We start from the raw sequence: 72,089 nt of genomic DNA, 5'->3' as shown, positions 1-72,089 counted from the left end.
TGTATTCAGTTTAAAAGCAAAATACCAGAAAATTTTCTATTTATGCTATTCCCATAGCCTGGTATGGATATGAGCAAGAAATTCACCTCCACGGGTTTAGACTGTGTTTTTATGTCATCCATTGGATGACCATTCTCATTAGGATGAACTGAAAATACAAAACTATCAGTCTGGTTGCAAATGTTTCAACAGTTGAGTTGAGTAACTACTGTTTTCCCACGAATGTTTCAACAGTTGAGTTCAATATTGTTTTCTATAGCGTGGCACACACGACGGCACGCTTCTTTTGTTTTTTTAGCTTATGTTATAACATGAGCCGCCAAAATGGATGGATGGGGTGTATTATGCACAAACATCATGGTGGGCCTCACCTAGCTTCCAATGGCACAAACTTCTTAGAGTAGGATCACAGGAAGTGACAAATGTATGATGGATAATAACATAGTGAGCATACTGGTGCAAATGGACCGAAACATATCAAAAGACCGAAACATCTTCAAGATATATGAAGGTATTGCAAATAGACAAGAAGTGAAGATGGGTAGTAACATTTGTACGAATATTGTTGGGAAAGGAACGGTGGAATTTCGGTTAACATCAGGAAAAAGACTGAAATTAACAAATGTATTACATGCACCTGACATGTCTAAAAATCTAGTGTGAGGCGATCTTCTCAATAAGCGAGGATTTAAAAGTGTTCGAGTCTGATAAGTTGGTTATTACTAAGAATGGTATGTTTATAACCAAATGATATTAATGTAATAGTATGATTAAATTGAATATCAATAATAATAATGATGTTTCCGTTTATATAGTAGATTTTATTTCTTTATAGCATGCTAAATTAGGTCATGTTAATTATCATTTAGTGAAAAGAATGATGATCTTAAGATTTATACCAAAATATGGAATAAAATAAGAAGGGAAATGTGATGTGTGTGCTCATTTTAAAATAACCAGAAAACCAATGGTATTAGAATATTACAACCCTTGAAGTTAATTCATTCCGATATATGTGATTTAAATAATACCTTGACTTGTGGTGGAAAAGAGTATTTCATCATATTTATCGATGATTTCACTAGATTTTTCTATGTATATTTGATAAAAATTAAAGATGAAGCCTTTGAAATGTTTAAGTTTTATAAGGCCGAAGTGAAAAATCAGTTAAATATAAAGATTAAAACCCTCAAAAGTGATAGAGGAGGTAATTACTCTTCTAATGAATTCAACGACTTTTATGAATCAAATAATATAATCCATGAATTTACTGCTCCTTACACACCTCAACAAAATGGCTTAGTAGAATGCAAAAATAGGACATTAGTTGAGATGATTAACTGTATGATATTAAATTCTGGATTACCACTGAATTTGTGGGGGGAAGCATTGTTAATAGCAAATCGTATACTAAATGTTATCCCACACAAAAAATTGGATGTCTCCGCATATGAATTGTGGAAAAAGAAGAAACTCAATCTTCATTATTACAAAATATGGGAAAGTATAGCAGAAGTCAGTATAATTGATTCTAAAATAGTAAAATTTGGTCCTCGAGAAATCAGGTGTGCCTTTATGGGTTATGTGTTTAATGGTCCTGTAAATAGATTTTTAGTTTTAGAGCAATTTACTTTTGTTGATAAAAATATAATTATAGAGTCTAGAGATGCTATATTTTTTTGAAAATACAGTATAGAAGGACTATATAAATAATCATACAAAAAGGCAGGTTAATGAAAATATAGTAGAACTAATGAATGAAAAACTTAACAGCATTCATGATAAATTTAACACCTATCCAGAAGGAAATGAACTAAGAAGATCGAAAAGGGCAAGAAAATAAACTTCTTTTGGACCAGATTTTTATAAATTCCTTATATAAGGGGATAGAAATGAAATAAGAAAGGAAATTATTCTACTACTAGTATTGAAGGTGATCATTCAACACTTAGTAAAGCTCTCTCATCTTATGATGTACAGTTTTAGAGGGAGGCCATCGATGATGAAATTGATTCCATAGTCTCCAATAATATTTGGTATCTGGTCGATCTTATATCAGGTTCAAAGCCTATATGATATAAGTAGATTTTCAAAAGAAATTTTAATCTTAATGGAACATAAATAAGTTTAAAGTTCAGTTGGTAGTCAAAGGCTTTATACAAAAGGAATGCATCGATTTCTTTGATACATATGCTCATATTGTTTGTATATCTACCATTAGGACTTTAATTTCTCTTGCAGCAATTCACTGCCTATGTAACACTCGGCCTAACCAGAACAGTGTCCTGAGGCATTCATGTGGGAACTACCGTAGGACCACTCGATTAGACCGCTCGTGTGAGGGATACCACCAACAAATTAACCCAGGTTATCCCATTAATGCGGTCAAGTTTGATTACGTTTGAACCGAGCATGGGCCATAAAGTCGGTTCACCTGATTGTACTTAGCAACTGCCTATATGGGTCGTGCAACGCCCAAGGAAGGGCAGAAAAATATAAAACTTAGGGAGGCCGTGGGCTTCACTGGGCTTGTGGTCCAACATGAATTACGAACTAAGAGGGTGCCCGAAAATGAAATATCCGCACTATCCGGTCGGCACTTACCAAGTGCGACTCGCCCCATCCCCCTTAGAAATCTCACTTTCCACTACTTTGCTCTTTTTAATTTTTCTGGTACTTTTCATGTTAAACATAACTCTTGAAGCTCAAGGGATGAAGAGCTATAATTAAACTAAAATTTACTATAAATAGTAAAAATATAAATAAAATATATTTTTGACTATTAACCTGATGGAATCTTGTGAAATAACCAAGTTATTTGGATAGAGTAGCTTCTCCCAACCCAAATTCATATATAGCATGTCGAATAAATCATTCTGGTTTGTGAGATATGCGTGTCAAAAGGTCTCGACAATCCTGCGGCATGGCCCCCGCCAGGATTTGGATAAATTTTGTATCAACTTTGAAAAATCATATCTCCTTCGATATAACTCAAATTTAGGTGATTCAAAAGCTAGATTGAAGCTTAATAAGTCTAGTTTCATATAAAAATAAAATAAAAATAAAATAAAAATTATAATATAGTTAAATTTAGAATAATTTGACAACTGTCCAAACATCATTAGTTTCAGACAGTGGTTACTTCTAGAATTTTTATAATTTATCTACAACTCTAAATGAGATGATATTTTGTAAGATAGATTTAAACTTAATAATGAATAATTATAAAAACTTTTAAAATAATTCACATACTAAAAGTATAAGAAACGTTACAAGGACTATAGATATTTCACAATAAAAAAATAAAAAATTGTTAGTTCAAGCAACTTTCACTTCTAAAAATTTAATAATTTTTCTACAACCCAAAATGAAATGAAATTTTGTAATATGAGTTTAAACTTACTAATGAATCATAATAAAAACTTAGAAAATAATTTAGTTACTTTAAGTATGAAGAACGTTACAAGCGGTAGTGGTGTTGTACAAACAAACGGAAATTCGTTAGTTTTGGACAACTAATACTTCCTAAATTTTTATAATTTTTATAGAACTTCAAATGAAACGAAATTTTATGAAATAAAGGTAAGTTTAATGATGGATTACTATAAAAATTATAAAAATAATACAATAACTAAAGGTGACGAATATGTTACAAATAATAGAAGGGTTGAAAACAAAAATTTCTACAACTTCGAGTTGCCAATAGACTAGTCATGTCTTTTCATATTAAAGTTTAGCATTGGGTGTCTATTTAGAAATTATTTATAATTGTATTAGGAATTATTCCGTGATTAAATTTGATTATATATATATATACTTGTTTAAGTTGTTTTGGTGTAATTAAGCTAGGACCCTTAAGTAGGATTGAGTTTCATAGTTTAATACTCTGTAAGCTCATGTTAGAGGTGGACTACAGTAAAATATATTGAGTTTTTCTATTCTCTTATGGACTCAAGGCTCAGACAACATCGAGAAGATGATATCCTTCATCTTTACCTTCCCGCGTCCTTATTAGCGTTATTAGCACTCCAAACCTCCAGAATATCTTAAAACTTTCGATTATTCATTCATTCTTGAAATTTATGAAACTGAATTGTAGTTTGCTTATAACCCACTAGACATAAGATCGAAATAGTAATATACATATAAAATTTTGTACCTTTAGAAACCCTTAGAATGACCTTTGATCATAGACATACGGAGAGATTTGTTAACCCCTAATTTGGACATAAATTAAAACAAGAACCTTCTTCGACCAAGACCCAAAGGACAACCTTATAAATAGGAGATTTAAACTTTTCAATGATGGTCATTTCCTAAACATTTAGATTGATCGGACTACGAAATTACGGAACTATACACCTGCGAAGCATTCGCGGCTAGACCCAATTCTCAATCCTGGGCGACTACCAATGGACTCACTACTATGACCGAGTAGAAGACTAAGATCCACAATGACTAAGAAGGGATACAATGGGCCTTCTACCCTAGTCAGGTAGATCGATGTATCGGGTTCAAGCCCACTACAACCATATTTCCGTATTGGCCGAACATTAAAAACATATATTTTACACTAAATAGAGAGGAATCATCGTCATAAATCCAAATCTTACAAAAAAATAATAGAATATATAAATAAATAAATAAATAAAATTATAGTAAACCATCAGGGTGAAAAAGTTTTAAGGAGGGTAGACTACAATAAGCTAGATTAGCATAGATAATATACATCTTACCATGCACACAAACGTGAAATCAATGACACTTAGGCCACTCCGAGCCGTTTTGCTTTTCAAGAATAAGGGACCATGATTCCATGCCCCCTCAACGTATCAATAGGCTGCCACAACGGTCCATGCAGTGACCAAATCACCCGCAACAAGCTCGGGTCCACACCTTGACGATAAAGGCCCTGGAAGCAGTCGCTCTCGCTCCCACAACTTTCAACGTGACCACCCAGATACAAGGTATCCCCATATTTCTCTTGATAGACACCGGATCCGTTACGTCTCTCATATTAAATGCAACTGTCAAGCATCTAGAGTTGCACACCACCCCCATTATAGGAGTAAAAATCATTGCGGCGGCAGGGACCATCTCAGAGGCAACAAATATTTGTCATAACTGCCCCATAAATTTGGGGGGCAAGGTGGTGAACATAGACCTAATTATGACAAAGGTCTTCCTCTACGACATTATCCTGGGCATGAATTGGTTGGCTGAAATGAAGGCAAAGATCGATTGTGATACACGTTCGGTAACGATACACGAGAGTGAAGGCGCCACCTTCACATTTTCGGTCCAGGTCAGCTACTCATATAGAGTTTTGTGTTATGCTTCATTGGAAGATGGTTATGATGGACCCTCGCTAACATCCACCCCAGTGGTCCAAGACTTTGTGGAACCTATACCTAGACTTCCTCCTCGAAGGGAGATAAATTTCACAATCAACCTAACTCTGAGGGCCACACCCATCTCCTTGCCAACTTACCGATGCCCCTATGTGAGATGGAGAAGCCTAGGACTCAGATTGATAATTTGTTAAAGTCAGACTTTATCCGACCCAGCGTCTCGCCTTGGGGAGCCCCAGTCCTATTTGTGAAGAAGAAGGATGACACTTTGCGATTGTGCATAGACTACAGGAGGCTAAACCAGGTGACGGTCTGAAACAAATACCTGTTACTTAGAATCGACGACTTGTTTGACTAGCTGAGAGGTGATCAATACTTCTCAAAGATCAATTTACAATCGGGTACCACCAGTTGCGAGTCAGGAAGGAGGATGTGCAGAAAATGGCCTTTAGAACCTACTTCAGGTACTATGAGTTCCTAGTCATGTCGTTTGGACTCACTAATGCTCCAGTGGTATTCGTGGATCTCATGAATAGAGTCTTCAGGTTTTTCTTGTACAGATTCGTCATCATATTCATTGACGACATATTAGTATACTCGAAGAGTCGCGAAGAACACTTGCGAGCAGTCCTCGAAACCCTTAAGAAGAATTAATTGTATGTGCAGTTTCGAAAATGCGACTTCTGGAAGGAAGAGGTCAAATTTCTAGGTCGTGTGGTGTCCAAAGAAGGCATGTCTGTGGACCTAGCCAAGGTAGCAGCTGTACAAGATTGGAAGCAACTAGGTTCGGTTACAGAAGTAAGGAGTTTTCTCGGCCTTGTAGACTACTATCGGTGGTTCATTAAAGACTTTTCGAAAACAACCCAGCCGTCATTCCAGCTTAGCGAAAGGACATTAAGTTCGCCTGGAATGAGAAGACAGAAGTGGCTTTCCAAGAGTTGAAGGATAAACTGACTTTGGCGCCGGTACTCATGTTACCCGAGGAAGGGGTCAAGTAGACCGTTTATACTAACGCCTCTCGAGTGGGCTTGGGTTGCGTACTCATGCAGAAAGGCAATGCGATTGCATACGCCTCTAGGCAACAAAGGAAGCATGAGGAGAACTATCCTACCCATGACCTCGAACTAGCAACAGTTGTATTTGCTTTGGAGATATGGAGACACTATCTCTATGGAGAGGAGTTTGAGCTCTTCTGTGATCATAAGAGCCTCAAGTACATCTTCACTAAAAAGGGTCCGAACATGAGTCAGTGCCGCTGGATGGAGACGTTGAAGGACTTCAAGTTTGAGGTCTCCTACCACCCAGGCAAGGCCAATTGGTGGTGGACGCCTTAAGCCGCAAGAGAGCGCTTGAATTTGTAGCCCCATTGATGGTGAAAGAATGGAATATGGTGGAATTTGTACGGGATTTCGACATGAAGCTAACAATGGAAGAACCTTACGAGACCATAGCCCACGTTCGGGTTCAGCCACTGGTTGATAGTAAAATCATCGAAGCCCAGGAAGGCGATGAGTTGCTAAAAAGGATGAAAGGGAGAGTGGAAAATGATGTGGAATCCGAGTGGAGAGTCAGTTCTGATGGAGGGTTGCGGTATCGAGGCCGTCTTTGTGTCTCAAATCTTCATGGACTACGGGAAGAAGTCCTGAATGCCGCCCACAACTCCAAACTAGAGATGCACCTGAGAAGCACCAAGATGTACCGAGACCTAAAGTGAAAGTATTGGTGGGACAACATGAAGGAGGAAATAGCGGATTATGTGTCCCGATGCCTCACTCATCAACAGGTCAAGGCCGAGCACCGCTGACCGTTAGGCCTCTTCCAGCCCATGCCTTTGGCTGAATGGAAATGGAATTTCATATCCATGGACTTTATCTCCAGATTGCCCAAGACAAGGAAGGGACATGATTCAATATGGGTGATTGTGGACCGGCTAACAAAATCAGCCCACTTCCTTCCATTACAGGCCTCTAACACCGCCGATAACTTGGCCAAGTTCTACATTAAGGAGATAATATGACTTCATGGAGTCCCGTTAAAAATTGCGTCGGACTGAAACACCCAATTCACGTCGATTTTCTGGACTCGCATCCAAGAAGCTATGAGAATAAAGCTAAAATTCAGTACCGCCTTCCACCCGCAGACAGATGGGCAAACCGAACGGGTAAACAAAATATTAGAGGATATGTTGTGAGCTTGTGTGTTGGATTTTCAGGAGAGCTGGGATGATTGCCTTCCCTACATGGAATTTACTTATAATAATAGCTTCCAGGCTAGCATTGGCATGGCGTTCTATGATGCTTTGTATGGGTACCTGTGTCGAGCTCCATATTGTTGGGTAGAAATTGGCGAGAAAAGCTTGCTAGGGCTAGACCTAGTACAAATGACGACTGAGAAGATTGAGATTGTTCGACGCCGCCTCTTAGCTGCCCAAAGCAGATAGAAAAGATATGCCTACACGAGGCAGAGAGACTTGAAATTTGAAGCAGGGAATCATGCATTTCTCAAGATTTCGCCAATGAAGGGAGTTGTGCGCTTCGGCAAGAAGGGGAAGCTCACACCACGATTCATTGGGCCCTTTCAAATCCTAGACCGTGTGGGCCTAGTTGCTTATTGCCTAGCCCTACCCACACCGCTCGAAAGAGTGCACAACGTTTTTCATGTTTCAATGATAAAGAAGTACATCCCTGACCCTACGCATGTCATCAAGTGGGAACATGTGGAGCTAAAGGAAAATACCACATATGTCCTCCGACCCACTCGAATACTAGACAGGAAGGAACAAGTGCTCTGCAACAAAGTCATCCCGTTAGTTAAGGTGTTGTGGACACACCATGATAAAGAGGAGGCCACTTGGGAGACGGAAGCAGAAGTCCGCAAGCATTACCCAAACCTGCTCCAGCAATATGAACGGGCACAAATTTCGAGGATGAAATTTATTTATAAGGAGGGTAGATTGTAACACCTGACCCAACTAGAACAGTGCCCTGAGGTGTCCACATGGGAACTACCGCAGGACCACTCGATTAGACCGCTCATGTGAGGGATACCACCAACAAATTGACCTGGGTTATCCCATTAATGCGGTCAAGTTTGATTACGTTTGAATTGAGCGCGGGCCGTAAAGTCGGTTCGCCTGATTGTACTTGGCAACTGCCTGTACAAGCCATGCAACACCCAAGGAAGGGCGAAAAAAATCTAGAACTTAGGGAGGCCATAGGCCTCACTGGGCTTGTGGTTCGACATGAATTACGGACCCAGAGGGCACCCAGAAATGAAATATCCGCGCTATCCAGTCGGGCCTTGCCAAGTTTGACTCGCCCCAGCCTTAGCCTAAAGTTTAAGATTTTAAATCAATGACCCTTTTGCTTGAAACAGAAAAATAGGACATTTTAGCCATTGGATCTCTTCTAAATTTATACTGAAGGCTGAAAACATTTCTCTGCACCCATCCACAAAATCTGAACCCTGATCGTGGAACGATGACCGTTAATCGCAAATCGGCCCCTTGCAATAAAACGTCGCATCTACTTACCTTCAAACTTTGCACGACCCTTCATCGGGCCATGGGGCACCTATTTTACAAATTTCATGGCTAGGGGGCCTTCAGAGCAGCCCCAACAACCAAAAATGGACCCCACAAGGCCGTTTGAAGGTCGGACCCGTACGATAAAATCCCGTATCCATTTGCCTTCAAACTTTGTACGGCCCTTCAACGGGCCATGGGGCACTTATCATACAAATTTCATGGCCAGGGGGCCATCAGGGCAGTCCCAATAGCCAGAACTGGGTCTCACAGGGTCAATTGAGGGGAAATAATATAACTTAGGGCCATTTGGCCCAAAATCTAAGATATAAGATCCTTAAGCTCCCTCTCTCACTCACTTCCATAGCTACTCTAGCAGCAAAAGAGAGAAGAGAGAAAGAAGAGAGAGAGGAAGAGAGTGTAGAAGGAGGTAGGGCCCAAGGGACTTGGGCCTTAAAGAATCTCCTTCCTCTCCCCCAAAGGCTCTCACATCCACATCCATAAAAGCAAATTCCAACTAATTTAGAGGTAATCGCCCATCTTTCCTAGAAAATTTATTTTATTAAGCTAGGTTCTTGCACGTATCCTAACATGCGAATGCATTTGACTCAGAACCTCAGCAAATCGACCCGCGAGTTCGGCACCCCTAAGACGATTCCGCAAGATCTCAGCGACCCATATGTGCGGACCATTATCCTTAGGTGGCCAAGTACCAATTTTAGGATAAATTTAATGATTGTGGATGCTAGATTGATGTGCATGCATAATTTAGAGAAAATCTAGTTAAGAACCTATATGATAACTCTACCTAACATGCATGCAATGATAAATTGATGTTTAATTGGTCTTCAAATCGTTTGGGCATGAAATTTGTATTGCGTGTTCATTCTTGCGTCTATTTTTTTTTTTGCACATTCTTCCCTGTTGTATGCATGATTGTATTTTCCTGCACTATGGATGATGTGTGATGTTTTGTCTCTTAGATAATCCAACACCACATGTACACACGTCTAACTTATGTTGTTAAGAGTAGTTGCATTTATTTTAATATTCTCAAATGTTATGCTTATTGTACTGTGCACTTAATCTCATCTGTACTTAAAGATGAAACTCTTAGCTGCTTAGAAGGTTATTGAATATAGCCCATTCTCTGAGTTGGTCAGGAATCTGTGATTTGTGAGGGTGGTCCCATTGGTTGGGTCGTCCTGTGACTAGACTGACTGATTTGGGCGGACATGAATGGGCGACAGTAGTAAGATTACATGGGTTGCTTGCACTTGATGTCGTGTGTTTAGTGCTCGCCTAAACTTGGGCAACCTAATCCACTGACTGACCAACCATGTTTGCACATGCCTATTTGGAACCTGAAACACCACTCGCCCATTGGCGCCTACTGATAACAGCTAGAAATTGATACAGTCTCATGAGCCAGGCATGGTGGAATTGGACACTATACCCGAGCTATCGGCCTACGCTGATGTGATGAGCCTCCCCGTAGTGATCCACGAGAGATTCCGCTTTTTAGCACTCCTCACGTGCTTGTAATTAGGGGTGAGGAACCTGATGGGATCAAGGATTGCGGGGCCCTAGCTTCCCACGTTGAGGGGTCATGGCTTTGCAAAAAGGATAAGTGCGTTGATATCGTTGAGGCGTACCAGTTTTCCCAACCTGCTGGATAAACGGACTTAATTAAAAAAAACTCGGCTAACATGTTCACGATCACATTGCATTAGTTAGTTTGACGACTTGGCAGTTGAGGTCGCAATGAGGGAGTATTGGTCATGCGCGATCGTTAGACGAAGTCACTCGAGGGAGTGTTGTTGTGAGGTCATGCATCATATCATAATTCATGCATATGCATTAACAAGATTAGTTAGAGATGTGTGAATGTATGTTTTTCATTAAATTCATCATAGAATTGATATTTGTTGTAACTTATGGCTAATGATACCCATTGAGTTAGCTACTCACTCCCACTCTAAGATGGTGTTTTAAAACATCAACCAGACACTTCATTAGATGCAGGTGAGGCGGAGCTCTACGAGCCGAGTGGGGTGAGCATAGACGAGGAAGAGGAGTTTTTCTACTTCCAGCTTATAAGCAGGTCACCGTAGACTGTGCGGGTTGATTATGGGCTATTAAGCAAGGAGATATAGTGCATAAATTCTTTTGGACATTTCACATGTATATTTTGCCGGATGACGCCTCGTGCGACCCGCTTGATATTGCCTGTAGACTCATATTCTCTAGCTGCATTTATTTCAGTAGATTAGTTGTGGTTGTGGTTTATATTATAGTCGATTTCATTTTTGCTCATTTAAATTGAATTATATGCAAGTCACTAAAATTAGGATATAAGTGACACACGGGAACTTGGAGGTCGAGTGTTTGCTCGACCCCCAAATTTCAGGGCGTTACAGCCTAGTAATCCATCAAATGGATGTTAAAACAACATTCTTAAATGATGATCTATATGAGGAAGTCTATATGAGACAACTTGAAGGGTTTATTCAACCTATGCAAGAGAAGAAAGTGTGTAAACTGGTCAAATCTCTTTATGGGCTCAAGCAAGCTCCTAAGCAATGGCATGAGAAGTTTGACCAAGTAGTTCAATCTAATGGTTTTAGAATAAACCAAGTAGAGAAATGCATATATATTAAAGGTCAAATCATTATCTGCTTATATGTAGATGATATGCTAATATTTGGACCAAATGTGGATTGTGTGAAAGAAATTAAAAAGTTTCTAAGTATCAACTTCGTAGTAAAGGATATGGGTAAAGCTGATGTAATATTAGGAATTAAGCTTTATAATCTTAATGATTGAATAGCCTTAACATAATCTTATTATCTAGAGAAAGTGTTAAAGAAGTTTAATAACTATGATGGTAAACTGATTTTAAACTCATTTGATTCAAGTATTAAATTAGTTAAAAATACTGGTAAATGTAAAGCACAACAAGAATATCTAGTATTATTGGGAGTTTATTGTATGTAATGAATTGTACTAGACTCGATATATCATTCACACAGTGAATGATAAGCAGGTATACTAGTAACTAGGACAAGTACATTAGAATGTAATATCAAGAGTTTTGAAGTATCTAAAAGGATTCATAGATTATGGACTGTATTACAAGTCGTATCCCGCTGTACTTGAAGGGTACAATGATGCAAGCTGGAATGCAGATAGCATAAAATCTAAATCTACGAGTGGCTAGATATTCACTCTTGGAGGAGGGGCAATATCATGGGTATCGAAGAAACAAACGTGCATATCTCACTTTATAATGGAAAGTGAGTTTATAGCACTTGGTGCTGCTTGTAAAGAGGAAGAATAGTTAAGATACCTATTGATGGAACTCCCATATTGGCCAAAACCTACGCCTGCCATATCTGTCTTTTATGATAGTTAGGCTACTCTTTGTCATGCTATGAGTAAGACTTATAATGACAAGTGTAGAAATGTAGGTCTAAGGCATAACTTTGTTAAAAGATTGCTCAGAGATTGAGTAATCACAGTATAATATGTTAAATCTATCCTAAACTTAACAAATCTATTAACAAAAGGTTTATCAAGAGATCAAATAAGAAGAACCACTAAAGAAATGAGACTAAGATGCATAAAGAAATAACTTTCACTCTTAATAACAATCCTACCTAAATTTTGAAATATAGGTTAAGTTAAAAGGGACAAACAAGTCAAGTATGTAATTGAAACATACACTAAAAATAAATTGAGTCTTATTCCTAAAACTCTAGTGCTTGGTTTCTGTATTTCATAGGAGGCTGAGTACTAACTCTTAATGGGTCTATAAACAGACTTTGATGAGATGAAGCAAAATAATCTTTAATAGATCTACCTATATGGGTAAAGAAGTGAGGCTGCTTTTAAAGAAATTGGGATCATCTCTAGAATACTCATGAAAATTAGGATACGCACAAGGCCAGAAATGTGTGAACTTTTAGATATTCAGTCTCTAATCTTTCTTTCTTTTCTCTATTACTCTCTTAATCTCTCCCTAATCCTCTCTGATATTTTTCTTTTTCTCTCTTAATATCTCTCTATTCTTGTTAGAAAATGGTAGAAATGAGAGGGAGTTAGAGAGTTTAATGGTTGAATTTTTTGGGTAGATAGAGAATTATGAAAAGAGAGATGGGTAAAATGGAGAGAAAAAGAAGGAAAGAATGATGGCTAAACATGTATTGCATGAGCTTATTTGACTAATGAGGAGAAAGAGTGACATGAGTGATGAATGAGTTGATTGATGGATTGATTGATTTGACAATCCACGAGTGGGGGCAACCTAAGGAGGCTTTCGCCCCTCACGTCGCTGGGCACTAACACCCAACTTTACTCTCTTTTGAGATTTTCTGACTGTAAATCTTACATTTCATCTACCGACTTTTTTAAATGCTCCCAAACTTTACTTTCCAAGACTAAACCATTGCCTTTTTCTAAACAAAAATGCCCCTGCATTACAAATGCATTTTTTACCATTTTCTAGATTCTTCTCTCCTCTTTATACAATAATACCCTTCTACCTAAAATCCATTTTCTAGAATCTTCTATCCTCTTCATACAACAATACCCATCTACCTAAAATTCATTTTCTGAAATCTTCCATCTTCTTCAGATAAGGAAACCCTTCCACCAAATCGTTACTTCTTTGTCTTCATTTTAGTTTGTCAAGAAAGTGAAAAGGCCAAGCTATATGTCCTAGAGGGGGGGGGGGGGGGGGGGGAATAGGACAATGCCAAATAAAAATAAAAAAAGCGGAAATAAAAAGAAAATGATAGCCAAAGTAAATTACAATGCAGTAAATTAAAGTAACCTCAAAATTCAGATCTTGAGAGGTTGATACAAACGTTGTTCTAAGGACAACCTTACACCAAAAACAGAGTTTATGGTAGGACAACCTTATTCCTAGAAAGATCTTTGTATCAAGTCTCAAACCGAAGAGGAAAACAATAATAAATATAAACTGAATTGAAATAACTTGTAATTAAAAATGTATTGTTCTAGGGACAGCCATACACCATATCATAATTCATGCATATGCATTAACAAGATTAGTTAGAGATGTGTGAATGTATGTTTTTCATTAAATTCATCATAGAATTGATATTTGTTGTAACTTATGGCTAATGATACCCATTGAGTTAGCTACTCACTCCCACTCTAGGATGGTGTTTTAAAACATCAACCAGACACTTCATTAGATGCAGGTGAGGCGGAGCTCTACGAGCCGAGTGGGGTGAGCATAGACGAGGAAGAGGAGTTTTTCTACTTCCAGCTTATGGGCAGGTCACCGTAGACTGTGCAGGTTGATTATGGGCTGTTGAGCGAGGAAATATAGTGCACAAATTCTTTTGGACATTTCACATGTATATTTTGCCGGACGATGCCTCGTGCGATCTGCTTGATATTGCCTGTAGACTCATATTCTCTAGCTGCATTTATTTCAGCGATTAGTTGTGGTTGTGGTTTATATTATAGTCGATTTCATTTTTGCTCATTTAAATTGAATTATATGCAAGTCACTAAAATTAGGATATAAGTGACACAGGGGAACTTGGAGGTCGAGTGTTTGCTCGACCCCCAAATTTCAGGGCGTTACAGCCTAGTAATCCATCCAAAAGTTAAAACAACATTCTTAAATGATGATCTATATGAGAAAGTCTATATGGGACAACTTGAAGGGTTTGTTCAACCTAGGCAAGAGAAGAAAGTGTGTAAACTGGTCAAATCTCTTTATGTGCTCAAGCAAGCTCCTAAGCAATGGCATGAGAAGTTTGACTAAGTAGTTCAATCTAATGGTTTTAGAATAAACCAAGTAGAGAAATGCATATATATTAAAGGCCAAATCATTATCTGCTTATATGTAGATGATATGCTAATATTTGGACCAAATGTGGATTGTGTGAAAGAAATTAAAAAGTTTCTAAGTACCAACTTCGCAATAAAGGATATAGGTAAAGTTGATGTAATATTAGGAATTAAGCTTTATAATCTTAATGATTGAATAGCCTTAACACAATCTTATTATCTAGAGAAAGTGTTAAAGAAGTTTAATAACTATGATGGTAAATTGATTTTAAACCCATTTGATCCAAGCATTAAATTAGTTAAAAATACTGGTAAATGTAAAGCACAACAAGAATATCTAGTATTATTGGGAGTTTAATGTATGTAATGAATTGTACTAGACTCGATATACCATTCACTGTAGGAATGATAAGCAGGTATACTAGTAACTAGGACAAGTACATTAGAATGTAATATTAAGAATTTTGAAGTATCTAAAAGGAACCATAGATTATGGACTGTATTATAAGTCGTATCCCGCTATACTTGAAGGGTACAACGACGCAAGTTGGCATGCAGATAACATAAAATGTAAATCTACAAGTGGCTAGATATTCCCTCTTGGAGGAGGGGCAATATTATGGGTATCGAAGAAACAAACGTGCATATCTCACTTTATAATAGAAAGTGAGTTTATAGCACTTGGTGCTGCTTGTAAAGAGGAATAATAGTTAAGATACCTACTGATGGAACTCCCATATTGGCCAAAACCTACGCCTCTCATATCTATCTTTTGTGATAATTAGGCTACTCTTTGTCATGCTATGAGTAAGACTTATAATGGCAAGTGTAGAAATGTAGGTCTAAGGCATAACTTTGTTAAAAGATTGCTCAGAGATTGAGTAATCACAGTATAATATATTAAATCCATCCTAAACTTAACAAATCCATTAACAAAAGGTTTATCAATATATCAAATAAGAAGAACCACTAAAGAAATGTGACTAAGATGCATAAAGAAATAACTTTCACTCTTAATGACAATCCTACTTAAATTTTGAAATATAGGTTAAGTTCAAAGGGACAAACAAGTCAAGTATGTAATTGAAACATACACTAAAAATAAATTGAGTCTTATTCCTAAAACTCTAGTGCTTGGTTTCTGTATTTCATAGGAGGCTGAGTACTAACTCTTAATAGGTCTATAAACAGACTTTGATGAGATGAAGCAAAATAATCTTTAATAGATCTACCTATATGAGTAAAGAAGTGAGGCCGCTTTTAAAGAAATTGGGATCTTCTCTAGAATACTCATGAAAATTAAGATACGCACAAGGCCAGAAATGTGTGAACTTTTAGATATCCAGTTCCTAATCTTTCTTTGTTTTCTCTATTACTCTCTGAATCTCTCCCTAATCCTCTCTAATATTTTTCTTTCTCTCTCTTAATATCTCTCTATTCTTGTTAGAAAATGGTAGAAATGAGAGGGAGTTAGAGAGTTTAATGGTTGAATTTTTTGGGTAGATAGAGAATTATGAAAAGAGAGATGGGTAAAATGGGGAGAAAAAGAAGGAAAGAATGATGGCTAAGCATGTATTGCATGAGCAATGCATGGGCTTATTTGACTAATGAGGAGAAAGTGTGACATGAGTGATGGATGAGTTGATTAATGGATTGATTGATTTGACAATCCACGAGTGGGGGCAGCCCAAGGAGGCTTTTGCCCCTCACGTCGCTGGGCACTAACACCCAACTTTACTTTCTTTTGAGATTTTTCTGACTGTAAATCTTACATTTCATCCACCGGCTTTTTTAAACGCTCCCAAACTTTACTTTCCAAGACTAAACCATTGCCTTTTTCTAAACGAAAATGCCCCTGCATTATAAATGCATTTTTTACCATTTTCTGGATTCTTCTCTCCTCTTTATACAATAATACCCCTCTACCTAAAACCCATTTTCTAGAATCTTCTATCCTCTTCATACAGCAATACCCATCTACCTAAAATCCATTTTATGAAATCTTCCATCTTTTTCAGATAAGGAAACCCTTCCACCAAATCGTTATTTCTTTGTCTTCATTTTAGTTTGTCAAGAAAGTGAAAAGGCCAAGCTATATGTCCTAGAGGGGGGGGGGGGGGGGGGTGAAAAGGACAATGCCAAAAAAAAAAAATAACAGCGGAAATAAAAAGAAAATGATAGCCAAAGTAAATTACAATGCAGTAAATTAAAGTAACCTCAAAATTCAGATCTTGAGAGGTTGATACAAACGTTGTTCTAAGGACAACCTTACACCAAAAACAGAGTTTATGGTAGGACAACCTTATTCCTAGAAAGATCTTTGTATCAAGTCTCAAACCGAAGAGGAATACAATAATAAATATAAACTCGAATTGAAATAACTTGTAATTAAAAATGTATTGTTCTAGGTACTTATACACCATAAAAATGGCATGGCAACCTCTTGAACAACTTTCAAATGAAATTGAAAATCAAGCGATAAAGGAATAGCAGAAAATAAATTCTAAGCTATTACAACATTCTCACAAAGCTTGAATTAAATAATTACAACATTCACCACCATACATACATCCCACAAAAGAATAATTAAAAATTAGAAGAATAAATCAATCAAACACAAGGGTTTATAGTGGTTCGCCTGTGTGTTCACCAACTGTTAAACAACAGCCACACAAAAAGCTACTCCACTCCTAATATCCTCACACAGGGGATATTAGCGTTCACTAAAAATAGGTTTTCCCAGGTTCACCCAAAACCCTTACAATTGTGTCTTTGTATGTGGGCTTACACAATTAAAAAACCCCACTTCTGAGTTTTCCTGGCTTTCCTCAGATAACCAATATAACAAGATTTTTCTGGCAAATCTTAAAAGAAACCAAAATAATAGAAAGGAATTTACAATATGTAAAATACCTGAATATCTCCTTCGTTGTAGCAGCCCGGTAGAACCAAATCAAAGTAGATGATTGAATGTCCAAGTTCAATGTCCAGTACTCGATTACAATGGTTCTAATTCTAATAGATTTTAAATTAAACCAAATAGGGCTTGCCTTAATTGATTTTGATTCTAAAGAAAGGGAATAACAATTCTTCTTATCAAATCAGATTGGAATAGTAGAAACAAAATCAATTAAATAAAGCTAAGGAAAGAGAATATTAAATAAGCACACTTAGCTTAGATGGAGCACAGAATTAATTCTCAGAAGTTCGACGAAGATTGGCTTGAAAGGATTAAGTAATTCGATGATTTCTTCTGAGATTCGTGCACTATTTATAGGTGAGAAGATCGGGTCTTCGACTGGTCTAGAGTGCTCTTCGACTAGTCGAAGCCATAACAGATATTTAAAAAATCCGGCAGGATATGCTCTGACTGTTCTACGACTGGTCGAATCTCTCCTACGACTGGTCGTAGGTCACCTACGACTGGTCGTAGGTTTCCTTCGACTGGTCGTAGGTCCTGTAAATCTTCGCTGGACTTCGAGTCGAAGATTGTACAACTGGTCGAAGATCAGTCGACACTGTTCCTACGACTGGTCGAACAGATTCCTGGACTAGTCGAAGGCTAATAGATTTTATCCGGAATTTGTAACAAACTCACGACTGGTCGAGGAATTTCTTAGACTGGTCGAAGCAAGTCCAGGACTAGTCGAAGAAGGCCTAGGACTAGTCGAAGAACAGACCAATTACATGAAAAATAAACATTCGGTTTATGTATCCGAAATGACCTACTTCTAAGGTCAACCTGTGGTCAATCAAACCTCAACCATGAAGTATAGACATTGAAACATTAGGAATAAGAGACCTTGAAGTATGAGCCTTGAAGTCTTGATGTAGATCAAACCTTGATGTAGCTCAATCGTGAAAGTGTACAAACTGCCTTGAACTCTTCTTGAAACTGTACAAACTGCCTTGAACTCTTCTTGAAGTCATGCAGCTTGCGTCTTGTCTTATGAGCAGTTCTTTCATTCAAGATTGATCCTTGTACTTGTGAGCTTTGCTTGTTGTGAGCTTAGCTTGTTCATGAATGTTGATCCTTGAAAGAGCTTCACTTAAGCAAGTTATATATAACATAACAGTGATTTTGTCATCACAAATTTGACAACAGACAGGGATATAAACTATAGCACTTACAGAAAGGACGAAAATTGTGTCTCCATCGAAGAAAGCACGCACTATAGGTATATTTGATCAAATTGCCCTAAACTTAAACCGAAAAAATTTCTTGTAGGGCATAGAAGTTTTGGATCAAGCTTGTATATATGTTTTCCATTCATCCATGTCTACATCATCCTATGAACAGGTTGGATGAAAAATAAAACACCACTATAGGGCCTAGCAAAGTTTCAACGGTGGAAACGATTATCCCCACTGTTTCCTGTGGTATGATTCACTTGATCTTTGGATATGCTTCAATTTTGGGCTTAACCCCTTGAATTAGATGGAAAAACGGATGGACGACGTGGATAGACCACATACATTCAAGGTGGGCCCAACTCAGTTTACTTAGTACGATAAGAGCGTACTGAGCAATTTGATTTCCAATTTGCCAGAGTTCTCGGTCCATTTGACCTACTTCTTGGCCAATTTGCCCAACTTGTCGGCCAATTTCATGTTAGGCTCGCTCGATTTCATGTGAAGCTCGTTCAATTTCATGTGAAGCTCTCTCAATTTCATGTGAAGCTCGCTCGATTTCATGTTAGGCTCGCCCAGTTTCAATTGAAGCTCGCTCAATTTCATGTTAGGCTCGGTCAATTATCCGTAGTTGTATGTACTTTTCGCAATAGAAGCAATAGCTACGGGTTAGATCCATAACCATAGAACTAGTAGCTATGAATATAATGAAGCAATGGCTATGCTACCAATGGCTACGACCTTGCTACAGTTATAATCTGTGGTGATATGTCTTTGGCTATAGCCTTTGACCTTTTTCTGGTAGTGGATGGTGCCACCATGGACAAGACAGAGTCCCACGGTGGCATTGTGAATATCACAGTGCCACCATGAAAGTAAGGGTATTTCATCTACAAAGAATTAATCCGTACAGTAGTGGTTTAGTTACGGAAAGTAAAGTTTGGGTGATTCAAAAAATCGGTGGGTTAAAGGTGAGATTTATAGTGGGAAAAATCTCATTTCTTTCTCTTTTTTTTTTTTTTTTTCTTTTTTTCCCTTTTTTGTGTGTTTAATGCTGAGTGGGGTCCACGAGTGGATGATCCACTCCATCCATCTTGTCGTTCAACTCTCCTTGGACCAAAGGAGTCTAAGATTGGGCAAGTTTTCATCACACTCCCACATAATAACGAGACTTAAAAAGTTTCAATAGTGGGATTTGTTTCCTTGAATATGGTCCACTCAGGCCTAGGATCTGTCTCATTTTCAGCCCATAGCCTAAAATGATCTATAGAAAAATGTGGACAGTGTGGATCCAATATATACACATCAAGGTGGGTTCTACGACTAGGACGCTCCCATCCCATGCCCGCATGGCTGACATGAGGGGGTGCTCCCAGCCCTACCGTCGCCTCTGGTGTGGTCCACTTGATTGGTGGACCATTTAAATTTTTGGGCTCAATGCCTAAAATGAGAATGGAAAACGAATGGGTGATATGGATGAAACATATACATCATGGTGGGTCCCACGAGTGGACCTCGTCCCAACACCCGCCAAGGGGATGCGTTAATAGTGACGCTGGATAACAACGTCTGGCATCTGCCCATTTCTCTCTTTCTTTCTTTTATTTATAAGGTGGTGGGGTCCACCTAAACAAATCCACTCCGTCCATCAGATTGGACAAGTCATTGTGGGTCAACGAGCTTTAAATCATATCAATTTTAGTGTATTTCTACCATTCAGATGTAATTAAATAAATCAATAGGTTTAAATGGCAAATAAATATCACAGTGGGCCACACAAGGTGGTTCACACTATGATAGCGTATGGGGCACGCTCTCTAATAGCGTGACCCACTTGTGGGCCTCACAACACCATGAATTTAAAGGAAAAGAAGGAGAAAAGAAAGGAAAAGAATGAGAAGCAAGGGAAGAAATTCGGCCATCGGGGTGGCCCCCCGCCACTATGGGGTCCACCATACAAATTATACATGATCAAGGTGGGTCCCACCCTTGTGTGCACACCAAAATAGAAAAATCACAATGAAAAGGAGGGTTTTGACCTTCTTATGCACTCGCAGTGACGATGGACGGTCGGATCGGGCCAGATTGTCGATCGGACGGCTTGGATGGTCCACCAAGCTCCTCTCCACACCTAACCTCCTCTAATCACTCTTTTTTCTTTTCTTCATAATCGTCTCACAAGCTCTCTTTCTTTTCTCTTAATATCTCCCTAATTTTTCTTTCTTTTCTCTCTTAATCTTTCTCTACTCTTACTAGAAATTTGTAGAAATGTGAGGAAGTTAGAGAGTTTTTGTGGTAGAGATTTTTGCGTAGATAGAATTATAAAGAGAGAGAGAGATAAAATGGGAAGAAAAAGAGAGAAATAATGATGGCTAGCATGAGTTGTATGATAAAGACATGAGTTTGTTTGACTGATGGGGAGAGAGTGATATGAGTGATGGATGGGTTGCTTGATGGCTTGATTAATTTGACAATATGAGGATTTGTGCAAGTGGAGCCCATATGCATTGTGCGGCCCACCTCAGATTGTTCTAAAATTGTAACTTCTAATCTAGGGGTCGAAATTGGGTGTGCCACGTGGCGTTGGAATCGTAGCGCCTGCACGGTCGCTAGGGTACAAGTCTCAGGGTATTGCGGTACTAAAATAGGATCGCGATCAAAACTCGACAATATAGTCTCCCTGTAATATGCCGTCATTGAAAACGAATCGTACAGAGGGTCGATTAGGATACGGGTCTTATAGCTCACCTTGAAAGGTTTGACAAACAAGCCAAGCTTCAATTTAAGCTTGAGGGTGAGCTTGAGCTCAAAGAGAGCAGGGATGAGTCAAGCTAAGCTTGGCCCACCTTGACTCAATTCAGCTCGATGTACAGCCCTGGCTCTGCGGCCTGTTGATATAATCAAATCCTACCCATAAAAAAAATTTGGATCGATTGGCCATTATTAATATTGCATTACATTACATCTTTTGTGTGTGAGATCTTATGAAGTATAAATGGTACATCAGTACGGCAAAGTAGATGCCTAACACATTTCCTCTCTATAACCATGTTCCCTTACTCAAAATCTCTAAAATGTAAACTCAATAGTCATCTCAAAGATAAGGATCTTCGGATTATCAATCCTAAGTACTTCTAGTATCGAAGTAAGTAGTTAGTAGCAACTCTGGTGAAACATAATACCCTCGTAGCCCTAAAAAAGCCATAAAGAAAGGTAACATGTGGAAAGCCAGTCAATTCCCCAACTCAAGACCCAACGTACAGATTTACACGGTATCGCATGCGTAACATCCATCACATACTGAGAGAGCATCGAGCGTCAGCAGCAAGTTCTCCTTGACTTTGTTGCGACGGTATCACATGCTGACTCAACACGGCTTTTAGCGTCAAATGCACTTTTAAGGTTCCATGAAAACTCTTCCTACCGTAAAGATTTATCCAAAGAAAATTGGTACCAATTCCTAATGAATTAGGATCGTATTGAGCAAGCTTTTGTTGAGTTCAATTGAAGTATTTAGTTGCCAATTTTCCTTAATATTAGAAACATTAAGAAATCAAAAGTCTTCTTTTATATGACTTTTTTTTTATATATATACACACACTACATCCACATGAGTACTCCATCCTATGTACTCACAAAATATTTTTTAAATAATAATAATAATTCTGTCTCTCTTTTAATAATAATAATAATAATAATAACTCACACACATCCCGTATGGGCACTCTCTTACTTTTTTAATAAAATTGTCTTTATTTCTCTCTCTCTCTCTCACCCTTCTTGTCTGCATAGATCCCAATACCTTTCTCGGTAGCTAGCCTTGCTCATGTGATTGTCTACATCTAAAAGCTTTGGGGATCATTTAGGAGTGTATTTCATGATAGTTGGTGTGAAGTAATGAAGTAAATGCATTTGAGAGAGTGTATTTAGTGTGAATTGAAATCTAATTCACATCAAATACACCAAAAGACACTTGTTTTGAAAACCTTAGTGATTCCAATTTAAATCAATTCCTATTCGCATGAACTCCCCAACAACTCTCCTGTAGTAAAAGCTCTTTGTCAGATAAATGAATCTCATGTTGGAACTGGCTACAGTTTTGAGTTCAGATGGATGCCTTTGACCCTTGTCCAGAAAATAGATGGTTAATAGATGATGATGTGCAAAGATGGGATGGTTAAGGTCCTCAAAACCTAATAGGATTGTGGGGCATCACCATCCATGGTGGGGCTTGCAAGATCAACGGTTGGATTACATGTATCACCCAATCTGAGAATTTTATTTTATTTATTCAGTCATCACCCATCCACATTGGGGCTCGTTGATCAATGTTGGATTGGTTGGATGCCATAGTCCAAGAAATTTTTTGCCATCACCCACCCATGCTGGGGAATAACATATTAACGGAAACGGATTGGCTACTCCCCCTGACACCATCCCCGGGGCTGGTGGTCGGTGCTCTGTGGGCCCCACCATGATGTATGTGTTTCATCCATTCCGTTCATCCATTCTTACAGATAATTTTAGGTTTTGACCCAAAAATGAGAGGGATATAAATATCAGGTAGACCACACTACATGAAAACAATAGTGATTGGATATCCACCATTAAAATTCTCCTTAGGTCCACTGTAGTGTTTATTTGACATCCAATCTGTTGATTAGGTCATACACGCCCAGATGAAGGGAAAAAACAAAAATCAACTTGATCCAAAACTTTTATGGCCCCCAAAATGTTTTTAATGTTCGACACTCATTCAACACTGTTCCTGTAATGTGGTCCACTTGAGATTGGAATATACCTCATTTTTGGCCTCATATCTTAAAATGATCTGTAAAAATAGATGGACGGCATGGATGAAACACATACATCATGGTGGGACCGATAGAGCACCAACCATCAGCCATTGGCTGGTGTCAGGGGGAGTAGCCAATCCGTTTCCCATATTAACCATCTGGAGTATAGGCATCATGGGCCCACCTAGGAGACAATTCGCTTGGGACAGTTTCTGACCATACTGGAACTTCTCTGTCTGAGATACTCTTGTATTGCACCCAGAAATGGACGGAGGCGGAATTCCTGCGAAAGCCTTCCCCAGGAAGTTCCTGCGCAAGGATGCTGGGTGGGGCCTACCGTAATGCTTTTGATAAATCCACCCCGTCCATCCGTTTTTAGAGCTTATTTTAGGACATTCAACCGAAAATGAGATGTATCCAAAGCTCAACTGGGTCACACGAGAGGAAAATTTGGGAAAAGAAATTCCTACCGTTGAAACATTGCTGGGCTCCACCTTATGTTTATATGCCATCCAAACCGTTTATAAGGTCAATCCCAATGGGATGAAGTGAAAACACAAAAAAAAAAGCCTAATACAAAACTTTTATGGCCATTAGATTGTTTCAACGGTGCACACTGAATCCCTACTGTTTCCTCTCGTGTGGCCCACTTAAGTTTTGGATCCACCTCATTTTTCGTTTAATGTCCTAAAATGAGCTCGAAAACGGATAGACTGAGTGGATTTCTCACAAACATCAGAGTGGGTCCAGGCACATCTCTATATACATCCATAAGGCTCATCTCGTCTTGGGTGTGGGTAAGTCTTGATTTCCAAACCATTCATCAGGTGGGCCCTTCTATGTGGATGACCTGGCCGAATAATCAGGCTTGTCTCATAATAAGGCCACCTCCGTGTTGAATGTGAGCCGTTGGAAAGCCTTTATAAACCATCCGTCCTTTTCTTTTCTTTTCTTTTTTTTTTTTTTTTTTTTTTCCGAAGGCACACTTACTTTGATCAGATCATCTATGCAGTGTAACCATCAGATCGACCGCTAGGATGTATCACATACATTACATGTTGATACTTGAAATGAAGTGTAGATGTACCTGTGGGCATAGCACTGTGTTTGGATACACGGAATTCATGCGGGCATAACCATGCATGATTAATTTATTTATAACCATTTCCCATTCATGACATGAACACGTTAGCTATTGCCATGCCACAATATGTATGATTGAGAGTTTATTTGATACTGGTGTTGCGCGTGATGGTTGATACACAGGCACTAAGAAATCATACACGTGGCAAATATTAATTCAAATCAAACCATTCAATTGCAGGAAGCACTATAGAGGTCTTATCTCCTAAATAAGATTGATTTAATGACCCAGAGCACTAATTTATGACCATTTGTTTGTTGAAATTGGACTGCTGGGTGTTTTCATCTCAACCGTCCATTAATCTCGTTGGAACGGTTTCATCTCAACTGTCCATTAATCTCGTTGGACCCCACGGTATCGATAATGTAATTTGATTCACTTTCATAGCACGAGCATGGTTTCTCAGCATGTGCGTATCAACCATCACACCATGGAAGAGCATCGAAGTCACTACTCATGAAAAATGCCCCTAGAATTGATGGAATGAAGCACAGTAAGAGCTTGTTCTAAAGCATTAAACGAATGGATGGTGGCCCAAACAGATGACTAGATATGAGTTTATCTCATTAATTAGGTTTTGGAGATCTTCTCTTTATTACATGATTACCATTGTATTATTAAATCAAGATCTCCAATACATAATTACTGCTAACTAAAATGAGATGATCTCATTTTCAGACATCTATTGAACAGAGCCTTAAATGTTTTCCTCATCACCATTTCAATGCTCCATCCCATGATTTTTTTTTTTTTTTTCACTTGACTGGGTATAGCCTGGCCACCTCCTTTCCTCCAAATTCCATCAGCTGAAATGTCCAGTGAAAATGACACTTAGCTTTAGATAGGATCCAACTCATGGTTCATTGGTTGATAAAGAGTGCCTATCAACACTAAGGTCATGGGTTCGAGTGTGGTGCGTTTGTTTAGGTGCATTACCAAAAAAAAAAAAAAAAAGGACAACAGAGAACTTCAAGACACCAGCCCTTCTGAAAAAAGAAAAAAGAAAAAGAGCTTCAACTCATTCAAGAACTCTAGCACCAAGACATGAGTTCTCGATTTGAAAGCTTTCCAAGCCCTTCTGGCATGCATTCTATAGAATCACCCCTAAAGATGGGGAAGGCAGTCAGCTTCTCTAATCTTGTGACTATATACATAAAATCTGAAGATTACATAAGAGTTCCAATTGAAAGATACAACACCCTCAACAACCTTAACTCACAGACTTTTGTTTTTACATTTGAAATTATCTCTCTGCTCTCAACGTTCATCCCAAACAATGTCGGCAGCTTGGAACTGCCTCCAAAATAATCTGCATTCCTAAAGATTCCTACACAGTGCGATTGAACAATGAATGTGGGCCTAGCTCCACAAAACACGCTCAAATGTTCTCTGCACTGCTATTTTTATAACCATATTCAGAACCATATCATGCAGTTTGCATGAATAATAGAAGCATCTTTCAAACACGTCTTTAGACAGCCCTAGCATCAAACATATATTAGAAAGTTCTGCAAAGCATTTTTCTCGACCTCTAATGTCATTTTCCTGTTTCTTCCCCAAACAAAACCCTCACAAATTCACCCTACACTCATATAATATGTAGAAAACCAATATTTCAAAATCTTCAGGATACATAACAAGGCACAACAAGCAAGGATTTAAATGTGCCAAGAGCTCTTCATAGCTTATCTCTAGCCTTGAAATGACCAGCTCATCTTTCTTACTGATTACGAATTCCTCCTTTGGATACTTTGATATTAGAAAGTTCTGCAAAGCATTCTTCTCCGATCTCTAATGTCATTTTCCCGTTTCTTCCCAACTCCTCCTTTAGGTGCTCTGATATTCGCCTCCTCATCTTTCTTACTGATTACGAATTCCTCCTTTGGATACTTTGATATTAGAAAGTTCTGCAAAACATTCTTCTCCATCTCTAATGTCATTTTCCCGTCTCTTCCCAACTCCTCCTTTAGGTGCTCTGATATTCGCCTCCTTTCATTGATAGAATAGCCATTAGCCAACATCATTCCACCTCCAATCTTGATTGCCAAAGGAAGCCCACCGCATGTCGCAATTATCTCCCTATCAAATCCCTCGAAGTCCAAATTCATGCATTTACCTCTGTTTCTTGCAAAAGCTACTTTGCTGAATAAGGACCAACTATCTTCATCAGAAAGAATTTGGGTACGATACATTCTTTTGTCAGTAGCCCCAATTAGATTCATCTACTACGTTTATTTTCTTTAGCGTCTTCTTCAATAGTCCATCTAATTTGAAGCTTTGAGAAACATAAAACAAAAAAGAATGTTTAAAATAGTTTTTCACGCATACTACCATATATCTTTTGAGCGAGCGTGGTTTTACCTATTCCACCCATTCCAACTATTCCAATCACTGTTGTACCCAAATAGGACTTTTGATCAAGTATATTTTTCCAATTCCACCCATTCCAACTATTCCAACCACCACTATACCCAAGTAGGGTATCCTCTCCTTCACCTTTCTTATTCCTTGATTTATTTTACTCAACCGCTCTACCATCCGACAAATAAATTGCATAACGGTAGGAGAGCAATAATTCAGAAATTTCAGTGCACTCCCTTCGACCTTTTTCAGGAATAGAAGCTTGCAATCTGCTATTACATCCTCAGCATCATATACCAACTCTCTTATGTCACTCATTACTGTCTTGAGGATCTCTTTCCTATCTTTTCTCTTCACCCGATCAGCTTCCTTGGCATAGCTCTGCACGTTACGAAGCTTGTTCTTTGTTTCCTCAAACTGTTCATCAAATTCAAGTAAACAATAACCTTCGCTTGCAAGGAATGTAACCAATTTATCCAAGAGAACATTAACGCCAGCATCCACCATTTTCCTGTGGAAAAAATCATTTCTTTATGAAAATGGATTTCAAAACTGGAAGATATAGGGAAATAAGAAAAAAGAAAAACTTTGTGAAGTTTAATTTTTTTATTTTTATTTTTTACAAAGGATACTAGTAGTGAAAGTATTAATACAATAAATATACACTTGATTTATTTGATACCCCTATCTTAACGCATTGTTTCAAAACTCGGTGAATCAACTCAGTATGAGATCAATTCGGATTGGCACGAAAACATGCCAAGTTCCTACATGACTCAGGTTGTTACAAGACTCACCAGACTTCCCCTAAACTTTCATAGTTTCGCACTAACTCCACGGATTAGATGAGTTTCATGTTACTCGGGTGAGTTTTGTAGAGTGAAAAAGTCGGGTAAACAATGCAATGTGGACGTTTGAACCCACCACCTATAAAATAAAACAAAGACTTGAGTTCTTCTACAAGACTCCTTTAAGCCTGCCCCCGTTTTGCATCAACTTAGTGGACTGGCCGATTTTCTGTTACCTAAGAGAGTTTTGCAGAGTGAATATTTTAGGTAAAAAGATGGAAGGCAGAGGTTAGAACTCACCACCTCTACCATGAGGCAAAGGAACCCTACCAATGAAGCATCTTGATTACAATGTTTCTTGTAATTAAAGAATACTGAGACTCCTAAAAATATTCACATGGTTCAGTCAAGCTCGATCAAGATAATTGGACACCCATTTTAAGATCCAGATGATACGTTGGTTCAAGCATACATTTTATGCCCTACTGTGAATAAACCACACCAATCTAACCATTCTAACCTACCTCCAATCAATAGTATATATAGAGAATCAAGGTCCTTAGTATAAAAATAGGTCCAATCAATAGTACATATAGAGAATAAAGGCCCTTAGTATAAAAATAGGTCCAATCAATAATGTGATACTTTTATTCAATAGGCACCATCATGGATTCATTAGGGTTCTAAGGCAGCAATTTTATTAGGCCATCTTAATCATCCCATCCATTGCTTGAAAAAAAAATGGAAATGAAAAAGGCCATCTTATGAATTTATTTGATCAACCGATCAGTCTGAATTTTTCACAATAACACATGAAATGTATGTTGCATCCAATGGATAGCCTGGATCTTGTAATTGGTGTCCAAGTGTCTGGATGGACCATGATAACACGACATGGTGTGATTCTCTCCCAATATAAATTTGTTAAGACAATTTGCGCTTTGCTCATCTCTATTGTTTCCTCTGTGCATGTGATGATACCTAGTGTGATTGGAACAGCTAATCAAGTTGGCTACTTCATATATGAGTTACGGTCTAAAAATCATATATACTATGAACCTCAATCATCGCTAGAGCTGGACACAAACCAGCTCGAAAGCTCGGCATGGATTGGTTCGAATAGAAGTTCGAACCAAACCAAGCCACAGAGTAAAGCCCGTTTGAAAAAACAAACCAAGCTCAAACCAAGGCAGAACCGGCTCGGCTTGGCTTGATTCAACTCGGTTTGATTCAGCTTAATTCAGTTCGTAGATTGTATGCACACTGTTTCCTACGGTGTGATCCACTTGAGCTTTGGATATAATTTAATTTTGGGACCATGTCCTAAAATGATATGTAAAAACGGATGGACAGCATGGATAATACATATACATGAATGCACACTCTTTCCTGTGGTTTGGTCCACTTGAGCTTGGATATGATTCAATTTTGGATCATGTCCTAAAATGATATGTAAAAACGAATGGACGGCATGGATAATATATATACATGATGGTAGGCCCACAAAGTTTACTCAATACGCTAAAGCGGGATTCGAATTGGCTGGTGACCTCAACACCTGCCATGTAATTGGTGTGAAAGCTCTGTGGGCCCCACCATGATATGTGCTTTATCCAGCCGTCCATCAAAATTTCCAGCTCATTTTACGTATGAGACCAAAAATATGGAAGATCCAAACCTCCGATAGAGCACAACACAGGATCCAAACTTGTTGGGGGACAGAAGTTTTGGATCAATAATGTTTTTTTTTTGTGATGGGGCCCACCTCAATGAATGTGATGCATATCCACGCCACCCATCCATTTTTCCAGCTCATTTTATGGCATAGACCAAAAAATGAAGTAGATCCAAATATCAGGTGGGCCATACCACATGAAACATTGATCATTGAACGATCGCCATTGAAATCATCATAGTGCCATTATCACCTTGATCCAAAACTTTTGTGGCCCACATAAAATATTTCATGGTCAATCACCTTTATCCACGTCTGTGTGACATTATCAGTAATTTGGATGGTGAATAAATATTACCGTAGACCCTAGGAAAGTTATAATGGTGGTCGTTCAATGATCACTATTTCCTATGGTATGGCCCACCTGTGATTTGGAACTAATTCATTTTTGAGCTCATGTCCTAAAATGATATGGAAAAATGGATGGGAAATGTGAATATACAACACGCACATTTAGGTGGGCCCCACAGAAGAATCCAAACAAAACCAATCCTTCAAGCGGACTTGGATTCAGTTGGTCGGTGCCGGTAAAGTTGCGTGAGCCCCACCTTGATGTATATATTTAAGCAACTTCATCCATTCACTTCGGACAGAATTTTTGGAAATGATCCCAAAAATGAGACAAATCTGAGTCTACGGTGGACCACACCAGAGGACATAGTAGTGATTGAACGGCCACCATTAAAAACTTTTTGGGGCCCACTGTAATGTTTATTTGCCATCCAACCCGTTGATAAGGTCGCACAGACCTGAATGAAGGGAAAACACATATATCAGTTGGATCCAGAACTTTCGCAGCCACCAGACAATTTTTAATGGTAGGCATTCAATCACCATTGTCCCGTGGTGTGGTCCACCTAAGATTTGGATCTGTCTCATTTTTGGATTCATGCACATAAACTATGCTGTAAAGTGGATGGACGGAGTGGATAAAACATATACATTATAGTGGGGCCCACAGCACCGACTAGTACTGAGCTCAGTACCTGAGGGGTCACTATCGAATCCGACTCTCCGAGTCTCCACAAAAAAATCCCTAAAAGGCCAAAATTGGCCTTTTGGTTTCCGCACATCCTCCACTTGCTCGACCAAGTCAAGTCCGAGTTCGTGATTTTTGAACAATGTCATCATGTTTGGACATGAAACATGAGAAAATGTCCATACTTGGATAACCAAGATTTATTGGCCCCAGACACCATCAATTTGTTGTAATTTTCCAGGGGAATGGGGGGAGATGAACCAGAAAATGAAAGAGGTGGGACCATACGTACAGTTGCTGGTACTAAAGATGGCAAATGGTTAGAAATATACAGATTGAGTGACCCTAGCCATTTGATCAAAGGTCATCAGAAGCAACAATAGAAAACTAAAATGCTTGATGGTCCACATTACATGAGGGAAAGTCAAGAAAAGTGATGGGGAGAAAATGTTTTATTGCATAATATTTGATACATAAGCCATCCATGATAGGCTCGCTACATGGACAACCCTGATTGATCTCTAACGTTCACTACAGGGACATGCTTCATGGCTCTACCATATTCTAGTTCTCCTTGCTCTGGCATATCATCTCCAGGAAAACAGAGCTTCGGAATTTTCTCCACTTAGTTGGGCTCTCTCAGCAAATAAAAGAAACATTGTGTTGTTGGTGTGTGGCTCATCAATCATTGGGTTTTCGAGAAACAATATTTTTAAAATTTTCATATGAAAAAATAACCTTATGGCCAGTTTGGATTTGTGGAAAAGATGGGAAAGGAAATTGTATTTCTCAAGAAACCTTATTTCCATGAAAGTGTGGGAAAGGAAATAGTATTCTAATGTTTGTTTATCAACAACATTTTCTCAAGAAAATCGAGGTCTTTTTCCAAATCATATGTTTGGCAAAATAATTTTTTATGGAGAAATTCTTTTAGCTACAATTGGTGCACCTTTCCCTATTTATTTTACAACTGAAACTTAAGTTGATCCAAAACTCAGGAAGGCCACCATGTGATCGATAATCACATAAGCCTAACTCTGAAAAAATACACTTAAAGAGTGGCAATCTCTTGATCAATTGCTCCCATCTATTGGGACGCGGATTTTCGCATTCCTGCTCTCGGATGCTAGGTGGGGCACACGGCGATTTTTCTTATAAATCCACACCGTCCATCCGTTTTGGGAGGTCATTTTAGGACATGATACAAAAAATGAGATGTATCCAAAACTCTCCGTACCAGGGAAAACAGTTTATATTTAGTGACCACCGTTTGAAACATTCTTATGGCCACAAAGGTTCATATCAGGAGATATTTTTGGATTTTTCAATTCATCCGAGTGGGAATGACCTTATAAACGGTTTGGATGGAATATAAATATCAAGGAAGATCCCAGGAAAGTTTCAACGGTAGGAAACTCTTTCCCCGGTTTTCCTCTTGTCAGACACACTTGAGTCTTGGATCCAACTCATTTTTGGTCGCATGTCCTAAAATGAGCTCCCACAAGGGATGGACGGTGTTGATTTCTCAAAAACATCACTGTAGGCCCCACCTAGGATCACAGCGCAGGAACTTCCTGAGAAAGGCTTTTGCAGGAAATCCGCGTCCCATCTATTGGACATATGGATGATTAGGAGGCCAAGATTAAAAAACAGTACAATCTCGTGGATAGATCTCATCACAGCAACCATGAGGGGCTTGGCACACATTTAAGCAAGCCAAGAGATCCATCAGGATACTGTACATTGTGATCATGGACCAAAAAAAAAAAAAAAATCATATTCTTTTGTCGATCCGATAGTAGATCACACTAGTGTAAGGAAGAATGGTTGTGATCGTGGAACGAAAAGAAAAAAAAAAATCCAGTTGTAGATCACACCATCTGAGAAAGATGGATGGTTAGAAAAAGTGGCCAATCGTCCAACTTGAACACATGTGTGGCTCACATAGTTTCTTGTGGTGTGGCCCACCTAGGTTGTGGATAAGGCTGATTTTTCGTCTCAGTGCGTAACATTGAGGAATGATCATTCTAGATGGGGTGGATTGGACATAGAGAGCACAATGAGGCCGTGTGAGAGTGGTGTGCAATAAACGCCGTTACGTAAAGGTAACGGTGGCAATCGTTACACGTTACAAGGTCATAACGGTCAAAACAACCTTTATGGAAAAAAATGACCCGTAATTGCCATTAATGACACGTTACGTCCCTATAAAGGCCATAACAACCCCGTAATTGTCTGTTATGGGGCAAATACTGGTTTTCCATTCTTTTTAATCAACATTACGAGGCAGATACATGTTTTTCGGGATTTCTTTTTCAATTTATAAATAAATAAATAAATAAGAGAGACCATAACGGCCGTTACGGGGGCTGTAACAGCCGTTATGACCCATATCGTAAAGGTAACGGTGGTGGCCGTTACTGCCACCGTTACCAATACAGAACACCTTGTGTGATAGTTTCCAAGAGTGATCTTAATTTTAGGAAAATTCCAAAAGAGTAATTTGAGTCAGGATACGGCAGTGACCCCTCCAATAGGAAGGAAATTGGAAGGTGTCGGAGAAGATCTGTGGGCCCCACCATGATGTATCCACTTCGTCCATCCATTTTGCCTACTCGTTGAATGGCATGAACCAAACAATGAGGCAGATTGAAATCTCTATAGGAAATAATGGCGTTTGAATGCCCACCACTAAAAAGTTTCTAAGGCCCACTGCAATGTTTAGTTGCCATCCAACTTGTTAATTAGGTCACACAGACCTATCTGAAGGGGGGAAAACAAATATCAGCTTGATCCAAGACTTTCGTGGCCCCCAGAAAGTTTTTAATAGTGGACATTCAATCATCATTGTTTTCTAAAGTGTGGTCCACCTGAGATTTAGATATGCCTCATTTCTGAGCTCATGCCCTAAAATGAGCTGGCAAAATGGATGGACGGTGTGGATAAAAGACATACATCATGATGGGATCACAGAGACTTTCCTGCACCAACCAGCACCCATTTTGTACCGGAAGGGGAGCAGATTAGGTGTGGCACGACTTGATGTATGTATTCCACATCCACACCGTTCATCAGTTTTTTCAAATCATTTTAGGGCATGAGCCTAAAATTGAAGAATATCCAAATCTCAAGTAGAACATACTAAAGGAAACAATGATGATTGAATGACCTACTATTAAAAAATTCTTAGGGCCCACTGTATTATTTCTGTAGTGTTTATTTGTAATCCAACCTATTGATATGGTCACATAAACCTAGATGAAGGCTAAAAACAAAAATCAACTTGATCCAAAATTTGTGGCCCTTTAATAGTCAATCACCACCTTTTTCTATGGTATGGTCCCACCTGAGAATTGGATATGCTTCATTTTTTTCTCATGTCCTAAGATAATCTGACAAAGCAGATAGACGGTAAGGATATGGAATACATACATCAAGGTGAGCCCCACAGTAAGTGCCGCACCATCTTGCGTGAGGATGGATCCGCACTGAATCCACTCTCAACGAAAGGGTCACTATCGAAATCAAGTTGGAGGAAACTTCCTTTCCAGAGGGTCATGCTGAGAAAATAAAAAGCCAATTTTGTGGGAAAACAAGGCTGCTTGGGAAATTGAATTTCCTATCATTTCTCATAGCTTTGGTGTTTACAAACGGAAAGATGGTTTCTTGAGAAACTTTGTTTCCTATCCCACCATTTTAGTGAATCCAAATGAGCCCTTAAGCTACATTTGGCCCACGACCATCTCAAGAGTGGAAGGAAAGAGTGTAGTGTGCATGCGTGATGCGGGGTTTAATCCCTGGTAGTGTCACCTTTCCCAAAAAAAAAAAAAAAAAAAGTGGAAGGAAATATTTGGTGGTTTTGGTTTTTTTTTTTTTTTAATTTTAGAACACAGGGTATCCCCGCCCCCCATTCTTTAGGCGTGATTATTCCTTGTGGATGCACGCAATCGCCCGCAACCACATGCATCAGGTAATGTCGGGGAGGGGAGTGGAACCCATGCCTGTAGGGAGCAAACCAACGTGTTGGCCACTCGCCCTAACCCTGTCGGGTGATTTTGAAATTTTTATTGTGAGTAGAATTGCCAAATTTCACAAATAGTACTCTTTTGTGTTGTATTGAAAAGAAAGGGCTCCATTTTGTATCCACAAGAGTATCATTTCATGAGTTTTTGAAATTCTATAAAGTGAATGTTGGGCGACTAGGAGATGTTAGTAAGCCCTCTTCAGATGGTGGAGGTGGAGGTGGAGGTGAAGGTGGTGGATGATAAGCGAAGGAAACACGGTACCGTGTTCGTTAGTCTGCTCTTCATCGAGAGATCATGCTTTCCATTAAACTCTAACTAAACCCTATGGAATTGGCTCAACAACTATCCATAAACTACGACTTTGGTCGGCATCTATGGTTGCAACTGACTAATGCCATCCAACAACCATAACAATCGAATCTTGTAAGGCCTGCTAAATTGGGCAACACCAACTGCATTTAATACCCAATTCGAATTCATTTCGAAAGCAGCCATCGCCTACACTCCATGGAAAATTTGGAAGACAAGGAAGCTCAAAAGCATTTTAAAGAAAAAGCAAAAACCCCGTGAGGTCTAGGATACATTCCCCAAGTACGGAGTTTCGGATACAAATATCAATCATGCATCCATCCCAAATCTATGTGCATGGCACCCATTCAACATAAACATAATCACCCAAAGCAACATGACTATGGACTCAAATGGCACCAACATAACACGGGATGAGTAGAGCTGGGCATTGAGTCGAGTCAGACCAAGTTAAGGCTGACTCGACTCAACTCGGTTTTGAAATAAACTTAACCCGAACTCGACCCGACTCGGTACCAACTCCAGCATGCCTAACCCGATCCGAGTCCGGGTCTGGCTTGGACTAACCCAAACTGAGTCTGACCCGGTCACAAGTACCGAGTCGAGTCGAGTCGAGTCAACACTGAGTCGGCTCGGGTGTGGTGGGTATCCACGAGCTAAAATCACAACTTAGAACCTAAGTGCACCTGTTGGAATTGCAACCTCTCCATCAGCTACATGGCATCTCAAATCTGAAACGTCAAATCTAGGTTTTTTTAATTACGAGTTGGATTTTGAATTGAGTCGAGTCAGTATCGAGTCGGATTTCAAGTCAAGTCGGATTTCGAGTCGAGTCAAGTTACTGGGTGACCCGAACTCGACTCAGTTTGAGTTCGGATTGGACGAAGTCTACTGGGTTCGGATCAACTCACCCACTTAATTTGAGTCGAGTCGGATATGAACGAGTTGAGTCGTCCTGTGCCCAGCTCTAGGGATGAGTCAAACTTTACTTTGATGGCTCATCCTAAGTGAACTCTGGTAAAGGTGGCATTGGTGGGATCTTTCGTAGTTATGATGGTTGGTCTTTTTCACTAGATATGCTGATTTCATTACATAAATGGCACCCGCCCGATAAACTTGCTAATCTCCAACTGACTACGTGATAAGAATGTAATGTCAAGTGTCATTTGTTTGTATGTTCGTGTTATCGGGTAGTCCTTTGTACTACTACTTCATTTTAATATTAATAAATAGAACCTAAGCTATAGCACTAAAACAGGCCCTTTGCATCTCTAGGGAATCATAATGGTTGGTTATCCAGATTATTTTTAATTCTTAATAGGAAGAAATATGATCTCTAATTCATAATGGGTACAATCCATTGGTACCAAGGACGAGTAGCCTCCATGTGATGTATTCACAATTCCAACCCGTCAATCCGAAGCATCGCCTCAACTTACCCTAGACACAAATTAGGTGGTGTTGCCAACACCACCCCCAGCGGTGGTGTGTTCATGTGTTGGACGTTATGGGGCCCAATGTGACGTGTTTTATATCCACACCATCCGTCTGTTTTTCTAGCTCATTTAATGGCATGAACCCAAAAAACAAAGTAGATTAGACACTTAAGCGCACCACACCATAAGAAACAACATGATGATGACACCCACCCTTGAAACCTTTCTAGGGCCCACCATAACATTAATTTGTCATCCAACCTGTTTACAAGGTCACTCAGAACTGGCTGAAGGGAAAACACAAATATCAGCATGATCCAAAACTTTTGTGTTCCACAAGAAGTTTTTAGTGGTGGGCATTCTATCACCATCGTCTCTTGTGGTATGGTCCACTTTAGCTTCAGATCTACTTCATTTTTGGGAAGCCCTAAAATGAGGGGGGTAAAACAGATGGATGGTGTGGATATAAAAACACATACATCACATTGGGCCCCACACCACCACTGGGGGTGATGTTGGCAACACCACGCCAACACCACCTGATCCACGTCTATCTTACCCCTAGGGCCCAAATATCAGCCCAAATTGAAACTCGGGGCTACAACACAGGACAGTTTTAGAGGGGACGCTCAGTTTGATTTTCATGGCAAGCCCATCATATTGTGTATGTGGAATTCAGACCGTTTAGTCGCTTACCTGGATGAAGGGTCAGGACACAAATTAAGGCTTCTCTCCAACTCATGTGGGCCCAGGTGAGAATCAAGGGTGAGATTCCCCTGATCCACCTCCCACGGTCCCACCTTGTTGCCTGTGCTGTGGCCCACCATAGTTTTGGATCAAACATCTTTTCAGGCCGTGGGGTAACCTAAGGGGAAACATCCAATGGACGGGTTGGATGTAAAAAACATACCATGTGGACCCCATATCTTCACGGTGGGCCACCAGAGTGCACCTCATACATAATTAAAATGAGATGAAACATTTATAAGGGGCACCTTAACAGGTTATCGGTTTATTTATCTCGGCCAGACCTAGATCAGCATGGAGTTTTATTTACCCAAAAAAAAAAAACAGAAAAAGAAAAAGAAAAAAAGAAGTAGCTCTGGATGCATCGGACAGTCAAAACATCAACTAAAGATTGTTAGCTAAACATGTAAGAATCGCATCAATCAAATGATCTGAACCATCCAATATCGCCATATTTTCGCGGCGGTATTTGCCTCGATGGTTGTATGAAGGAATGCCTCGCCGGCAACTAGATGTAGATGAACAACCGGGAAACTAGCTGGGGGGAGGGGATCGTGGCGTGTGTGGGGGCATTTAATCCGTTCATCACAGTTGTCCCACCAGAAACCCTAAAAACCCTAAACCCTAAAATTAAAAAAAATAAAAATAAAAAATAAAAAATCGCAAGAATCAGGTGGGCCACCGAGCGAAGTTGGAGGTTCATGGGTGGTTTTCCATTATTTTCTTTGTTGTGGCCCACCGGATGATTGGATCGGCCTATTTTCATAGTGGGGCAACACCTTCAAGATGGTCCCACAAACAGCTAGCTGCACGGTATCTCATCTACGAATAGCTGCGGCTGAGACGTTCCCGTCGATAACTTGATAGAAAGAAACGTACCTGAAGAAGACGGTTTTAGAGATCAGTCATGAAATTCAGAAGAGGGAGGGGATGAGGCGATGGCAGCGGCCGAATCTCGTAACCCTTTTATTTAAAGGTTTTGGAGTGGGAACCCTAATGAGCTCACCCACCACGTGGCAGCAGCACAAAGGACCACCTGCCGCAGTGGTTTAGGTGAGACCGACACGGGTTTCCTGAGAATGCTTTCCCAGCAAGTTACTGTCCTAGGATGCTAGGTGGGACCACCGTAATATTTGTGAGAAATCCACACCGTCCATCCGTTTTGAATGTTCATTTTAAGATCTAAAACTAAAACTGAGGTAATCCAACGCTCAGGTAAAGAGGAAATAGTGAGAATTCAAGTTTGAAACATTCATGCCACTACAAAGTTTTATAATCAGGCTAAGTTTAAGGTGTTTTCACTTCATCAAGCTTTAATAACATATAAACATCAATGTCGGTTTCAGGAAGGTTTCAACTCTAGTAAATTTATTCTCTTTTTTTTTTTTTCTTCACTTTTTTTTCTCTTATTATTATTATTTTAGCTTGGACATGCTCAAATTTTGGCCTTATGTCCTAAAATGATATGAAAAAACAAAAAACTAATGAGCAAGGTGAATTTTCGACAAACATCATTGTACCCCATCTAACATCTCAGCGTAGTAGATCCCGAATTTTGGTCAATTTTGTCTCATGTCCTAAAGTAATATAGAAAAGCTAAAATCGAATGAACAAGTTAATTTTTTACCATATGCCCCACCAAACATTCCAGCGCAGGAGACTAGCTTTGATAGGAAATCCGCATTCAATTAAGCTATGGATCCCGCTTACTGATTGTGGGGCTCGAAGTGATGTATGTCTTAAATCGACATTGTCCAGCCAAACCATAGTGGTTGAATCCCACCATTAAAAACTTCATGGACCACTTGAATGTTTATTTGTAATTGAACATGTTAATACGGTTACGAAGATTTGAATGAATAGATCACACAAATATCAGCTTGATCTAAAACTTTTGTAGTCCAAGGAAAATTTTTAATAACCAATTACCACTGTTTTATATTATGGTGCACCTAAGTTTGAATCAACTTTGTTTTTCTAACCATGCTATGATGATGGATGGACGGCGTGGATATAATCACATGCATCACAGTGCCCTACCGTCAGGTTCCCACCCACCTTGGTGGATCCCGGGTCGGTCTTAATCCGCTCCCGCCGCTGCTCTAATCTTTTACACGTGTCATGAATGAAGTCGGTGGGATGTGGGATTTCCTGCGCAATAAGTACCTGCGCTGGAAACTTATGCTAAGGAATGTTTGTTAGAAATCCATCCAATTAATCTGTTTTGAGAGCTCATTTTAGGGCATTCGGCCCTAAATTGAGCCGGATCTAAGATTCGAATGTGCCATACAAGAGAAAATATTGGGAAAAGAAATTCTTGCCATTGAAACATTCGTGGGCTCTTCCTTGATACTTCTATGTCATCCAAAAAATTTATAAGATCATTGTCATTGGGATGAACTGAAAATCCAAAACCCTTATCCTAATACAAGACTTGCAGCCATGCTAATCTTTCAACGGTAGATGTTCAATTTCTTTTTCCTCTGGTATGGCCATCTTGAATCTTAAATTTAGATACTTTTAGGTACCATGCCTTAAAATTGATGTGCAAGGATTACATTGGCCCCACCTAAGTTCTCAGTACAAGAACTTCCTGTGAAATCCAAAGCCGGTGGCGCACTGCCTCCACTAGTAGTGGATTAGGTGAGACTCCGGATCCACTGAGTGGGTGGGACCCTGACTGTAGGGCTCACAGTGATCTTTGTGTCTTAAAATCAAACCATCAACTGTTTTTAAAGCTTACTTCAGGGCATGAGGCCAAAATTGAAGATATCTAAATCTTATATGGATCAGACCACATGAAACGGTGGTAGTGATTGAATCTCCACCTTTAAAAACTTTATGAGCCCCTAACTATAGGGCCCACTGTGATGCATGCGACTACATCCACGTCATCCATCCAAATTGAAAGCTCATTTTAGGGTATTATCCAAAATAAAAAAATAAAAAATGAACCATAATACAGGAAAACAGTGGTAATCAACCATTAAAACCTTCTCATGGGCCACAAAAGTTTTGGATCAAGCTGGTATTTTATGTCATCTCTTCGTCCAGATCTTTGTGATCTTGTCAACAGGTTGAATGGCAAATAAACGTTCCCATGCCCTATGAAGCTTTTAATGGTGGGGATTTAATCATTAGTGTTTCCTGTGGTATGGTCCACATAAGATTTGGATCTACTTTGTTTTTTGGGATCATGCCATGAAATGATCTTTCAAAACGGTTAGCCAATGTGGATGTGGATTTAAGGCACGTACATCCATGTGAGCCCCACAGTCAAGGGTCCCACCTAGGATCCAGGGTCTCACCTAATCCGCTCGATAAAGAGTTGGCACAATCCAACTCGATCCGACGGATTTGACTCGATCTGACTGGTCTGGTTTGATCTGATCCGACCAGAATCTAAGGCCAAGATCGGGTCGGGTCGACTTGGCCCACTCAGATCCGACCGTACATCGAGTCGAGTTCTGGTCAATGGTCAATCCGGACCGATCTGATCCAATATGCACAATGTTCATTCAACAATGTTTCCTGTAATGTTGTCCACTTGAGATTAGGATATACCTCATTTTTTGTTTAATACCATAAAATGATATAAAAAAATAGATGGATGGCATGGATGAAATAAATACATCATGGTGGGGTCCATAGAGCACCGACCACCAACCATTGGCTAGTGGCAGGGGGAGTAGCCAATCCGTCTCCTCAGTCCTTTCAACCGGTGCCTCTTACACCGATTTTGACTCCCGACACTCTGACAGTGTATTGACGTGAGGAAGGGGATGGGCAGGCGTACCATGCACTAGCTGGTGCATTGATGTTAGCAAGTTCTGTGGGTCCCATCATGAGGTATGTGTTATATCCAAACTGTCCATCCATTTGGCAGGCTCGTCTTAAGGCTTGAGCCGAAAAATAAGACAGATCTAAAGATCAAGTGGACCACACTGCAAAAAGCAGTGAGGGGTTGAACGTCTACCATTGAAACTCTTTTAGGAGTCAAAAGTTTCAGATCAATATGAAATTTGTTTTTGCTCTTCATCCATGTAGTTGTGACATTATTAACAGATTGGATGGAAAATAAACATTATGATGGGCCCTACGGAATTTTTAATAGTGAAAATAATATATTTATATATTTTTAAATTTTCAAAAAAATAAAAAATAAAATAGAAGACGTGATCAGAACCATACCCAACCCGATCTGACTCGATTTTCCTGACCAAGTCAGACTCAGTTCGGGCTAGGCCAGTGCAACAAATCGGATTGAGTTAGATGACTCGAACTCAGTCTCACATCGGATCGAGTTCGGGTCAGTTCATTAAAAATTTCAAGCCGAGTTGAGTTGGATCGAATCCGGTTCGACTCGACTCGATGCCCACCTCTACCGCTCGTTGTGGAGGTCAGTTGGTGCTGGCCACCTTTGTTTTATCCATGTAGCATCGAGTGCTGATTGCGGCACTCAAAAAGCTAAGTAGGGCGAACTGTGATATTTGTGAGCAATTCACCTCTTCCATCCATTTTCTCATGTCATTATTTGAACACAACATGTAAGACCCGTGTCCTAATCCGTACTGTTCCGTTAGCTTCCGCGGTCCTTCCGGTCAAATTCCGGCAACCTTCGCACCGTATTCGGTATTTGCGCACGATCCTAAGCCAGGTCCCGCGCACCGACGTCGGCTTGGTCTGAAAGTTATATCATAGCGACCGCGTCGTCGCCGCGGTTCCAACGCCGTGACTTGCGCACTGAACCGATATCCAGGCAAGAAGATGCCGATCAGCGTTTATTCCGAAGAAACACCGCGCGTTGTGGATTTCGAGGGAATCTCTACAATTAGTCCCATCAATCAACCATTAAAGCATCCCATACCTCAAGTACAACAACCCATCACCACCTTTTACAAAAGTCCACCATTCTTTCCACCTCACCACTCCTCTTTTCCAAATTTCAACAACAACCATACACCTTTTCACAAATTTCAACCCAAACCATCCCCCATCACTCCATCACCCATCTCCTTCTCTCTCTCTCTCTCCCTTTACAACTATCTCTCTTATTCATTTTTTTAAAAATCCAATCCAAAGAGAGAGCACCATACGTATGAGACCCTCTCCCATTCTCTCCTAAGTTTCAAGTGTGGCCCATCTCCTACCCCTTGATCTCTCATCTCAACCATCCATTTCTCATCTTCCACCATCAAAGAGGAGCTCAAGGAACTAAGGAAGCCAAGGGAGCAAGAAGATCAAGTGGTGGGTGCCTTGATAGGGTAGATTTTCATATTTTTAAGATGGGCCAAGTGAGGCCAACCGATCAATGGTTTGGATCTCACTTTGGACCCTAAGATGTGGCCGATGGCCCACTTGGATCATCATGAACATTCCATGATGGGGCCATTCTCCATGGACCCCATCATGATGTTTATTTTCTTGTATGCTTAGGGTCATCTAGACCATTTAATTTAGTGGAGAAGGGATCTCCACCGTTGGATCTAATTTTATAGACCCATGTGTAATGGGGCCCACTTGATGTATGATTTAGTGCAAGGGAGGGCCCATAGTGCCGGGGTCCCTCCATCACACGGTCTCACTCTCTATCTCTCTCCCTTTTTATTTTTAATTGTCTTATTTTTTTTTATTTTTATTTTTATTTTTATGAGGTTATGTGTGGCCCACTTGAATGGACCCCACCATAGGGTATGTATTCCATCCAACTCACCTACGAGTGGGGCCCACCTTGTGTGTAGTATACACACCATCCTCCATGAGGTGGCCCACATAAGCAAGGCCCACCTCTAGTATATTTGGAGAGAGTCCAGCGTCCAGGGACGCTGGACGTTTCATGGAAAAGGTAAAAGAAAAAAATATAATTGCTTGGTTTGGGGATGGCCCAATGGTGTAGGCTCCACCTTGATGTATGTATTAAATCCATGCCGTCCATTCCTTTCCCAAATCTGTTTTAGGCGTTGAGCCAAAAGATGGGGTTAATCAGACCTTCGGGCGGGCCATACCATACCAAATGGCGGTTTTCACCATTGAAACCTTCCCTAATTTCTGTACCCAAAACATGTCCGATATTGGACTTGAGCTCGTGGTGAGCCATGGGAGAGCATGGACGGAGTGGATTCCTGGAAAACCCCAAAAGAAAATCCATAAAAAAAAAAAAAAAAAAATAAAGGTCTATAAATAGACCCCTTCTCCTAGAGGGGTCTCACGGTCCCAGCCGTGGCCCCACCTTGATGTTTATATGATATCTAAACCGTTCATATGGTGGGCCCCACGACATGGGCTCACCCCAAAAATCAGCTCGATCCAAGGCTCAGGTGGCCCACACCGTATGAAACAGCGGGATTTAACCCCTACCTTTGAAACCCTTTTGGGGCCCACAGAAGTCTAGGATCAAAATGAAATTTGTTTCTACCCTTCATCTAAGGCCCACTGGCCTTATCAAGGGGTTGGATGACATATAAACATTATGGTGGGCCCCACATGGAGCCCACATTGATGTAGGTGTTTCATTCCCACCGTCCGCCTGGACGGTGGGCGTAGAGCCACTAAGATGAGTGGTGGGCCCACTGTGATGAGTGTGTGGGCTCACTGTGATGTGTGCGTGTGTGTGTGTGTGTGTATATATATATATATAATATTATATTTCATATAATATTATATGTATTATGTATATATATATTATATACTATATATATATATATTATATACTATATTATATGTATATATATATATTTTTTTTGGCCCGTGATTGAGGCCCACCTTGATATATAGGTAAGGCCCACCTCAGTACTTGTGACCCATGGTTGAGGCCCACTTTGATATATATATATAAGGCCCATGGGTCGAGGCCCACTTAATATATTAGGGGCCCATGGGTCGAGGCCCATTTGATGTAATGGGGCCAATTGGTGAGGCCCATTTGATACATGTATGGGGCCCAATTGGCAAGGCCCATTTGATACATACAAGGCCCATGTGAGCAGGCCCATTTGATGCACTCTAAGGCCCACGGGTTATAGCCCATTGTAATGAACATAAGGCCCACTGATGCGGCCCATTGATGTGGCCCACTTAATGAATATAAGGCCCATGAGATACGGCCCATTTGATGTATTGAAGGCCCAATGAGATATACTTAAGGTTCATTGCAATGTGCAGTCCCAACATGATTCATGTAATGATATTTATGACAGTCATGCCTGCAATGGTGGTTTGACGTCCACATTGCAAGTATAGTGTGGTTAAATGTCCGCATTATGACTTTCCCTAGGGCCCATTGTTAGGCTCGTAAGTGTTATGTGTAGGCCCATCCTTGTTATGATTATCATCCATCCCATATAACATATTTAATTCCATGATTCATAATCATATGCATCATACGTATGCTTGATATGAGCAATGCGATCATAGTATATGCCTTGGGTAGATGGTTTATGGGCTCCGTGAGGGGGTGTTGCCCACATGAGCGCACGATACGCGGAGGATTGCTGAATAGTGTGATTCATGCATTCGCATTGTGTGATATGGTTACTTCCGCCCTAGCGACATCGGGGTTGTGTCCAGGCGTATCGTGGTTGGCGGGATTGGATATTAAATCCTGTTTTACATGGGGTGCGATAGATATCCCGGGTGAAAGTCCCTAAACCCTTATGGTACCAGGAGGTTGCTCAAACGTCTAGACTGGATGCATGAGGGCGAATACTAGTAGGCGGCATCTCCCTCCCTGTCGTGGTCGGTTGGAAGGGGGTGCGGCCTTACCGGCCCAAGAGGAGGTAGACTGAGTTCGACCGGCTCGAGGAATGGGTCCGCTTTGTGCACCACCGACAAGGGGGATAGTGAGGTCTTTTCCACTCACCTTATTGCGCGCGATGGGGGGCAATCGGGTTTGGAGTGTATGGTGATATTCCTCATTTGAGCCGTATTGACATGTGGACTTAGATGAGGATTTGTATGCTTGACTTGCATTTTACATTGCATGGCCTTGGTATGGCCGACATCATTCTTTGCACCGCATGGCCTTGGTACGGCTAATGGGACTCTTAGCATTCATCAGCATGTTCCGCATTACTCTGATACTGCATAACAACATTATCACCTTGAGCATACACTTTCACCACCCTCTAAGCTTTCTATAAGCTTATGCACGACCGTTGCGTGCAGGTGACGTTGGATCGCAGCAGCGCTGAGGCTTGGACGCGTGGCTGATCTTCTTTTGGAGTTTTGGTCTATCTTCATTGTATTTCCCTTATGCTCACTGTACCTGTTAAGTTTTTGATTATAGTGGAAATGTGATGAATGTTTTTGGTTGTTGTTTGTGGGTTATGCCTTTGGTTATGCTTATTACGAATCAAACTGATGTTGAAAATCCTCCTTGTAGCATCCCAGGATCGGAACCTGGCGAATGGGCGCTGGGAGTCGAGAATGGGGTTCTACGGAGGCTGTCGGCGCCAGATTCGGCGATCGGGAATTTTGTGAGCCCGGTTTCCGAGTTTGGGGCGTGACACAACACATCTCAAGCTTAAGTGAACCGTGCCAAAGGAAAAAACTATGTAAAGAAATGTCAACCACTGTAACCTTTCTAAACTCCACCCTGATGTTTATATACCATCCAAACCGTTTGTAAGGTCATTTGGACTGGAATGAATAAAAAAACAAAAGACTTAATACAAAACATTTGTGGCCTTGTAAATGTTTCAGCGTTCAATCCTCCATTATTTCCTCCTTGACTTACTTGACTTTAGATCTGCCTCATTTTTTTGTAATATATTAAAATGAGATGTGCTATGTAAAGTGGATTTCTTAGAAACATCATCATGGACCCAACCTAGCTTCCTAGTGGAGAAACTTCATGGGAAAGCCCCTAAAATCCCACTCCCTTTGATACTAGGTCAGTGCTGATCGTGCTGGCCACCATGATTTAAGTGCTTATTCACGCATCCATCCATTTGGCAGCTTACACTTTAGTGGGTGTTATCTTGACCATGGGGCCCACCTTAATGATGTGTTATATATCCAGGCTCCATCCGTTTTTCCAACCTAAATTTAGGACGTGTTCCTGAAAATTGAGCACATCCAAATCTGAGGTAAACCACACCGCTTCTAAAAAGGTTGATTGAAAACCAACCATTAAAAATTTCATAGGGCTCATAGTAATGCCCTCCGTAATCTTTCTTTTCCAACAAACCTATTGTTAAGGTGAAAAAAACCCGGGTGAAGGGAAAATATAAATATCAACTTGATCCAAAGCTTTTATGACCAATAAAAAGCTTTTAATGGCCATTCACCACTGTTTCCAGTGGTGTGGTTCACCTGAGATTTTGATCAGCTTAATGTTTTTTTGATCAGGTCCTTAAATGATATGGTAAAAAATTCATCAAAGTAGTCCCCACACGATAAAGGTAACACCTGCTAAGCGGTCGTGGGGTAACAGCTAAGCCGGTTCCCCCTTATTTTAAGGCGTGAAATGCGGTAGACCTAAATCTCACATGGACAGCCACAGGTAACAAAGGTGGCTGAATGTCTATAATTTAAATATAAAAAAAAACATTATATAGCCTACTGTGATGTTTATTTGTCACCAACTTGTTAAAAAGGCACACATGTAAGAAGGGAAAATATAAATCTCATCTTGATACAAAACTTTTGTAGCATCTAAGAAGTTTTTAATGGTGGGTGTTCAATCACCATTATTTCTTATAATTTGGTCTACTTAAGATTTGGATGTACCTTGTTTTTGGGCTCATACTCTAAAATAAGCTGGCAAATGACTGGTTAGCGTGGATAAAACACATACATTATGGTAGAGTCATGGAGAACCCACCAGCATAGTAGTGGAAAGGTCACCACCAAATTTGAGTCCCACTCACTCCCCTTTATACTCTCTCACTTATATGGGTTGGACCTCAATTTGTATGCTTCACCTCAGTCATCCGCCCTCCCTTTGGACTAGACTATATGTGCCTCCACCTTGGGCCTCGTGCCCCTACCTTAGATCATTTAAGGCAAATGATTACTTTTCAAACTTCAAGTTGGAAGTTGTCTATGATAAAATTGTCTCCGATCCACTCAACGTGGAGCATCCTCAGCATGTCCTAGGATCAACTAACGGGCCAATTTGATAAATCAGGGACCCAATCAATCTAATCCAATCCCAACCAAATCGACCCGAACACTCCAGAAACCCTGGCTATATATCTTTGTGAAGAAATTGTTTCTAGTCGACCCAATAAACATTGAAAATCAGAACAGATCAAGTCAAAAGGGCACTTGATACCTCTGGAAAAATTCAATTTGACCCAATCGGCTAATGCTAAATCCAATGAAGATCAAGTCGGGTCTATTCATAACCTCAGAAACTCTATGTACATAACAATTGATATGCAGAAAATGAAAAAAATAAGCTCTTTCTGTCAGAAGGCCACATGCCTTGTATAACCGATTCTATAGATAGACGATGTATAAGGAGAAGATTTTGTATTTACCTTGTATAGTCGTTGTAAAGTTCTATATATTCAACCCTTTGGGGTTGTCTCAAATACACAGAAAACTAAAAAGAGAATCATTATCCTAAAGCCTTCATTGTTTTCTCCTTGTTTTCATGGTATCAGAGCAATACCAATTCTAATCTGGCATCTTCTTCATCATCGATACCACCGTCTGTTAGATTCGACCCACCTCGTCAGATCTGGCTTCTCCCCTATCAGATCCAGCCCTGCCCTGTCAGATCTGACTCCTCCCCTGTCAGATCCGGCCCTGCCTTGCTATCCTGCTGCGTCAACAACCCTCGTCTGGCCTCTCCGCATGCCCCTATCCACGCACACCCCTGTGCATGCACTCCCCTGTGTACGACCCCGAGCACATCCCTACTGCATCTAATTTCTCTTGTAGCACCTCCTACTGCACCTACTACTACATGTCCTGTTGTCTCTGTCTGTTGATCTGTTGCTGTCTGCTGTTTTGATCTACTGTTGTCTATGTCTTTTGCTGGTTGCTGTTCTAATCTGCTGTTCTGATCTGCTGCTATCTCTGTCTTTTGCTGGTTGCTGCTCTAATTTGTGGTTGCACGGTACTTTCTTCTTTTGCATAGTTCTTATCTCTTCCTATCTATGGACAAAGACTTTCATACAGAGGCCCCACGATGTAGTTTCGATGGCACCAACTACAATCTATGGGTCATCCGCCACTTTCAGAGTTTTCTCAAGAGTTGTGGTTTGTGGGGACTAACTGATGGATCTGTTACTGTCCCCACTTCCACCAATGTCGACAAAGTGACTGATTGAGAAATGAAAAATGAACGGATTATTACCTGGATTCTCGATTCGGTCGATCGATCAATAGTTGTTGGCCTCACACCACATTGCACTGCTAAGGCAATGTGGGAGCATCTCCAGACAATATATCAACAGGGTAATGTAGCTAGGTTATACCGCCTGGAACAAGATCTGATTCACCTTACTCAGGGTGACAAAAGTATTCAAACCTTCTACTCTTCAATGGTTACAATTTGGACAGAGATGGTTATAATGGATCCTGAATTCCCAACTGACTTTAAAATATTCCAAATAATGCGTGAGAGTGCGCAAGTTAAACAGTTTCTTATGAAACTGTGTCCGAAATTTGAGCATTGCAGGGCTGCTCTCCTGAACTGCAGCCCAATTCCTTCAATGAATTCGATTATTAATGATTTATTAGCCGAGGAACAATGACTGCAGGTCCTCTCTCAGGGGACATGTCAGGGACCATCTGACCTGACACTTGCTGTATCCGCCTCTGCACCAAACCATGGTTCCACTCTTTTAACTTGTTGTGGCTGTCACAAAGTGTGACATGTCGTCGCTCAGTGCAAAGATTGATGCGCTTATTGTCGACGGACTGGTCAAGGTATTCAGGACTGTCGTTTATGTACCTATGCATCCTCATTTGACCGTGGATATGGTGGTCGGGGTCGTGACCGTGGTCGTGCTCTTTCTGCTACTTCTACGACTACTTCTTTCGAGCCTTTTGTTAGTGATACTGCATCCACTGGTTCTGTTGACAATCTTTCCTCACCTTTGACTCCTATGATGCTCCAGAAGATCATGAAGGCCCTTTCTGCGGCTGGTATGTCAGGTATAATCTCATCTTCTCCATGGTTCTTCGATTCGGTTGCTTCCAATCATATGACTAGTGATGTATCACATCTTCGCGATATTCGTCCCTACACTGAAAATCAAGATATTTCTACTACGGATGACACTAAACTACCCATTAAGTCCGTTGGTTCCTTAACTTTCTCTCCTTCTGCCCATCGCCAGTTTACCCATCGTGATGTGTTTCATGTACCTAAACTCTCCTCCAATTTAATTTCTGTTGGTCAACTTACATCCAATAACTGCTGAGTCATATTTCTTCTAAATTGTTGTTTTATGCAGATCTGGCAACGGGGAAGGTACTTGGGAAGGGTAGGCGGCATGAATGTTTGGACGTGCTAGACTTTCACTTATCCGTTACTCCAGCTCGTTGTTTCTTCTCTCCATCTTCCTCAGATATTTGTTCGGCAAATAAAATATGGAAACTCTGGCACTATCGCCTGGGTCATCCACATTCTGATCGTTTGATTCAGCTCTTTTCTTCTGGCATGTTAGAGAATATTTCTCTTAATAAAAGAAATTTGGATTATTCTTGTTCTTCCTATTGCCTTTCAAAAAGTAAGTGTATTCCCTTTCTTTTAACTACTACAAAATCATCATCTATGTTTAAACTAGTGCATATGGATGTCTGGGGCCCTTCATCAATTATGTCTCTCTTCGGACTATAATATTATGTTATATTCATTGATGATTTCACACGTTACACCTGGATTTACTTTCTGTACTCTAAGTCCCAAGTTTTTGAAAAATTCAAAATATTTCATTCTATGGTGGACACTCAATTTCGAGTAAAAAATTCAAACTCTCCGCTCTGACTCAGGGGGAGAGTATCTCTCCACTAATTTTCGTACATATTTTCAGGGTCATGGGATTACTCATCAGACCACCTGTTTTGATACTCCACAATAGAATGGGGTGGCTGAATGAAAAAATTGTTATATTGTTGAAACTACTAATACCTTAATGACGGCTATGAGTGTTCCTCGTTCCTTCTGGGCAGAAGTTATGATGCATTCAGTCTACTTGATTAGTCGGTTACTAACCACGGTTCTAGACAGTAAATCTCCCTACTTTGTTCTCACCAGTTCACTTCCTACATATTCCATATTTCGTGTTTTTGGTTGTGTATATTATGTTCATCTGACATCATGTGAACGTAACAAACTTTCCCCAAAATTAGTCAAATGTATGTACTTCGGATTTGGAGAAACTCAGAAGGGTTTTCGTTGCTATGATCCGGTCTCTCCTCGTGTACGTGTATCACGACATGTTATTTTTCTTGAGCATATTGCCTTCCATTCGTCTATTCCTCATTTGCCCCCACTAGACTCTCCTGGTCTTACTATTTTTTCTAACATTCCAGTTGCCTCGAGTACACCTCCTTGTCCATTACTTGTTTATTCATGATGACCACGTACAGATTCATCACCTACTACTGTCCCTACTGTACCCATTACCGATCTAGATCCTATCTTAATACGTCGTTCCACTCGTGTACATTGCCAGCTTGATCGCTTGATATACTCTATGTCTGCCATGAATACTACCTTGGAGACTGTATCTATTCTTACTTCATACCATAAGGCAGCCAGTCATGATTGTTGGAAGAAGGCTATGGCAGGTGAACTTGAAGCATTGGATGATAACTATACGTGGGACATTCTCACTCGACCTCTTGACCAATAATTAATTGGTAGTAAATAGATTTATTTTGTAAAGCTCACGTCTGACGGATCATTGGATCGATACAAAGCTCGACTTGTTGCTCTAGGATACAAACAGGAACACGAAATTGATTATGATGAGACATTCATTCATGTGGTTAAGATGAAAATTGTCCGCACTCTTCTGGCATCAGTTCGCTCTTGGCCACTCACTCAAATGGACGTGAAAAATGCTTTTCTTCATGTAGACCTTAAAGAAACAATATATTTAAAACCTCCTCCTGGATCTTTAATTCCTATCAATAAGGTCTGCCGCCTGAAGAAAGCTCTATACGGCCTCAAACAGGCCCCTCGGGCATGGTTCCAACGCTTTCATGATGTTGTTACAGGAGTTGACTTTACTCAAAGTGGTCATGATCCATCCTTATTCTTGCGCACCATTGAGCGTGGAATCGTCATTGTTCTCGTATCTGTTGACGACTTACTTCTGACTGGTAGTGATGATACTAGCATCTCGGCATTAAAGGAAGTTCTGAAGTCATTCTTCAAAATGAAGGACCTGGGACATCTGACATACTTTTTTGGACTTAAATTTTCACGTTCTATACGTGAAATCCTGATAAGCCAGTGTAAATATACCAATGCTCTTCTCACCTTGGCCTCATTAACGGATCAGAAGACTGTTCAGACTCACTTAGAACTTAACGTTCAATATGGCCATGACGATGGTGATCTCCTTGTGGAACTCACATTATACCACTGTTTGGTTGGGAGTCTGGTTTATTTAATAATGACTCACCCTGATATTGCCTACGTGGTCCAAGTTGTTAGCCAATTTATTTCTGCTCCTCGAACTCTTCATATGACTGCAGTATTGCGCATCTTATAGTACCTACGTGGAACTTTGGATCGATCTCTGTTCTTCTCCTTCACGGCCACTTTGGATCTTCGTACTTATTCAGATGCTGATTGGGCCGGTTGTAATCTCACACGCAGATCTACCACTGGCTACTGTATTTTTCTCGGCACTTCTCTCATCTCTTGGAAGTGTAAGAAGCAGGCCACTGTTTCCAAATCTAGTACGGAAGCCGAGTATAGAGCGATGTCAGCTGCTTGTAGTGAGCTTATCTGGTTACATGGACTTTTTTTCGATTGGGCGTTCATCCCCAAGATCCTACTCTACTTCATGTAGATAATCAGAGTGTCATTCAGATTGCCTCTAATCCGGTTTTCCATGAACAGACAAAGCATATTGAAGTTGACTGTCACTTCATCCGCGAGAAGTTTCAGTCTCGACTCATTTCTCTTCCACATGTCGCATCCCATGATCAGATTACAGACATTCTCACGAAGTCCCTCACTTCTGCACGTCACTCATTTCTAGTTGGTAAACGATTACTTGTCGATGACTAGCATTAGTTTGAGGGGGGATGTTAGATAGGCCACATGCCTTATATAGTCGATTCTATAGATAGACGATGTATAAGTAGAAGATTTTGTATTTATTATTTTACCTTGTATAGTCATTGTAAAGCTTTATATATTCAATCCTTCAGGGTTGTCTCAAATACATAGAAAACCAAAAGAAGAATCATTATCCTAAAAGCCTTTATTGTTTTCTCCTTGTTTTCACTTTCTACCCAAGTACCCACTCTCTTTGCTGGTTAGTCTCCCCTAGATAGCATGGTGTTAAGGTGTGAACGATCACATTTCTGAATTATATCAAAATCAAGATTAAAACGATCATTCTTGTACATAAAAGTCACCACAACATTATAAAAACCAGACATCGAGGCTAAACGATATCTAATCAAGGTAATTTATAATGTATTGAAAATGTGGTTAAATGATCTTCCCAACAAGCGTAGTTTTGCTCCAATCCGAGTTTTGATGATGAAGATCCAACCCATTTACTAAAACCTCACGTTATTAAGTTCGTAAATCGAATGGCCAAAATTGTAATAATTATGGTCACACTTTTGATCAATTAAATGAAATTCAATTAAAGTTATTCTATTCCAGATGAAAAGCCTATCATATTACCTTTCCAACCGACGCTGATTGGCTAATCCCCCCACCAGTAACTCCTAGGATGTTGCTCATAACTGGCGTGATAGCATTGGTGCGTCAGAGTGGGTCCCATCATGCCTAGTGAGGTAAGTGAAATGATGTAAAGTGAAGACTGGCAAATGGCATTAGAGTCCATTTCACCTGAGTATCTGCTCGAGACAAGAAAAAAACAACCGAATTCTCTCCCTCTCTCAAATCTAATAAAAACCCGAATTCTCTCCTGCTCTCCCTCTCTCAAATCCAACAAAAACTAGTATGTCTCTACAGTATCTCACGGCGTGCTAACCCTAATGCATGAATCAGAGCTCGAATCCAAAGCCTCTCTCAAGCACACCATAGGAGCCCTCCATTGTTCGAGAGAAACCCAAACTGTCATAGAGCGGGTCGCAGACAACTTCATGATCAAGATGGATCAGAAAAGGCCCGGTCGACGACAGAAGTGATCCGGACCGTCAGACCTTCGATCGGGCGTATCTCGCAATCCGAAATGAGTCATTGGACATAAAATATATGATTTTGGGGCAAACGAGCTACTTTAGCCACCCAACCTCACTATGCCAATTTGCGCAAGATGGATTTGTAAAATACCCCTAGATCGACGGTCGTTTTCCCGTTTTAATTCCGTTTTTACTATAAATAGTAAGTTTTAGTTTCATTATAACTCTTCATTCGTTGGGCTTTAGGAGTTGCGCCCAACGTGAAAAGAGCTTAGAATAATTAGGAGAACAACTTGGTGAGGCCAAATAGGATACTTAGTATTTTTGGTTGAAAACCTTGTGCACTAGTAGACATCACGATCGTCTATAAATAGTAAGTTTACTATTTATAGTAAGTTGCGAATTCTAGGAGTTTTAGTTGTAGTTTGCTTCTGATTTCTCTTCCATTGCTTGGCATCCCTATTTAAAGGGTTGTAAACTCGTTTATTTCATTCATCAATCAATTTTGAATTTTTTAGAATTTATTTTCTATTTTGCTTACTTTCTTTCTCGTGGATTCAAGAAGTCTCTGTGAGAAGTCTAGAGAAGCTCCATGGATTCAGAACAGTTATTCCCTTGAGGAATATGGTGCTCGACCTCACGTCCTTCCCTGCGTCACAAACCCTCCACATCAGGTCTGTCTGATTCTCTCTCTCTCTCTCTCTCTCTCTCTCTCTCTCTCTTTCTCAATCTTATTTGCAATGGCCTGGGGATTTTGGGGATTTGGAGATTTCTCATTTTCGAATGTGGATTTGGTCATTTTTTAGTTTCGTATATGGATTTTTAAGATTTGGGGATTTTTTGACTTCGGAAATAGATTTTAGAATTTGGGGATTTTCCAACTTGAATGTGAAAATTGATTTGGGAAATTTAGCATCTTCTTCTTCTTCTTCTTCTTCTCTCTCTCTCTCTCTCTCTCTCTCTCTCTCTCTCTTTCCTTCTTCTTCCCATTTTTTTTTTCAAATTTAATGTTGGAGGGTTGTTCAAAGTGGCACCTACTTGATGAGTAGCCCAGATTTTATGATAACATTATGCTCCCAAGCCCCAAAATCTGGGCTACTCATCAAGTAGGTGCCACTTTGAACAACCCTCCAACATTCAATTTGAAAAAAAAAAATGGGAAGAAGAAGGCTTGGGAGCATAATGTTATCATAAATTTCAAGTAGGGAAGGGGTTCAAAACATGTGACATGTTGGTGGGAAGGAGAAGGCTACACATGAATTTTCACTTGCATGGTATGATGCGATAGGTTTTCATGTGTGAGTATTTACAGGTTTTTTTTTTTTGGGCTATTTTATTATATGAGATTGAAGTATTGTAACTAATCTCTCATTTTTATCTGCAGTACATGTGAAGGAACTCGAGATAGCAAAAATGAACAAGGCATCGTGCCCCTTTCCCAAACTAAAAATTAAACGGGGAAGGGAAATTCAATAAGAAGAGGCAATTGTATAGTTTAACAATACTAATGAGGTGATAAGTTTCATTTTCTTCTATAAAATCTTCTTCCTTTTTCCTTTCCTTTCTGTTAGGGTGCATTTGGTAGCACAAAAGCTAGAGATGGTATTGATTCCTAAAAAATATAGGAACAAAAAATAAGGTGCAAAATAAGCTAGAGATGATATATAACCATAAACAACAAGCCTATTTCTATTAGATAGATGAAATAGAGAGAGAGAGAGAGAGAGAGAGAGAGAGAGAGAGAGAGAGAGAGAGAGGTTACCGCAATATTTTTCTTTTTCTTTTTCCTCCCTTCTCCCTCTATAGATAGATGAATAGGTATGAAAATGTTGAGGCTTGCTAGTTCCCACAATGCAATCATTTAGAATTTCCCATTGTATGTAGGTCACATGGTAAAACTTTTATCTCAGACCATGAGACTCAATACAGAGGTTGGTTAGAAATGTCAGAATTCCATATGAGCAGTTCTTTTGGATGGTTAGCACTTTGGTCATTGAGATTCCTTCCCATGTGGTCCATGTATGGGGTAAGCTTTTGGAATCGTCTGGATCATCATATGGTGGGCTAGTAAGGAGAGCCTTAACATTTCTGAAACAGGCAAGTTGTTTCATTTTTTGTTAGAAGATGAAAACACCAATTGGGCTTTGGATTAAGGATGGCACGAAATCTTAAGTCGATATGTTACAGCTTTAAAAGCTTACAGAGCTATTGTTTTCATGGGTTGGATTAAAAGCAAATATAATTTTTTTTTTCTATAATGTGCAGGAAAGGGAAAGTGAAGAGGATGGTTAAGGAAGAACATGAACCAGGGCATGAGGTTCCTGCACCTATTCCTAATGGTAAAGAAGGAATTAACTTGCCATTGTTTTGTTTTGTTTTTTTTTTCAAGAATAGGATTTCACTTCTTTCAATCTCATGTGTGTGTGTGTGTGTGTGTGTGTGTGTGTGTGTGTGTGTGTGAATGGGAATCTTTCTTTCTTACAGGTTTGCTCATTTGATGATCACAACCATCTCAGCTTCTTTTCTTCTTTTTCTTCTTCTTCTTCTTACAGGTCTGCTCATCCAGTAGTTATTATTATATTCATGAGTTTACTATTTTATTGTTGTAGGTCATTTGAAAGAGGCATTGGAATGTCTTAACATGATGCAAAAAGTGAGAATTCAACCCAACAAGATGAAGATCTTTTTTTTTTAATGGGAATATATATGTAACAAGCGATGATCCACAAATTCAAGCTTAGTGAATGCTTTTTTACTTTAAAGGTTGATTGGTAAAATAGATTGGTTATTCATTGGAGAGTCAAGCATTTGATGAACCACGACGAAGGTTAGATTTTGACACCAAAATAGATATTCAAAAAGCAGCCAACAAATAGACGACCAATAAGCAAGTCAGCATGTATTGGTCAATGTAGATGAGAATTTAGATGAAGAGCGAGAACTAGGTATGGAGTTTACTTCTGACAAGTGTGCATTTCAGTTTTACAATTGGTATGCTAAGAATACAGGGTTCAGTGCTTGAAGGGGATGGGTAAAGAAACCAGATGATGATACCACCATACTTAAGAGAAGATTCTATTGTTCTAAATAAGGTAAAAAACGTGATAAAAAACAAGGTGATGCTCCAAAGTTTAGGCGTCCGATTACAAGAACTAATTGCCGAGCATCCATGATGATTAAGCTTCAGATGAATGGAAAATATAGTGTGACTAAGTTTGTTGCAGAGCATAACCACGAAGTTATCACACCAACAAAGGTACACATGTTAATATCACACAGAGGCATGACTGATGCTCAAAAAGATGAAGCGGACAATGTTGATGGCTCGGGAATAAAACCCAGGGAGGCTATAGAATATTTTAGTAGACAATCTGGAGGTCGGGAGAATCTGGGTTTCCAACCTATTGACTACAAAAATTACTTGCGGAAAAAGCGAATGAAAGTGATGAAAAGGGGTGATGCAGGGGCCGTTTTGCAATACTTTCAAAAAATACAAGTGGATAATCCATCTTTTTTTATGCAATACAAGTGGATGAAGATGATTAGATAATGAATATATTCTTGGTAGATGTGATGTCAATAATGGACTATAGTGTTTTTGGAGACGTGTTTTGCTTTGATACCACATATAGAATAAATAGTTACAGATGACCATTTGCTCCATTTATTTGGGTGAATCATCATAAGCAAACTATAATATTTGGTGGGGCTTTGCTATACGATGAAACGATTGAATCATTCAAGTGGTTGTTTGAAACGTTTTTGAGTGCCATGTCTGGAAAACAACCAATGACAATCCTTACTGACCAAGATGCTGCAATGACAAATACAATAGCCTCCGTGATGCTAGGAAGATATCATCGCCTATGTATTCGGCATATCTACCAGGATGTTGCCAAGCACCTTAGTCATGTATTTAAAGGTTCAACAAGTTTTGAACATGATTTTAATAGATGCATATATGATTATGAGTATGAGGAAGAGTTTCTAACTGCATGAAATAACATGATTTTGAAGTACGATTTAATGGATAACAAGTGGTTACAAAATCTATTTAAAGAAAAAGAAAAATGGGCTTTAGTTTATGGAAGATACATTTTATGCAGACATGAAAAGCACGCAACAGAGTGAAAGCATGAATAATTTATTGAAAAATTATCTTAACTCTAAATACGATCTTCTGCGTTTCTTCATCCATTATGAACGAGTAATGGCTAATCGACGATACAAGGAATCCATGATTGATTTCAAAATGAGGTAAAATACCCCAGTAATGTTTCTCGATGTGAAGATTTTAAATGAAACGGCAAATGTGTACACTTAAGATGTATTTGAAATGTTTCAAGAAGAGTATAAGAAACATCTTAGTTATTCGAGTTCAAAATGTGGTGAATTTGGCATGGATGCAGAGTATCGTGTATATAATGATAAAGATGAAGGACGTACTGTTAGATTCGACTCTTTAGATGGTACAATGACGTGTAGTTGCAGGAAATTTGAGTTTGTGGGGATCCTATGTAGTCATGCATTGAAAGGTTTAGATTTTTATAATATAAAAGAAGTTGATCCTCGGTATATTATGAAAAGATGGAGAAGAGATGCAAAAGAAGGTTTTGGTAGAGATCATACCAGGGTACCAATAACAGGCGAGCGTAATATTGTTTCAGGTAAGCAGTATAAATATTTGTGTAGCAAGCTTCATAGAATTGCAGTAATGGCTGAGGAACATGATGAGTTGTTCAAATTCACTGATAAATACACAGATAAATTCCACAATGAAATGATGGAATGTATGAAAGGGATGAAGGAACCTCCACTAAGGTCGTCTAAATCTGTTGATGAAAGCGTACAGATTGAACACACACACCATGAGCTGACCGAAAGTGAAGATATTAGACGTGCACACTCTAGACGAAATGAAAACGTTAATACTAAAGGTGCATGCCATGAGCCAACTGAAAGCATAGATATAGAAACAACACACCCTGAGTCCACTGAAAAAGAAGTTACTTTTGTTAATAGCCAGAGTTCATAAACTGTAAGTGGGATTAAAGTAAAGCCTCGAGTTGGGGGCATCCTTCGTGTGTATCAAAATCCACTGGATAAAGTATGGAAGAAAAAATCTCGAACTGAATCCATTCATCCATAAGCAAATATGGAGAGACAAGAAACTGCTCAAGCACCAAACATAATGCACCCTACTTCATTTCGACCTTCAAATTATTCAATTCCATTTCTTGAACTGAGTCATCTTAATTAGGTATCAGTGAGAACTTATTTAATAAATCTTGTCATGTCACATGTTTATGTTATTTAAATTCTTGATTTTTTCCCTCCATCAGGGTATACATATTGTTATCATGAGTCACTCAGAAGTACCGATAGGATCCCATGTAGGACCCGGTCATCATATGGTGATTGGCTACACTCCTGGATCTAGTGGATCCATAATTGCACCATTGGTTCAATTTCGATACCAAGCACCTCATTTTGGCACGTTTCAACAAAATCTCTTCAACATTGGACCACGAGTAAAAGTGCGATTTGATTTTGTATATTTCTAATATTAGAGTAACATTCATAGGAGTTGACATTCATGTAAGTTTTCATTATTGTGTTTTTACTATGCTAGACTTCAATTGGTACCAGTCTAAGTCGTTTTGAGATACCTAAGACTGGTCCTAGTGGATCAATGAGTGGCCCTTTGGCTACTTGTGGCTACCAACCAAGTACAAACTTATACAACCAAATTCCCTCAAACAACCCGTAATTGGCACATTTACGTGAAGATACGTCTATAGGAAGTATTGCCTTTCAGCAGGTAAAACTGTCAATCTCTATCATATTCATAGTATTGAATGAACTTTTTAATTTTCAATATAGTGACTCAGTGAGACATCTTATTCATTGAAACTTGAAATCCCCGTATGCAGTTATCATTAGTCCCATGTGATAAGAGTCAACCGTTATGGTGTGAAGAACATAACCTACGTTTGAATAAATAAATTTTCTTTCCTCAAAGGTGAGTGTATGTTCTAACTCTTCTTACAAAAGCCAAAAGATTGCAGTTTGATTGGTAGAATCTATTTACTTTCTTTTCTCTTAACAAAACGAAAGAAAAAGAAGAAGAAATTTTGTGTTTTGTGTGCAAAATTTTGTGACATTAAGGTAAGAAGGGATTGATGCACCATCTATATCCTTCATGGGAATTTCTAGGTGGAAAGGATCTGATTTTCACAAGCATGCTTTCTCCATTTATGTGGAATTTTGAGACGAGAAATCAAAAGAGATGCTGATTTTGGCTGCTTTTGTGGGAACTCCCATAACGGTATTCAAATGTTCAAGGCATCCATCAAGTGGACTACTGCAAAAATAAAAAATAAAATCAAGGCGGTCCATTTAGAAGGTAAGCTGTGATATAAATAGGTTGACATGTTACAAAATTTCAGTTGATTTTAGTGAGCACCCATTTTTATACCTACTATGCTTATGCTAGCCTTACTAATAGCGAAAAGCCACTTGAAATTATCGAGTCGAAATTTTGTCAATAAATGTGGAGTCAAATTTGTTGTCAAAAGTAATATCTGTGCTCTTAATAAGACTTTTGTTGTCAAATTTGTCATAGTTGTCAACAATGTAGGGTTAAAACTTCCATAAGACTTTTGTTGTCAAAATTGTTAACAATGCAGAGTCAAAATTTGTTCCTAAATTTTGTCAACAATGTGAAGTTAAATTTGAACATTACAAAATGCCGATGCTTGTTTTTCAACAAGACCTTCCAATATTTTCTATTTTAGCCATCCAATAATCATTCAAAAGCCTTACAGATGGATAACGAATAAAGTGTAATATTTTGTTCATGATATATCTAATTGAGACATGATAGTTTGAATTACTTGTATTCATGTATGTAGTGTTTTAGTAAATTCTAACTGTTTGTGTATCATCCATTATACTTTGCCAATTTCTAATTGCTTTTCTACTCTATTTGCATAGAATGCTTTTTACCTGATGATTTTTTCTTGTTGATAACGTTGTAGGTAAATTCTACATCTCTAAAATTATGGTACAAGATGTATATGAGAAGATTACATTGCTCTTTAGCACTTTTGGATTTTTAAGCTACATGTGGCTTCATAGTAGGAAGTAGTCGCAACCCTCATGGCTCTCCATGTTGGACAGGATGTGGTTTTCAACAATAGCCCCTGTATGTAACAGCAAAAGCAACATGCTCTTTTCAAATCAATGTGGCCTTCTTTTGCTCCTTGTGGTTGTCTTGTGGCTGATGTTGCGCAAGTTTTGGATATGAGCCACCTTGATCGTTTTGTCTTGGGCTGCTGTGTGCTTGGTGTGTTCTTATTGTGGTGTGCAGCTGGTTTGTGGGGATAATAGTTGGTGGGTGTCATTGAAGATTTAGATCAGCTTTGGAGTGCCACATTGGTGGATTGTTTAGTGGGTTTGTTTTAATTTTTTAAAATTTTTTTATAGCCCTTTATAGTTTTTTGTTTTGTTTTTTGTTTTTTTTTACAAGTGCTCTAAATGATAGGCGTGACTACCGCCCTTTTTGTTGGCGTCCGCCTAAATAGTTGTACAAGCATTTACACTCAATAATCTTGGGTGGTGTGCTTCCCCCCTTTAGAAAAAGAAGAAGAAAGAATGGGTATATATATCAATATGGCAGGATTTGGATTTTGAATATGTGATTTAGATATGGATTGAATGTGTAATTGAATGATTAGCAGGTTGAATGTGGATTGCATGTGTAACTGAATGTAGATGTGGGTGAATTAGATGCCAAAGCAAATAGATTTGGATTATTGCCCGTTTTGTTTCGCTGGTGTGATATTTGGGCTATGTTGTTTTTAATGAGCCCCATGATGCAAGCATTCTCGAATGCTGTCCACATGCACTAGAGATCTAACCTTTCTAACCTATCTCATTTTTTGTTTTTTTTTTTTAATTAACTGCAATTCAGTTGCCTTAGCCTAGATAATATGACGAGGACATTGAAATATGTTTCTAGTTGCTCCTCCTTTGTCTGAGTTTTGGCAAACAATCAAGTCCTTTTTTTGCTTTTGCCTTGTTAATATGATGAAAACATTGAAATATGTAAACTCCCCATATGTTTATTTGAAGGTAAGTAGGATTGTTACGCACGCTATGAGTATGTTCTCCCAATAAAAGGGGCCGAACTGCTCACCATATTTTGCAAGAACATTGGAATGCATTCATTATTAAAGTATGCCCTACAACAACCTTAATAGTCATTGTAGAATATAGAACACTTTTGATGTGCTACGCTCTCTTCCTTAAGCTTATATTATGGGATCATGTTTGGAATTCATCTATCCGGAGAATTTTTGTGTATGTGCAATCCACAATAGGCCTAACATATTTGACAGTCTGTATCTTCTGTCAATCGAACTTATTAATTTATGCATTACATATTCAAACAAGTGATTCTCGAGAATCGAATGACAAATGTCTTTCCATCATCCGAAGGTTTGTTTTCTTTGGCATGTATAGATTTCTGCCATATTAAAAAAGTTCAGCTGGTGTGCTCCTCTACCTTTCCTTAAAAAAAAAAAAAAAAAGAAGACCAGCAACCAAAGTCTAAAATTGCAAAAACCTTATTCCGAGTCCTCAAGAACTGCTCCACAGCTAATAAAATCAAGTTTCTCATCATGAGAGATGAACATAAAATCTTCAAACAATTGTCCATATTCATTGAAATTTGATTGGCAATCTTTATGAAATTCCAAGCATCTAGACTGCTACGGGACAGGCTCACCACAAAATATGACAAAACTTCGGATTCTACCAAAAGGGTGCATTTGCCTGAATATTACATAAGATAAAATTCTCTGTTAACCATAATAAATAAATCTTTTCTCAATCAACAACATAAATAAATTGATTATACCACTGATGGCAAACCATGTACCTCAAAAGTGCACCCCAAAAACCAATAATTCTGAAGCCAAAATTACATTTATAGATTGTAGTTATAATGACATTGATCCAAATTATTAGACGGGTTGGAATATATCCACTTGTTCTGGGGCTGTATCCTGTGATCCAAACTATTTATCAGGAATCCAAAATACAAGTGGACTAAATAAACAAAATGTTGTGCGCATCCGAGAAAATGGAACTTCCATTTCTATAATCAATCTCTGATGGCACACTCTTTCGTTAAGAAAAAAGTTCACATATGTAGTTAAAAAAAAAGAAGCATTTACCAAGTTTGAATTTGTGGATCATCATTTGTTACATATATATATATATATATATATATATATATATATATATATATATATATATATATATATATATATTCCCACGAACTGTTGGTCTACAAATTGTGCGATTGGATTTCTATTTTTTTCATCATGTTAAGACGTTCAAGTGCCTCTTTCAATTGTCTTGCTACAGTAAAATAGTAAACTCATGTATATAATAGCAACTATTGGATGAGCAGACTTGTAAGAAGTATTTTTTTTTTTTATAAAATGGTTGTGATCATCAAATGAGAAAACCTGTAAGAAAGAAAGATTCTCATTCATATATATATATATATATATATATATATATATATATATATATATATATATATATATATATATATATATATATATATATATGTATATATATATATGAGATTGAAAGAAGTGAAATCCTATTCTTGAAAAAAAAAAAAAACAAAAAAATGGCAAGTCAATTCCTTCTTTACCATTAAGAGTAGGTGTAGGAACCTCATGCCCCAGTTCATGTTCTTCCTTAACCATCCTCTTCACTTTCCCTTTCCTGCACATTATAGAGAAACATAATTTATATTTGATTTCAACCCAATCCATGAAAACAATACCTCTGTAAGCTTTTAAAGCTGTAACATATCGACTTCAGATTTCATGCAATCCTTAATCCAAAACCCAATTGGTGTTTTCATCTTCTAACAAAAAATGAAACAACTTACCTATTTTAGAAATGTTGAGGCCCTCCATACTGGCCCACCATATGATGATCCAGACGATTCCAAAAGCTTACCCTATATGTGGACCACATGAGAAGGAATCTCAACGACAAAGGTGCTAACCATATAAAAGAACTGCTCATATGGAATTTTGACATTTCTAACCAACCTCTGTATTGAGTCTCATGGACTGAGATAAAAGTTTTGCCATGTGACCTACAAACAGTGGGGAATTCTAAATGATTGCATTGTGGGAACTGGCAAGCCTCAGCATTTTCATACCTGTTCATCTATCTATAGAGGGAGAAGAGGGAGGGAGGGGAGGAAAAAGAAAAAGAAAAATATAGCAGTAACCTCTCTCTCTCTCTCTCTCTCTCTATTTCATCTATCTAATAGAAATAGGCTTGTTGTTTATGGTTATATATCACAAGCAAGCAAACAGGAACATTTTGCACCTTATTTTCTATTCCTATATTTTTTAGGAATCAATACCATCTCTAGCTTTTGTGCTACCAAATGCACCCTAGCATAAATGAAAGGAAAGAAGAAGAAGATTTTATAGAGGAAAATGAAACTTACCACCTCATTGGTATTGTAGAACTATACAATTGCCTCTTCTTATTGAATTTTCCTTCCCCGTGTAATTTTTAGTTTGGGAAAGGGGCACGATGCATTATTCATTTTTGCTATCTCGAGTTCCTTCACATGTATTGCAAATAAAAATGAGAGATTAGTTACAATACTTCAATCTCATATAATAAAATAGCCCAAAAAAACCTGTACATACTCACACATGAAAACCTATCGCATGATACCATGCAAGTGAAAACTCATGTGTAGCCTTCTCCTTCCCACCAATATGTCACATGTTTTGAACCCCTTCCCTACCCGGATTTTATGATAACATTATGCTCCCAAGCCCCAAAATCCGGGCTACTCATAGGTAGGTGCCACTTTGAACAACCCTTCAACATTCTATTTGAAAAAAAACAAAATGGAAAGAAGAAGGAGAAAAAAAGAATAAAGAAAAAGAAGAAGATGCTAAATTCTCCAAATTAATTTCTAGATTCAAGTTGAAAAATCCCCAAATTCTAAAATCTACTTCCGAAGTTGAAAAATCTCCAAATCCTAAAATCTACTACCGAAGATGAAAAATCCCCAAATCTTAAAAATCCACATACGAAGCTGAAAAATGACCAATCCACATTCAAAAATGAGAAATCTCCAAATCCCCAAAATCCCCAGGCCGTTGCAAATAAGATTTAGAGAGAGAGAGAGAGAGAGAGAGAGAGAGAGAGAGAGAGAGAGAGAATCAGATAGACTTGATGCTAAGGGTTTGGGTTTCTCTCGAACAATGGAGGGCTCTTATGGTGTGCTTGACAGAGGCTTTGGATTCGAGCTCTGATTCATGCGTTAGAGGTAGCACGCCGTGAAATGCAGCAGAGACATACCATTTTTTATTGGATTTGAGAGAGGGAGAGTCGAAGAGAAATCAGGTTTTTGTTGGATTTGAGTGAGGGAGAGCGGGAGAGAATTCAAATATTTTTTCTTGTCTCGAGCAGTTACTCAGGTGAAACGGGCTCTAACGCAATTTGACAATCTTTGCTTTACATCATTTCAATTACCTCGGTAGGTGTGATGGGACCCACTCTGACACATCAATGCTATCGCGCCAGCTATGTCTAACCTAGATATTTGTCTAGCCAATCCGTGTCCTTTTCTATCGAGCCCAACATCACAAAAAATGGAGATGAAATAATGAGGATACGAGAATTCGATCAACTTTGCACATTGCCAATTTCGTACATCAAGTGGCCACACTGTGAATAGTAACACCCTAGGGTATTATGTTTTTGAGTTTATTGGTTTTTTTGTAATTTGTAAATTGAATTTCAATGTCTAACCTAGATATTTGTGAACTGACTAGCTGATAAGACCTATTATGAAATGTTAGTCTTTTAGGGATATTTTTCTCAGATGACATAAGTAACTTTTTTCCCTAATTCTAGCCTATAAACTAAATCTTTTGCTAATTTGACCATAAAATGACTTAGTAATCTTAGACCTCAAAATTCATCCAGTCACATCATGTAGTGGGTTACTGCATCATGGTAATCTAATCATTGAAGCATCTTATCTGTTACACACTCAAAGACCCTACAAAGTAAATCAATCACATTGTCCCTAAACATTCTCGAGTCATTTCTAATGTTTAAATCTTGATCTAATTACTATATCTTGAAATATTTCTGTTTTAGTGATCTTATTATATTTTAAGGCTTATATGTTTGAACTTAATAAGTTCATAAATGCTTGACCGTTGGAAATTTTATCCAACCACATCCTTTATCCATTCTTAATTTAACATCTTGTCTATTTTCATACTCATCAGACCTTTTGATCGCTCATTGTAATTTTTTTTTATTGAACTTAATCATCCATACATCTCTTACTGCCAGTCAATCCATTATTCTAAACCATTCACCCTACTTCTTATTCATTAATGAATATTTTTCACCAATGAATTCTAATTCTAATGACTATAGATATACCTACCGTTCACCCTAAGAATCTAATGAAGCACACTCTTTTAATCATAGATTACCCTAATAATCTACCTTGTACCTATCTATTTACAAAATTGATCATATATTAACACACACACACACACACACATAGGGTTAGGCACCTAACCGTTTGATTATTTTACCATATCTCATCGTTTGATTGTATATTGTACTCATATCCACCAACTGAGCTACCTAATTATCAAAGTAAATCATTCATTATGAAGCTTATGAGGTATACTTCAAATCTATTGATTAAATTCTAGACAAACATATTACTTTAGACCATAGGTAGGTGTAAACTATTAAAACACATCTTGATTGTTGTAAAGAGATCATATACAAATATTGGGCTCTTTGGAAAAAGCATGTGGAACAATGATTGGGGTCAAATTTGTCATGAATAGATGGTCTTAATAGGTCTCATGTGTCACTATTACTCTGAAGATGAATAGAAAGAGAGAGAACCTCATTGGTAGACTCATAAGAGTTTCAACACGAGGTTATAGGTTTGAGTAGCCACTGTGGTGTGAGTTGGTATGTAAAAAAGAAAACAATCTCTGAATGAGTCATTCTTGTATAGAGAATTATATATATATATATATATATATATATATATATATATATATATATATAAAGCAGGATTCTCTTTTTGTTGTAATGTGATTAGGCTTTTGGGGGACCGTGGAAGCACACAGAGATGAATCAAGCAAAGTATTCCAATCGCTCAATTGAGTCCAATTGAAAACACTCCAAATTTAACGTGAAAAAACCCTTGCAGGAAAAAACCACGGCACAAAAAGACAGTAATGCACTATAAATGTAACACCTGGTCCATTTGGTACTATTTTTCATGCTTATGATGATTGAAGCCCTTAGCTAGACATGGATTGATCATTCATAGTACACACCTAACTGACTGGAACCCCAAGACCTTGAAACCTATCTCATATCGATCGCCCCATCGCCGCGATCGTGGAGGTACCACCCGTGCGTCGGTATGATACTCCGTTAGTGAGATACGCCGTGAAGAATAATAAGTGTATCATGTGCGCATGGCACCATGTATTTTATTCCACACATGTACACAAGACATGTCAAGCACACATGTACATGCCACACATGGGTGAGAGAATTTCTACCCATGTGTGTGATGTCAAATACCCATACCTCTTCTCTCTCATGTGCATAAAAGTCAACCTTTCTCCATGCCATACACTATGCATGACATCACCACACCATGCCATCCCATGCTCCTTTAATCCACCATTAATTGCAAAGCATGAATTAAGTACCATAATCCTAGCTTAAGCTAATATTAATCACATTAGCTTAACTTAACCAAAATTTTATCCTTTTTTTTATAAATACCCCTCCATCCCTTAGCATTTCACCATTTTTCCATTAGAGAGAGAGAGAGAGAGAGAGAGAGAGGAGTGATCTTGGTGGGCCATCAACTCCATCAATCCCATACCTTTCATCCATCTCAACCGTCAATTCCATCCCTTCCATACATCTCAACCATGCATCTAATTCATCAAGGTGAGTACACCCACTCCACTCTTGGTTTGTTTGTTTTTTTTTAAAATTATTTGTATGATTATTAGTGGAAATGATTTGAGAATAATGATGTGATCAATGGTGTGGATACATAAGAGAGTACATATAAATAATAATAATTAATACTTGTGATGATATGATGATAAGGATGTGATTAATGGTATGGATGCATGGAAATAATAATAATAATAATAATAAAAAATAATAATTTATTATAGGCTTTATGTGGGACCCATTGATAGTGGGCCCCACCAGAATTTTGTAGTCATCCAAACTGTTCAAGTATGGCAATTTGGTTAGCCACACACTCACACATGCACACGTGCATACACACCAAAGAAAAAAAAAAGAAAAAAGAAGGCAGGCGTCCCGCCGTTTGAAAGAAAAAGAAGGGAAGAGGTGTGGGTCCACAATGGGCCCCACCCATGATGTATGTATTAAATCCACGTTGTCCATTCAATTTTTCAGATCATTTTAGGCGTTGAACCAAAAAATGAAGCCAATCCATTTCTCTGGTAGGCCACACCATCAAAAATCATGTGAAGACATACTAAAACATATGAAAGTACTTGCTGGGGCCCAATTGAAATTTTTATGCATTTGAAACTTGGATTGGACGCTCCACCACGTGGAACACACACAACAGATGGACTGGATTGTCCTGTTGTGGGCCCCATATATGAGAACAAAAAAAAACAAAACAAAACAACTATCTGACGCTGCATGCAGCGTCTCTGTTGACGCTGGAAAGAGGTGGCCCCACCACAGGCCCTAACTTGATGTATGTCGAACATCAACACCGTGAATTTGATGGGTCCTGTAAGCCCCGTATCGTAGACCCTATTGTTCCATAGGCTTCCGCGGTCTTCCCGGTCGAATTCTGGCAACCTTCGACCCTTAATCGGTATTTGCGCGCGACCTAGATTCTCATGCCGTCAACCCAAGTCGACCCAACCCAAGACTCGTACCTTAGCGACCGCGTCGTCGCCGCGGTTCCGATGCCGCGACTCGCGCGCTGATGCGATGCTCTGGTTGGGAGATGCGGGCCAGCGTTCGGTGCGAGGAAACGCCGCGCGTGTGAATTTCGAGGGAATCTCTACAAGGTGTCACATCAATCAATCAATCCCATCAATCCCATCATGTCAAGTACACATCAACTTTTACCCTTTCCCAAGCAACCCCCAAAGTCAAAAAGCTCTTACACAAACCCATACCTCTCTTACACCTTTTGCCAAAAAAGTCAAAAAGCCTCTTACACACCCATCCCTCTCTCTCCCATCCATCACTCCATCACCCATCACTCCCTCTCTCTCTCCCTTTACAACTCTCTCTCTTATTCATTTTTTTCAAATCCAATCCAAGCAAGAGAGCACCATACGTATGAACTTCTCCAAGCCCTCCCATGGTGAGAAAAATGCTCATGTGTGTCCCACCTTTCCATCCCTAGATCTCTCATCTCAACCATCCATTTCTCATCTTCCTCCATCTAAGAGAAACACAAGGAGCTAAGGAAGCCAAGGGAGCAAGAAGATCAAGTGGTGGGTGCCTTGATAGGGTAGATTTTGATATTTTAAGATGGGTCAAGTGAGGCCAACCGATCAATGGTTTGGATCTCACTTTGGACCCTAAGATGTGGCCGATGGCCCACTTGGATCATCATGATGTTTATTTTCTTGCATATTTAGGGTCATCTAGACCGTCTAATTTAGTGGAGAAGGGATCTCCACCGTTGGATTTAATTTTTAATGGGCCCACATGTAATGGGACCCACTTGATGTATGATTTAGTGCAAGGGAGGGCCCATAGTGCCGGGGTCCCTCCATCACGCGGGTCTCATTTTCTATCTCTCTCCCTTTTTTTTAATTTTTATTTTAATTTTTATTTTTATTATTTTTTGTTATGATAATGAGATTGTGTGGCCCACTTGAATGGACCCCACCCTTAAGCATGTATTTGATCCCAAGCCATTTGTAGGTGGGGGCCCACTTTTCGCATAGGTTGTGACCACCATCCATCATTTGGTGGCCCACCTGAACAGGGCCCACCTTAAAGTGTTATGCATCACTGTCCAGCATCCAGGGACGTTGGACGTTTTAGGGAAACAAAAATATTAGCTTGATTTACAAGCTTTTTGGGTGGACCACTTGTTCAGGTCCCACCTTGATGCATGTGTTCAATCCAAGCCGCCCAAACTTTTTCTCAGACTATTTTAGTCGTTGAGCTGAGAAATGTGGGTGATCCGAGTACCTGGTGGGCCATAGCATTAAAACGGTGATTTTCACCTTTCAAATTTACTTAAAATTTCTTACGCGCCAGGACATGTCCAATATTGGGCTCGATGGACTTGTCATAGTCTGTAGAGAGCAATGACTGGGGTGGATTTGCACGATGCGGGCCGCACACCCGAAAAACAATAAGAAAACGGGTTTTTTTTTTAAAAAAAATCTTAGGCTACCGCACCGCAGGCAGCGCCTGCTGCTGCGTGCGACGGGCGGGGGGGCGGGCGAGCGAGCTGCAACCCACGGCCCTTGCCGTGGGCCCCACCTTGATGTTTACGTGTCATCCAACCCGTTCATGAGGTGGGCCCCTCCCTGATGTAGGCCCACTCAAAATATCAGCTTAATCCGAAACTCAGGTGGCCCACACGAAAGGAAACAGTGAGGTTGAGCGTCTGCCATTGAAACCACTGCTCTGGGCCACAGAAGTTTTGGATCCGGCCGAAATTTGTTCTCCCAATTCTTTTGGGCCCGCGGGTCAATATCAATGGATTGGATGGAATGTAAACGTTATGGTGGGCCCCACATGGAGCCCACAGTGAGGTAAGTGTTTTATTTCCACCGTCCGCCTGGACGGTGGAGCCCACTGTGATGTTTACGTGAAGCCCACTGTGATGTTCGTGTGGAGCCCACTGTGATGTTTGTGTGCTGTTATGTGTGTGTGTGGGTGTGCGTGTGTGTATTTATGTGTATATATATATGTGTGTGTGTATATATATATATATATATATATAATATTATATTATATATAATATTTTATGTATATATATATATTATATATTAGATTATATATATGATATAATGGTGGTGGGAGGCCCATCTCAATACTTGTGGCCCATGGTTAAGGCCCACTTGGATTTATATGTACGGCCCATGGGTCGAGGCCCATTTAGGCGTATTGGGGGCCCATGGGTTAAGGCCCATTAAGGTGCATTGGGACCCATGGGTTAAGGCCCATTAAGGTGCATTGGAACCTATGGGTTGAGGCCCATTTGATGCATGTATGGGGCCCAATTGGCAAGGCCCATTTGACACATATAAGGCCCATGTGAGTAGGCCCATTTGATGCACTCTTAGGCCCATGGGTTATAGCCCATTGCAATGTACATAAGGCCCATTGGTGCGGCCCATTGATGTGGCCCACTTAATGAATATAGGCCCATATGATACGGCCCATTTGATGTATTGAAGGCCCAATGGGATATACCAAAGGTCCATTGCAATGTGCAATCCCAACATGATTTATGACAGTCGTGCCTTGGGAGCAATGTTGGTTTGACGTCCACATTGCAAGTATAATGTTGGTTAAATGTCCGCATTATGCCTTTCCCTAGGGCCCATGCGTGTAATGTGTAGGCCGTCTAGGCCCATCTTCGTTATGAACATCATCTATCCCATATAACATGTTTAGTTCCATGATTCATGATCATATGCATCATACGTATGCTTGATATGAGAAATGATGTGCCTTTGGGCAGATTGTTTAGGGGCTCCCGTACAGGGGGTGTTGCCCTACATGAGCGCATGATACGCGCAGGATTGCTGTATGACTGGATAGTGTGATTCATGCATTTGCATTGTGTGATATGGTTACTGTACGCCCCAGCGACATCAGGGCCATAGCCTCCACAGACGCATCGTGGTTGGCAGGATTGGATACCGGAAATACTGTTCTACATGGGGTGCGATAGATATCCCTGGGTGAAAGTCCCTAAACCCTTATGGTACCAGGAGGTTGCTCCAACGTCTAGATCGAGTGGATGCATGAGCGCTGAGTGCCGATTACCAGACGGTTGCGCTTTCCACTGTGTCGTGGTCGGTTGGAAGGGGTGCGGCCTTACCCGCCCGAGAGTAGGGGGCAATGCTAGGCTAAGTCTGACCAGCTCGAGGAATGGGTCCGCTATTGACGAGCCGAGCCTGATTTTGGCAGGCGGATAGTGAGGTCTTTTCCACTCACCTTATTGCGCGCGATGGGGCGGCAATCTGGCTTGGAGTGTACTAGACCCCGGTGATATTCCAGATTTTGAGCTATATCGATATGTGGACTTAGATGAGGATTTGTATGCTTGAGTTGCATTTCGCATTGCATGGCCTTGGTATGGCCGACATCATTCTTTGCACCGCATGGCCTTGGTACGGCTATGGTATTTTTGGCATTCATCAGCATGTTCCGCATTACTCTGATACTGTATAGCTGCATTACCACCTTGAGCATACACTTTCACCACCCTCTAAGCTTTCCATAAGCTTATGCACG

At 39.5% G+C, this 72,089-nt stretch overlaps 2 long non-coding RNA genes across 4 annotated transcripts; one reads left to right on the top strand and one right to left on the bottom strand.

The window, feature by feature from the left end:
- Positions 1 to 25,902: 25,902 nt before the first annotated feature.
- LOC131248834 (uncharacterized) lies at positions 25,903 to 38,155 on the bottom strand. 3 transcript variants are annotated; one of them, XR_009172492.1, is made up of 3 exons: positions 38,034 to 38,155; positions 27,933 to 28,062; positions 25,903 to 27,646 (listed from the first exon to the last, which is right to left on the bottom strand). It is a non-coding gene; the product is annotated as an uncharacterized LOC131248834 (long non-coding RNA). The 3 variants fall into 3 exon arrangements; XR_009172485.1 differs by lacking the exon at positions 27,933 to 28,062 and having other exon boundaries at positions 38,034 to 38,112; XR_009172482.1 differs by lacking the exon at positions 38,034 to 38,155 and having other exon boundaries at positions 27,933 to 28,310.
- Positions 28,317 to 28,699, top strand: LOC131248846 (uncharacterized). Its single transcript, XR_009172495.1, has 2 exons — positions 28,317 to 28,497; positions 28,548 to 28,699. It is a non-coding gene; the product is annotated as an uncharacterized LOC131248846 (long non-coding RNA).
- Positions 38,156 to 72,089: the final 33,934 nt, after the last annotated feature.

Source organism: Magnolia sinica, chromosome 1, assembly GCF_029962835.1.
Source record: "Magnolia sinica isolate HGM2019 chromosome 1, MsV1, whole genome shotgun sequence".
Lineage (NCBI taxonomy): Eukaryota > Viridiplantae > Streptophyta > Magnoliopsida > Magnoliales > Magnoliaceae > Magnolia > Magnolia sinica.
The sequence above is the reverse complement of the archived record's forward strand: the minus strand, read 5'-3'. Positions and strand labels throughout refer to the sequence as shown.